The sequence below is a fragment of the Balaenoptera acutorostrata genome, chromosome 5 (assembly GCF_949987535.1).
Source record: "Balaenoptera acutorostrata chromosome 5, mBalAcu1.1, whole genome shotgun sequence".
Classification (NCBI taxonomy): Eukaryota; Metazoa; Chordata; class Mammalia; order Artiodactyla; family Balaenopteridae; genus Balaenoptera; species Balaenoptera acutorostrata.
The window spans coordinates 134827405-134899493 of NC_080068.1; the positions used below are offsets into that span (position 1 = coordinate 134827405).

The 72089-nt window shown below is 35.4% G+C and overlaps 1 protein-coding gene across 1 annotated transcript; it reads right to left on the reverse strand.

Moving 5' to 3' along the window:
- Positions 1-10528: 10528 nt before the first annotated feature.
- Positions 10529-16002, reverse strand: PABPC4L (poly(A) binding protein cytoplasmic 4 like). Its single transcript, XM_057547512.1, has one exon. The coding sequence runs from the start codon at positions 15150-15152 to the stop codon at positions 14040-14042; it is 1113 nt and encodes a 370-aa protein (XP_057403495.1). The 5' UTR covers positions 15153-16002; the 3' UTR covers positions 10529-14039.
- Positions 16003-72089: the final 56087 nt, after the last annotated feature.

The window sequence follows — 72089 nt, forward strand, 5'->3', positions numbered from 1 at the left end:
TATGATCCATTTTGAGTTAATTTTTGTGAAAGGTATAAGATCTGTGTCTAGGTTCACTTTTGTGCATTTGGATGTCTGGTTGTTTCAGCACCCTTTTTTTAAAAAAAATTATTTATTTATTTTTAGCTGTGTTGGGTCTTCGTTGCTGTGCGCAGGCTTTCTCCAGTTGCGGCAAGCGGGGGCCACTGTTTGTTCCGGTGCACGGGTTTCTCATTGAGGTGGCTTTTTCTGTTGCGGAGCACGGGCTCTAGCAGCGCAGGCTTCAGTAGTTATGGCGCATGGGCTTAGTTGCTCTGCAGCATGTGGGATCCTCCCAGACCAGGGATCGAACCTGTGTCCCCTGCATTGGCAGGCGGATTCCTAACCACTGCGCCACCAGGGAGGTCCAGCACCCTTTCTTGAAAAGACTATCTTTTCTCTGTTTTATTGCCTTTGCTCCTTTATCAAAAAGTCAGTTGGCTGTATTTATATGGATCTATTTCTGGGATCTCTATTCCATTCTATTGATCTATTTGTCTATACTTTCACCAATACCACAGTCTTGATTACTACAGCTTAACAGTAAGTCTTGAAGTTGAATAGCATCTGTCCTCCAACTTTGTTCTTCGATATTATGTTGACAATTCTGGGTTTTTGCCTCACCATGTAAACTTCGGAATCAGTTTGTCAATATCCACAAAATAACCTGCCAGGATTTTGATTGGGATTGCGTTGAATCTACAGATAAAACTGTGAAAAACTGACATCTTGACGATATTGAGTCTTTCTATTCTTGGACATGGAATATCTCTCCATTGATTTAGTTCATCTTTGATTTCTTTCATCAGAGTTTATAATTTTCCTCATATAGATCTTGTACATATTTTGTTAGATTTATACTTAAGTGTATCATTTTGGGGGTTACCAATGTAAATAATATTGTGTTTTAATTTAAAATTCCACTTGTTCACTGCTGGCATGTAAGAAATTGATTGACTTTTCTATATTAACTTTCTATCCTACAACCTTGTTATAACTGCTTACTAGTTCCAAGAATTTTGTTGTCAGTTCCTTCACGTTTTCTACATAGATGATCATATAATCTATGAAGAAAGATAATTTTATTTCTTCCATCCAAATCTGTAAACATTTTTTCCCTTTTCTTGTCCATATGATAGTGCTATTTTTAATTTTTTGAGGAAATTCCATACTGTTTTCAATAATGGCCACACCAATTTGCCTTCCCCCGAGTAGGGCACAAGGGTTCCCTTTTCTCCACATTGTCACCAACGCTTGCTATGTCTTGTCTTTTTCACAATATCCATTCTAACAGATGTGAGGTGATATTGCACATTGGTTTTGATCTGCATTTCCCTGATGATAAGTGATGTTGAGCATCTTTTCCTGTACCTGTTGACCATCTGTATGTCCTCTTTAAAAAAATATCTATTCAGATCTTCTGCCTATTTTTAAGTCAGATTGTTTGGTTTTTTGCTGCTGAGTTGTATGACTTCTTTATATATTTTGGATATTAACCCTTTATAAGATATATGATTCACAAAATTTGTCCCATTCTGTAGGTTGCCTTTTCATTTTATGGATGGTTACCTTTGCTGTGAAAAAGCTTTTTAGTATATCTGGTATGAATTTTATGAATTTCTTAGTCATTATTGCTTCCTGTTATTTTCTCTCTTTCTTCTCCTTCTGGTATTCCCAGTACTCATATATTACACCTTTTGTCTTCTCCTACACTTCTTGGATATTCTATTTTTTTCAGGTTATTTTTTTCACTTTAGACTTTTGGAAATTTTTATTGACATGTCCTCAAGGTCAGAGTTTTTTTTTCCTCAACCATGTCTACTCTACTACTGAGCCCAAAGGCGTTATTCATTTCTGTTACAGTATTTTTGATTTCTTGCATTTCTTTTTGATTCCTATCATTTCTGTCTCTCTGCTTACATTACCTATTTAATCTTGCATTACTCATCTGTTCTTGCACGTTGTCTACTTTTTCCATTAACACTCTTACCAGATTAATCACTGTTGTTTTAAAATCATAGTTTGATAATTCCAACATTCCTGCCACATCTGGGTCTGGTTCTTATGCTTGTTTTGCTTTTTCAAACTGTGTAATTTGCCTTTTAGTATGTCTTATAACATTTGCTGAAAGGTGGACATGATGTACTCTGTAAAAAGAATTGCAGTGGGAAGGTGTGGGAGGTGAAGTGTTCCATAGTCCTATGATTAGACCTCAGTCTTTTAGTAAGCTTGTGCCCCTGGGCTGTTTTTAATTTTTCACTCTCACAGGTGGTGCAGGATGTCTAGATGGGGCTGGAGTTGGCTATTTTCCTTCCCCCATGTCAGTTAGGCTTTACTAATACCTCAAAATGTTAGACTCTTACAAAACTGTTTCTTTTTAGGTCAGGCCTTGTTAAATGTAGAGCAGAATGCTCTATTTCAAAGTTACATTTCCCCTCCCCCGGATGGAAGCATGATGGGATTTTCCTCTGATTTTCACTGTGAAAATCTGATAAAACTCCTGAAGGTAAAACACACAAAAATGTACCCTCTGCTCCCACACAGGGACTGGGTCCCCCTGAGGTTTTTACCTCTCAGGCATGTCCAAACTGAGCCTCCAGCAATTTTTCAATTACTTTTCAGGTTTTCCTGCAGTTCAGGTTTTCTGCACAAGTTTCTGCTTGTGGGTTTCTGCTCCAGTATCTGTGTTTCTCTGTATCTCTCTCTCTCCAATTTTAGGGGAAGCAGTTTGCTTTGTAACCTTAATCCTCTGATGGATATAAGAAGAGTTGTTGATTTTTCTATATGCTCAACTTTTTACTTGTTGTTCTAATGGACTGGCAACTTCTGATACTTTTATATGCCAGACTGGAACCTCTCAGACGTTTTTAATAGAGTCTTGTACCCACCGCTCATTTACAGTATGCTTTGCAGCTAATTTCTGGTACCTGGGCATGGTTGAGAATTACTATTAGGCGATGAAGCAAACATGTAGCCAATGACTTGGGCCAGAGAAATACAAAAGTCCAGACTGTGTAATTTTAGTCCAGAACTCCCAGACTTAGTCTGGGACTGCACATAACTTTCCTTAAAATTTTCCTTCTCCATACTGCTTCTTCATTCTCCTAATAATATCTCCTTGGAATACTTTCCCTTTGAATCCCTCGCTCCTGAATCCTTGCCCTAGGCATCTAAGAAATTCTAAAAAAATAAAATGCTTTATCAGATTTTGGAATATCTCCATCTATCCTTAGTTTTTTATGAAGCTTTTATATGTGAATGAATGTTAAATTATTTCAGATGCTTTTTCTGCATCTATTGAAATAATCATTAAAGTTTATTTTTCTGTTAATGTAGTAAAAGTGATTATTTTATTGATGTGTGTGAATATATATATATTTCAGATTCTTTTCCATTGTAGGTTATTACAAGATATTGAAATAGTTTCCTGTTCTATATAGTAAATCCTTGTTGTTTATACATTTTATATATAGTAGTGTGTATCTGTCACTCTCATACTCCTAATTCATTCCCCCCTTTCCCCTTTGGTAACCATAAGTTTGCTTTCTATGTCTGTGAGTCTGTTTCTGTTTTGCTAATAAATTTACTTGTATTATTTTTTGGTTTCCACACATAAGTGATATCATATAATATTTGTCTTTCTTTGTCTTACATCACTTAGTATGATATTCTCTAGGTCCATCCATGTTGCTGCAGATGGCAATATTTCATTCTTTTTTATGGCTAATAGACCAGTGTATATATGTACCACATCTTCTTTATCCATTCATCTGTTGGTGGACACTTAGGTTGCTTCCATGTCTTGGCTATTATAAATAGTGCCGCTATGAACACTGGGGTGCATGTATCTTTTTGAATTAGAGTTTTTGTCTTTTCCAGATAAATGCCCAGGACTGGGATTGCTGGATCATATGTTAGCTCTATTTTCAGATTTTTAAGGAACTTCCATACTATTTTCCATAGTGGCTGCAACAACGTAGGAGACTTCCCTTTCCCCACATCCTCTCCAAGAGTAAAATTGATTTTAAATGTTAAACAAGATTTCCCTTCTGGAAGAAGCACCGGCTTGATGTTTTATAAATATTCTTAAAATTATTGCTGGATTAAATTAACTAAAATTTTATTTAATGTTTTTGTCCTTATGCTGATGAGTTAATGTGCCCAGTAGTTTTTATCCAGGTCACGTTTAGATGTCAAGGTTATGTTATTTTCATAAAATCAGTTAAGAGATGTACCCATTTTTGTCCTTTTGAAAAGATTTTTTTAAATTGGAATTGTTTTTTAAATATTTTTTAACATTCACCAGCCATCTAGCACTTGGATGTTCTCCTTAAGAAAGATCTAATCATATTGATTCATTTATCTTAATATTTGTGAGATTATTAATATTTCCAAATTCTTATTATGTCAGTTTCAGTGAGTTATTTTAATCAAAGTTTTAAAATTTTATCTAAATTTCAAATTTATTGCCATAAATATGTTTATAATATCCACTTATGAAGGTTGTAATGTCTACAAACTATGTGGTGAAATCTTCTCTTTCATTCCCAATATTAGTTATTTGTGCTTCTTACCACTTTAAAAAATCAGTTTTATTAGGTAGTTTATTAAATACATTAGTTTAAAAGTGTTTGAGATCCCTTTTATTGTATTTGTCCTTATTTCTTTAATTTCTGTTCTATATTTTCTTCTACTTCATTCTAATTTCTGTTCATTTTTCAATTTCTAGAGAAGGGTACTTAGCTTATTCTTTTCAGCTTTTTTTTCTTTTCTAATATATACATTTTTAAGACTATAAATTAATCACAAAGCATACTTGTGTTCTCACAAGGTTTGATATACTGCATACTGATTATTATTCAATTCAGAATATTTTCTAATTTCTATTGTAATTTTAGATCATATTTCATGATTTCTGGATCTCTAATAATGTTCTAATTATATTTCGTTGTTGATCTGCATTTTAATTGCACAATGGTCAACAGATATATTCAATGTGATTTTAGTTCTTTGAAAACATTTGTAAGTAGGTTTATAGTTCCTTATGTGATCAACTGTTGAAAATATTCTACTTGAACTTGAAACTAAAATGAGTTCTGAAGTGGTTTTCTATTGTTTCTACATATGACAATTAGGTCCATTTGTATTACGGACACGATATTCTTACTGATATTTTTCTTGCTTATTCCATATGTTTCTACTAGACAGAAGAGCAACAAGAAAATAGATGACTTCAACAACACTATATACCAACTAGACCTAAAAGACATCTATAGAGCACTATACCCAACAATGCAGAGTACGCATTCTTTTACAGTGCACATGGAACATTCCCTAGGATAGATCATATGTTAGCCATAAAGCAAGTCTCGATAAATTTAGAAGTATTGAAATAGCACAAAGTATGTTTGCTAAGCACAATGAAATGATACTAGAAATCAATATCAGAACAGTATTTGGGAAGTTCACAAATATATGGAAGTTAAAAAAAAATACAGCTCCTAAATAATCAATGGATCAAGGAAGAAATCAAAAGTGAAATTAGAAAATAATTTGAGATCAATGAAAAATGAAAACACAACATAACAAAACCTATTTATTGTACCTAAAACAATGCCTAGGGAAAATGTCTAACCATTGATGCCTATGTTAAAAAAAGAAGAAAGATTTCAAATGAATAACTTATCTTTCCACCTTAAGAAATTAGAAATAGAAGAGCACAATAAACCCAAATCAAGCAATAAGGAGGAAATAATAAAGATTAAAGCAGAAATAAGCAAAACACAGTAAAAAGAAAAGAATTGAAAAATATGGAAAATTAATGAAACCAAAATTTGACTCTTATAAGAGCTAACATTTCTAAAGAAAAAGAGAATATACCATCGTCTATGAGTACACATGAGTATTGAAAATATATATTCTCACAAAAATCTGTAAACCAAAGTCACAGCAATATTATTCATAAAGTCAGGAAGTGGAAACAACATAAGTGTACAACAAATGATGAATGGATAAAAAGAATGTGGCATATCCCCACAAATAGATATTATTCAGGCATAAAAAGGAATTAAGTACTGATACATGCTGCAACATGGACAAAACTGTAAAACATTAAGCTAGACAAAGGAACCTAAACACAAAAGGTAACATATTGTATTACAGCATTTATAAAAAATGTCCAAAACAGGCAAATCCTTAAGGACATAAATCTGAGTATGGTTGCCAGGCACTGGGAGGAGAAGAAAACGGGAGTAACTGCTCATGGGTGTACGGATTTTCTTTTTGAAGTGACAAAAATACTCTGAATCGGATAATGGTGATGTCTCACAACCTTTTGAATATACTACAAACTACTGAATTGCACACTTGAAAATTGTTACTTTTATGGTATGTGATTTATAACTCAATCTAAAAGGGCATCTATGATGGTTTTCTAAGCTGCATTGTTCATTATAGCCCCAATATGGAAGCAACCTAAATGTCCATTAATGGTAAAAGGATAAATAATTTGTAGTATAGTCACACCATAGAATAGTATATGATAACAATGAACACATTACTACTGCACTAAATAGTATGAATGAATCTCACTAAAATATCTTGAGTGAAAGTGACACAAGAAGATGCATGCTTTATGAATCGATTTGAAAACAGTTCAAGGTACCTAACATTAATCTGTAGAGTTTAAAGTCAAGATAGAGGTTACATTTGAGTAAGTGTGATAAGAAAGTGATCCGGAGGGAGGAAGAGTGGTATAGGTAATGTTCTGTTTCTTGACTTGAGTGGTAGTTACAGAAATATAATTATTTTTGTATTATTCTTCACATTATATGCTCAAAACTTCTACATTTGTATATTTAATACAAATTTCAACTAAAAAAATGACTAAATAAAAATCCATCAATATGTAGATTTTCCCTAATCGTTTTTGCCCATACTTTCTTAGTTCTATGCTGCTTCTATGTGACCACTTCCCGAACTGATCCCTAATAATAGATTTCGTTTAGATGCAATGATTTGCTACTGAATGTTGTTTCTCTACCCAATACTTTATCTTTTTAAGGACTTAACGACTTGCTTTACTTGTTCTCTTACTAAGGCAGGGCAGTTTCCATCACGTGCTCCTGCTAGAATAATATCAGATTGCCCACTAAGAAATATATCCAATCTATGCCTTAAAACATGAAAAAGCATAGGTAGGGAGAAGAATGAGTTGTTACTTAAAATAGTAATGATGATGATGATGATAATAATAATATTTAAAAAAACACTCTAAATGTTTGAAGATGAGCCTCCTTGACCTTTTGTAAATGCTTGCTTTTTATCTCCCTACAGCGCTATGCCATGTAGTCTAATTTCAAAAAGGTACTGCTGCCTCTGTAGTGTAACAGCCCTTGGAAAGCCTTCCTTAACACTTGTAAGAAAGAAATAAAAAAGAAAAAAAAACAATGCCTCTATTTTGAAAAGATCCCTTACTTATTTTTATCTGGCAATAAATTCCCCCATCATTTTTTTTTCATAAACCAGTGGGAAGATTCTTTTACCCCTTGCAATAGCATACAATCTGATAAAAAGTTAAAGTTTTCAGTGAGGCAGGGATTAGGTAAAGGAGTTGAAATAAGAACAGTTTACTTCTAGCACACTGACCAAGGGAAATTGTAGCATAAGAACTGGACTAAAAGATGCACAAGGGCCAAAAAAATGCAGGTCTCTTAGGCCATGGTAAAGATTTACACCTGACTTTAAAAGTAATGGATGGCTATGGGAGGTTTTGAAGCAGAATAACATGATCAAATTTGCACTTGCAATATATTTTGGTTAAAATAAAAATAAATATTAAAATAAAAATGAGCTTACCATTCAATCTCAGTGCCAATCGCTCTTTACCAATTATAATCTATAAAATATAAATGTCACTTATTATAAGTACTATGTAGGAAGTATAACTGAATAGAGTAGTGGATAATACTAGATTTTCATTTCTAACACCTCCCTTGGTAATTCAATAAAATAATGATGTGTCAAAGTATCTCTAAGATTTGGCTTGCATTCAAATTGAGGCACTTTTTTGATTAACAAAGATTCGCTGGCATTACTATTATAAAGGCTTACTTTAACTTGAAGGAACTAGAATTGGCAATATGTCAAAACTGTGGTGCATTGGTATGCCAGTGGCACATGTACAAAGATGAAATGGAATGTAAATCAAAATTGTGATTCACTACAGACTGTCAGATATGGTTTCCTAAGATAAGAAAATCCCATTGGAAATACCGATTAAAAAAACTCACACACACAACAGAATGAATCATAACCAATAGTTCACTCTATGCAAAAAATAAAATTTAATAATAACATCCACCATTTCAGTGACATTGCCTTTGGAACTCAAATGTGCTGTTAGTATTTGGCAGAACTTCAAACTGGGGATTTTTTTAATATCTAAGGTGATGTAAATATAGATGGGTTAACAAATTCTGATGTGATAGTGTATAAACTGCCAATATCTTTCAGAAGTTAAGTGTCTTCTCTACTATGGCAAAGAAAGCTACTAAGAGGATCATTTTTCTTCTCTTGCTGATGGGTTCAACTGTGTCATTCAGGGGAACCTCAATATAGTTCAAAGCATTCTGTGAACTCTAAGACAAGACATGACCACGAGACAAAAACAACAGTAGCTATAAATATTTCCTCTGAACAAACTTGCAAAATAATCAGAGCCTAACAGATTCAAATATGAGCATATTTGTAACTCGGAATTTAGTACATCTGTTTTTTGTTCCTTTGTTTATGTTGCATGGTTAAAATGTGTGATGGTAATACCACATTTGTATAATACAAAAAAAAAATAAACTGAAAAGTTTAGGTAAGTCCAATTTTATTAATTCTTAGAATTTTAATGTACTAAAGGACCTAATATAAATCTTTTAGTAAAGAAAACGAGTACCCATTAATTTATGTTTGTGGTTACATTAGTTTTATATAATGGGGCCATTTTGTAGGCACCTAACTTTTTAGATGTTTTCTCATAATTTATCTATTACATTGTCAGTAGGAACTATTTTTAAAAAATTCTTTATACAGAATATCACACTAGTTGGTGATATACATAGTAAATTCCTTCCCTATAGTGGTACTATTCTAAAATATTATCTAACATGCGTGAAAACATACTTGGTTTAGATTACTTTAAAATAGAACTCAAGGAACTAATACCTTATTAAATGTAGATTTATTTTGAAACATACTTGATCATTTGTAATCTGTTGATAATTATTTTTGGTGGAAACCCATTGGGGTGACTAAATTGAATCTGACCATTTCAGTAGAATTTTCAGGAGATGCCTAATTTATACCTAATAAAGCATGACATGTAAAATCACAAGTCCCATTACTAAACAAAAATGAATTCAATTTTATACAGAAAATATTGCACAATGTATTCCCTATGATTGTACAACGTGAGGGCGAGGAAAATCACCAGTTTGACTCAAGTGTTGAAAACGATTTGTAGGGAGGAATTTTAAGAGCTATTTGTAAGCTAACATTAAAAGAAGAAAGAAAATATCCATTAAGTACTGAAATTAAAAATTAGATATAAATGATGAAAAATATCCAGGGTTTAGTGGATGCATACTCCTACATCCATTCCTACTCAGGTTCCTTCCAACCATAAGCCAATTCTGCACAAAAAGTTGACTCCTTTCTCAATTCTAGTGGCAGATCTTGTTGAATATACATACCTATAATGGACAATGAGAACTGAGGGGGAAAGTCGTTAAAAGGTTTCTAGGAAAGGTATTACCTTCTGAATGTTGCTGTGTCTCAGTGCGACGACAGGAATTCCTGTAACCATCTTGAAAACCTGATGATGAAGCTAAGACACAGAGGGTGAAGAGCCATGAGACTGCAGCAGAACTGATGTAGAAGTTCTGATATACCTCGCCTGAAGATACCTTAATTCTGAATAGTTTGTTAAATACAGTTTCCTTTTCTAGGTAAGGTGGATTTCCTATTCCTTGAAGCCAAACATATTCTGAGGATATTTAATTTGTTTTACTTTCTAAAATGTATATTTAAAACATCTCTTTTCTATCTACTGTTTTATTATTTACTTTAAAAAAATTACATTATGAGGCACATTTTCCAAATATAATACAAGTAAGCTAATACTAAAACCTCAAAATAGTGGCTAAATTTTACTTTAAAAATTAAATTCAAAAGTATCTTTAATGTAGTGAATTCTCATGAAAACTTGGTCTGTATTAGAGGTTCTTTTCAATCATGGTCCCATAATTATGAGTAACTTAAAAAAGAAATACTAGTTCATATGGGACTTGGTCTTTTAAAACATGAAATACGAGGATCTTCATTTAAAAACGCAAGTTGTTTTCAATTTACTCCTACGAGAAACCGACTGCTAGAAAATTAGAAAAACTTAAAAAGTAAATAAATAAAAATCATTTTGGACATGAAAATTTTGGACACCATTGAAAGATTTTGACTTTATTTGATCTTTTGTCAGTGGATTTATACAAATATTAAGAACATGAAAATACCAATACTAAAACCACTTTAAAAAGCTTATTTTTACCAACTATAAATTTCCACTTAAAAATTTAAAAATAAAAATTTAAAAGGCACGTTTCTATTCAATTGGCTGTACATGCAAGCAGGCAATGTGTGTGGGGAGAGAGAAGGCAGAGCAGAAGCAGTGACTCAAGGCATCTCTATGTAAATTAGCTTTTACTGGAATGCTTATCAGAAAGTGAAGATTCTTTTTATTTATCAAGGCACTTGGACATAAAAAGAGTAAAGTTTCTTGAATTCCTGAACCTCTACTGCCAACTAAGATGACTTGATAGTATCACACACATACAAAATTTAGAATAAGTAAAATTTAAATAATCAAGAAAATCTACATGATCATATCTTTTTGTAAACTGACAGTCATTTCTTAAGGTAAATATTAAAAATAAGCAATTTTTACTAAAATGGCATATTATTGTGTCATTATGAAGCTATAGCTACAATTCAGCTAAACATCTGGTATCATGTCCTATTAAATCCCCGTGCATGTGCGAAGAGAATGAACTCAGTTCCCTGATATTATCTTGATAATCCATTTACAAGCATTGTGAAATATTGTTCAAATATTTGAACATTTTGATAGAGTGGATTATCCAGAAAGAGATGTCAAGGCTTGACACACCTACTACACTTCCCAGTCCTGCTTCCTGGAACCCTTTCTTAAAAGCTCTCTGATTTGGAGGTAAATACTTCTCAACACAGTAATTCAGAGAGCCAATGAGTTATAGTTGACATATGGATTTCAAATAGACTCTTACAGTAGATCAGTATTTACCAAGGCATGTTAATAGAATTGAAAAGCGAGACACTTTAAAAATATTTAGTATAGGCTGTGTATAAGATACTGTATACACAAAAGTTTTGTTTAGAAAGTACTGAGAATATGAAACTCTGAAAATAATAGAAGACAATACAGATGAATTGTGTGTGTGTATGGGGGGGTTGTATATTTGAGGTGTTCAAAGTGTTCTGAAATATACCATTAAAGCCACCAAAGTATAAGATTGAAAATTTTGAGATTAGAAATTTAACTTTGGAATGACCCTCAAAACTATAAACAAGATGGGAGTATCAGGAAAAAAAAAAACCCAAAACTAACAAATCCATATAAATAAAAACCACCCCAACAGGAAAATAGACTAAAGTCATGAAAATAGACTAAGATCATTTTCAAAAATATGAAAGTACAAATGTCCAGTAAATACAAGAAATGCTGCTTAACTTTTGAGGTAATAAAAAAGTAAAATAAATAACCATGAAATGTTTTGTTTTTACATGTCATGTTGAATCAGACAACAACTTAAACAAAATCCTTTGTTCTTAGAGTATATGGAAATGAGCAATTCTCCATACTCATAACAGAAATGTTAAGTGGCACAAATCTCTGAACAGCATTTGGGCAATTTAAATATTAAACATTAATTCCAATGAATCATACATTTTCCTGAAGAAAATAATTATATACATCAGTGTATGAGAGTTTGCAAAGGGTGTTTATCTCCAAGTTGTTTATGATAGAGGAAAAAAAAAAGGGAGGAAACAATCTAGCAACCTATACATTTATCAAGAGGAAATTGTTATATTATGGTACGAACATTAAAGGAAAGATAAAAGTCATTAAAATTATAGTGCAAATAATTATGTGTGGTCATGGAAGTTGACTATGGCATACTGTCAAATTAAGAAAGCAGTTTCAAACAAGGTTTATAGCATGATTCCATTTTTGTTAAATCATGTGTATAAGTATAGAGAAAAATTGGGGAGGAGATGCAAGAAATTGTAACAGAAGATCTGTCTGCATAATAGGATTATGTGTTGCTGTAATTTTTTCATTGTCCATAATTTTTTCATTGTCTAAAGAGATTTTAAATTTAGAAAATGTGCAATGAATATACATATAGTTCATACAAAAATAAACAGAAACAGATTTTCTCATTCTTTCATAGCTAAATTATTGCCACGGAAATATTTTAATATTTCTTTTGTACTGGTAATATATGAAACAGAAGACTTGAATGTATGGTTACAGGAAACAATGAAGCAGAGTAAAAAAAAAATAACACAACAACAACAAAACTATTTTCTAGACACCTTTGGTATGAGAGAATCAGAATTTTAAAAGTAATTTCTTAAATGTAAATAAATAACTCTTGCATCTATTTCCAAAGTGGATTTCAAACAGCACACAGTAAAAGTCAGTATAATAAAACCCTTTTTAAAAAGTATAGAGGAGCTGAGTAATATAGAGGAAAAGCAGGAGAGAAGAAAAGATCTGGGAATGGGACTGAAATAAAAATCATGATGGAAAGCAGGCTAAGTGATGTAACTTCAATTTATCAGAAAATCAATTAGTGAACTTCTGATCAATCAAGGTTAAAAGTGAGCCTTCATGGGTTACATAACTCTTAAGGTCTAATAAAAGGAGATGTGGAGTTCATAAACATAAACTTTTACTGTTCTGAACCCTGAGACAATATCACTACATGTTACAACATATAACAGAGATTAGAAAACACAGTTGTTAAACAGAATGTCTATGTTTTCTATATATGACTTTTATAATGTTGGTACCTGGTTCAAAACTTAAGGCATAATTTTATGCTGTATACGTATGAAGAGAATTAAGACTAGGCCAACTTTTTGACCTGAAATGATACAGGCTTATAACTTAAGGAATGTGGAAGTTAAGGTTTTACTATTCAAGTCACAATTTTGATAACCAGCAAGCACCTGGATTATGTCAACCAATGTAAAGAACAGTAAAATATCCTATAAAGCAAGTTTGTAGGCAACATTAAAAAACTCCATCATTAATTTCAGCCATCAGAAAAACACCATTTCAGGATATAAATTGAAAGGAAATTCAACTATTTCCTAGTATTTTAAACATTAATTCAAAATAAAATTAGATATTGAGTTTGTAGTAGCAAGTTTTAAACTTTGGTTTCTTTAAAAAAAAAATGAGAAATTAGAAAATTTCTGTTTGTAAAAATAAATTACTTTGCAATCCTCGGGTATAAGAACTACTTTGGGCATATTTTCATGGAAGAAATTAAAGCTAGCAATATTATTAAAATAAGAAAAAGTATGCAATAAATGCAAATAATTACCACACTTCAGTTGGTTCAAAATGCAGTAAAAATATATCTAATTATACTTATTGCTATGAGCACTACATCAAAATCAGAAAAATATACCATATTATAATTAGATGGTGTGCCTCTATAAAAAGGACCGAGGTTCTAAGATTCACTTATTTTTCCTCCAAAGAAAAATAAATAGCTTTGTATACAAAACCTTCGATCATAATGTTTACTAAACTAAGCAGCCATCAGCTGGGATTTGAAATTTACTGAGGACGATTCAGGCAGAGATCACTAACATCCCCCAAGCTGCTACAAACACTGGCTGGTGCATTAAGTTTTCCTCTCCTAGGGCCTCTGGGCCAGGGCGATGTTGAGCGGCTTGGAGCCCAAGATGCGGCCATTCATCTCAGTCATTGCTTTAGTGGCCTCCTCAGGAGAGGAGAAGCAGATCAAGCCAAACCCTTTGCTTCGCCCTTCTTCCTGCATTACCTTAACTCTGCTAATTGATCCAAATGAAGAAAATTCCCTCCGTAGCTTTTCATCATCAATGGTCTCATCCAGGTTCTTAATATAGAGCTTTGCCCCCCGGCACCGCCGAAATCTTTCCTGTTTCAGCTGCTCAAACATTTGCTTTAACTCAGCCTGTCGCTCTGCTTTCTTTTGTGCCCGGCCTACAAAAAGCAGTTGGCCATTTATGTCCTTTCCATTCATTTCTTCAACAGCCTTTTTGGCAGCCTCGTGGCTATCAAAACTCACAAAGCCAAAGCCTTTGGATTTCCCACTGGAATCTGTCATCACCTTAACACTCAGGGTTTTTCCATATTTGCTGAAAACTTCCCTCAGTCTCTCATCATCCAGGTCATCTCCGAAGTTTTTGATGTAAACATTGGTGAACTCACTGGCTTTGTTTTGGAGCTCGGCTTCCCGATCTTTGCGGCTTTTGAATCTGCCAACAAACAGCCTGCAGTCCTTAAGCAGCGCCCCATTCATCTCCTGGATGGCCCTGTCGGCGGCAATCTGGTTCTGAAAGTGCACGAACGCATAGCCCCTGGAGCCGTGATCATCACTCATCACCTTGGAGGACAGGATCTTCCCAAAAGACGAAAAGTGTTCATAAAGGGTTTTGTTATCAATGGATTTGTCCAGATTCTTGATGAACACGTTCCCAATTCCAGATTTCCTCAAGTAGGCGTCACGCTGAGACCACATGAGACGGATGGATTTGCCCTTTATCGGGTCAAAGTTCATGGTGTCCAGGGCCTTCTGGGCATCCGCCAGCTGCAGAAAGTTCACGTAGGCATAGCCCAGGGAGCGGCGGGTGACCAGGTCCCTGCAGATGCGGATGGACAGCACGGGCCCCACGGCGCTGAACTTCTTGAACAGCAGGTCCTCGGTGACGTCCGCGTGGAGGTCACCCACGTAGAGGGAGGCCTGGCGGAACTTGGCTGCTACATGCATCTCCTGGCTCCTCACCACCACAAGCCGGTCCCCGAGGAGCTCCTGGAGTGATCTCTGCAGGAGGGAGGCCCGGGCTCATGCGTGGTGGCCCCAGGGTCAGCGCTCTGAGGCCAGGCGATGCGGTTCATTCGTGTACAGCTCCCCAGGCTCGGGCAGCACCCTCAGTCAAAAGCCCCTCAGCAACCAGTCCGGCCAACCCTGGAAGGGGGCGACAGAACCTTGAAATCTCAAAGAAAGATTCCTAGGTCAAGCCGGTCCTTCCCGGCCACTTGGTGAGGAATCTTCAAGTGGCGGGCTGGCCCTGCATCTCAGCGTTCTCCACAGCCATTCTCCGCTCGCTGGTTTCTGAATAAAAATAGGCCTCGCTCAGGCCGGTTTAAAGTTACAGCCGCCGGGGGAAAGAATTCCACAAGTGGCGTCTGAGGCGGCGGCCCGGGACGCGGCGCGCGGGCGGCTGGCGCGGGGCCCCGCAGCCCCGAACCGCCCGGGACCGGGTCGTGCAGGCGCCGCCGGCCGGGCGCGGCCGGGGGCTCCGCGGGCTGCGCGCGCCCTGACCAACCCCGGCCGCTCTCTTCTCTGCAGACCCCGCGCTGCGCCCTGGGCAGGTCGTGGGTGGGGTGGGGTGGGGGTGGGGGGCTGGGGAAGCGGACGGACCGACCGACGGACGGCCGCGGCCCGGTGGGCGGCGGCCGAGCAGGGGCTGGGGGCTCACCCGGGCTGCGGCCGGCGGGGGGCGGGCGGGAAGCCCGGAACTCGCGCGCTCAACTTCCCACGCACTCGCTGCCAAGGGGGATGTTTTCTTTTTAATATTTTTGGAGAATGTTTTTCTTCCCCCCGCCCCTCTCGCTCACTTCCCACCCGCCTCGGACAGCTCAGCCGAGGAGCGGGAGGCGGTGACCGGGGTGGAGAAAGGCAGCCTAGGGGAGTGGCCCTAATAAACCCACCCGCCCGCAGGCCCTGGCGTTTAAGTCTGACTGCAGGAGCTTAGCCAAGTGTGGATCAGGGTTTGTCACTTTCTAGCTTCAAGCCCTCCAGTGGCTTTCTTCGACTCTTGGATAGGCTCCAACCTCCGCACCTTGTTCTTCAAAGTTCTGCAGGATTCCTGCCATGTTCCAGCCTCAACTGCCCCTTGGATCCCCTTCCTAAACTCCATGACACGCTCGCCTTTTGTTCAGGACCAACTTGACAAAACTGTGTTCCTCAGCAATCACTTTTGATGCTCTTTCCAAATACAGGTTTTCCCTATACAACTTCTGAAAAAGTTTACGTTTCGCTCTTAGAGGCCTCGTATTTTCGTAGCATTTGTCTAATTAAAATATATTGTGTTACATTCCATGACAGTAGGGACCATGCCCATTTTATTTCTCCACTGACTTAACTCAGGGACTTGCAGAAACGAGATGCTCAGTATTTGTTGAAAGAATCCACTGCGTGGAAGAGATGAGATATTTAACTTGAGGTCGATTTTCATGCCCAGAGAAACGGAAATAGTGTCCCTTACCTCAGAGAGTATTGTAAAGATTAAATGAATTAGTAGATTTGGAAATGTCTAACCTAATATCTGGCACAGAATAGGTTTTGATTAACATCGGTTTCATTTCCTCTAGCATTAAATAAATTCCTTAACATCTTTCCTATAAAACCTTAAATTTGAATCATCATGCATCTTACGGAATGTAACCTGCAAAACTGAATTGCATGGATCAGTTTATATAAGGCTAATTTAGTGTTTTTCAAACTTTAATGGACATAGAAATCCAGAAGGGATCTTGCTTAAAAGCAGATTCTGATTCAGTCATTTGGAATCAGAATGAACTGGAAACTCTACACTTCCCAAAAAGCTCCTGAGTGATGCAGATTCTGTTGGTCTCTGAACTACGCTCTGAGTAACAAGACTTCACGGCTGAATGAGTGAGTGAGTCCCCACAGTGGCATCTTTTCTAATATAAGGACTAGAAAAAATATATTTCTCTTTCATAAGATAATGATATTCTAACAAAATTCATTCTCAGTGATTAAAAACACACATACACACAACTAAGCTAGAGGGTGATTTTCACTATAAAATCCAAATTGCTTTTAACCTATCCGATGTTGAATAATGGTTTTATGATTACTCCTAACTTCATCCTGATTAATGATTCTTATTTGTGAAATTTATTCTGCTATGTGTTGCTCCTGTAGGATCAATTGTTCAAATAAATAATCTTTTCTTCGACCACATCCTCTAGGCTGCAATTAAAAAAGAAAAAAGGACCGCTGACCTAGTTGGTGAATACCATCAGTGGATTTCAGCACATACTTTAAAGATTCAGACACTGGGGCTTCCCTGGTGGTGCAGTGGTTGAGAGTCTACCTGCCAATGCGGGGGACACGGGTTCGAGCCCTGGTCTGGGAAGATCCCACATGCCGCGGAGCGACTAGGCCCGTGAGCCACAATTGCTGAGCCTGCGCATCTGGAGCCTGTGCTCCGTAACAAGAGAGGCCGCGATAATGAGAGGCCCGCGCACCACGATGAAGAGTGGCCCCCGCTTGCCGCAACTAGAGAAAGCCCTCGCACAGAAATGAAGACCCAACACAGCCATAAATAAATAAAATTTAAAAAAAAGAAAGTTCCTAAGTGTGCATTTCCTAAGAATTTTGTTGAGACCTTTTATTTCTAGGAAAAATGCTGAAGATCACATTAGTTCTTTGTACAACAATAATTCAGCTATAGCAAGATACCAAAATATTTCAAAAACCCATGGACTTTCCATTTTACTTTAGTGTGATCATCACTAAACATTTTGTGAGAAGTGAAGAAGAGTTTCCAGATTCAGAATTTAGTCCTATATTCTTGTCTCTAATCAACTTGCAGGCAACAGGTACAAACCTCAATTTGTTAAATGACCACCAGTCGTGCTTCTTCCTATTTGTACTACTCATTATACTGCTTTCATTTTTATGTTTTAATAAAGTAAACATTTTTAAGCATCTATGATTCTTTAATTCTCTAAATCTCATCGTTTTGTCAGTTGTGTTGATTCAATAATTTCTTAATTTGGGATGTCTTTTACATTTGCCCTTTCTTTCTGTTCCCATTACCACTGCTTTTGTCTCATTTCCTTGTGTATTATTGCATGAGTTTTACTCATTTATCTTCTTTTGTCTATATGCCAGTCTGTTTTTATCGCAGTCCATTGTGCATTTTGCTGCTAGAATAATCTTACTAACAATTCTTTCATAAGATTTCAGTAAAAAAATTACAAATGACTACCATAACTTTGCAATATCAATTCTATCCTAGCTACATATATCTTCTGTCAAGCTAATTCATCATTTGTTTTATATGTACATGCAGTTAATTCTTTTAAAAATATCCTTTCCCTATTATTATCCAAATTCTATCATCCTTGAGCCCTGTTTTCACCAGTATTTTTTCCTCTTAATAGTCCAGCTGACACCGATTACTTTTCCTTTACAGAAACAATTTATTTAATGTATGCATTGTGTATTTGTACTTAATTTTGGCATGAGTTCATTGGCTTTGATGGACCTCGACTTAAAATTGATACCGCCTACATTAACTGTCTTCTGCTTTCCTTAGCCAATCGTTGCAGCTTTGTGTATTGCTGACTTGAGTGTCTTAATTCCTCAAATATTCTGAAAATATTTCAATTAAGTGCCAATATTTTGCCTCATTTTGAAATAAGTTGTAAGTTTGCCCATCTTATGTTATTTAGCTCAATCAGCATTCAAAGTACAAGTTTGTTGTGTGGGTGTCTCACAGAATTAAGAGGAAATAAGATGCGGTTTTGCTTAAATGGCAGGAAAAATGTTTGTCAGTGTTTCTATTCACTGATATTGATGTTAATGGAGGTCAGTGCTTACGTTAGTATATATTATGAAGAAATGAGTAAATAGCTATTTTGAGTATGAGGATGCATTTTAAAATAGAAATCTCTTGTACTAATTAGACCAAAGCAGTTTCTGATGTCTACTTGAATCATGCTCTGATGTAGTCAACTATTAATAAAATTTTCCCTATTTTTGTTCAAAATGGGCTTTATTATCTTAATAGAACGTAATAACATGAATGAAACTTGCTTTTATTATATTTCAAAAGTGCTATGTTCAATTATTTACTCCAAGGTGTAATATTGCATCTTTTAGATTGTTTCAATTTTATTTGACAATTATGGTCTCTTTTCAGTTGTAATTGTTTCCTGATTTTTTTTTTTTTACCAAAATATAGTGTTAATTTCATTAGAATGAGGTATATGATTTACATATCAGAGTTACACTTCTCCATTCAGAGCATATAGAAATGTCGCAAAAAGTAATGTTTGATTACTAGTAGATCTTGATCAAAAGTTCAAATCAATCCAAAATATCATTCACCAGTAAAAATATAGGCATCATAGAAATAAAACTGAATAAGAAACAGCATCTTTCCTCGAAAGTCTCAAGGCTCTTACTAGAAAAAAAAACTGAAACAACAATGTTAAAACAATGTAAAATCAATAATCTAAGAATAAATAAGATAGAAATTTAGCAAAGAAGATACATGAATAGTTTTACCTATGAGGACCAAAACAGCTTTTGCAGAGAAGATGGTACTAAAGAAGGCCAAGCCCTCTTTTTGTGAACTCTGGGGAAGTTTAGGGATAAGTAATGTTGGTATCAACCAGTATCCATTTAATATTGCTCGAATATAAAGTGTGAAGAAGAAAGTGGCAGGAACTGAGACGAGAACAAGACAAGGGCAATAGGCCAGAGTGCCTTACATGCTAGGCTATGTTATGGACTTTGTTCTAAAGGAAAGCTATTGGAATAATACATTTATATTTTATTACATTTATATTACATTTCAGAACTGTAAAGTGAAGATAATGTGAAACACATGGAATCCTGGAAACATGATGCAGGGATAATGTAAAGATGTATAATCATGAACCATCCTGAGTATGAAAACGCATTTTAAAATAAAAATCTCTTGGGAATTCCCTGGTGGTCCAGTGGCTAGGACTCGGCGCTTTCACTGATGTAGCCCAGGTTCAATCCCTGGTGAGGGAACTAAGATCCCACAAGCTGTGCAGCCTAAAATAAAATAAGTCTCTCATACCAATGAGACCAAAGTGTTTCTTAAGTCTGCTGGAATGGTTGTTCTGTTGTAGTCAACTATTAGTAAAATGGTTCTAGGCATTGAAGTTATGGTGGTTAAGACATGATTTGTGGTGAAAAACATTTGTTTAAAGTTCCAATCTGATTGCCCTTAGATGGCTGCCCAGAGGTCCTTCATTTTGTCATTTTGCCCTCCCTATTTCACTTGTACCCTCTCTCCTTGCTCCAGAGCTCTGACTTTATCTGTTTGACCCATGTTGCCAAAACCAGGAAAGCTGCTAACCCTGTATTCTTAGTTTCTTCAGTTAGTTTTTACCAAGCAATCAGACTCCTCCATCACCAGGGGTTATCACCTCTCATAACACAAGTCCATTGTATTATTATGCCAAAATCTCCTCAACCCTACCGGGGTAGTTAAGGAAGGGCAGAGGGAGTGAAGGAGTTTGAGAATCCCCTTCTTGGCCAGCTATCTTTTTCTTGATGGAACCCATGTGCCATTGTAAAAGAGAATGTTATTGGCTCTAACCTTGATGAAGAAGGAGGGATTGAGGGTTACCATCTTTCTCTTGTAACCAGGGAAGATCTAGCATCTTCCACAGAGATGTTCATCTCTCATTCCTGGTCATTCACACAGGGATGATTTTCTGACACCCAAGTGGGGAGCAGTTGTCTACTTTGGACAGAGATATTTTCCTGCTCATCATTTTAGTCTCTGCTTGTCTACACTGCAGCCATTAGCATTAGTCAGCCAAATTCCTACCTATAGAAAACAGTGTCCCAGGTTCCACAGTCTTAACCTCAAAAGTTTCTGCATTATGATCCATGGGAGTCAATGCAGAAGAGAAAGTGGTTCAAGACTGGGTCACTGGGAATTGATCCTTTAGGTGTTAATGATTTCTCCTTCTCATGCTCCTTTACCCCCTCATGCATTTCTCTGAAGGGGAGCTTTATTAAATAATGTGCGCAGGCTGAAACCAGTTTAGGGTGGCTTATTACCTCCCCCATTCTCTTGCCAGGCCTGTGTCTGTAATTAGGTAGAAAAGTTTCATGAATCAACTACTTTTCTGCTTGGTTCCAGGTTCTGGCTACAGATGGCAAATTCCAGATACCTGAAACGGTCTTCTAGATATAAAGTCTTTTTCCTATAGTTTGCTAACTTCTGTCTGTAAAGTAAAATCTTTTCTTCAGGTAGAAATTCCTGAGATCTTATCTCAGTGTGTAGCTGCATTTTCTGGTGCTTGCTGTCATGCCAAACTGCAGGAAGCACTAGTCAGTTAGGGGCTTAGGAACTGTTCTGTTTACTTGCTATGTGAAAACCTCCTTATCAATACGCATTGCCATGTATATAAATATGGATTCACTTGTTCTCTTTTATTATCTGTCACTCCCCACAACACACACACACAAGCCACAACACCGCCACCACCACCACCATTATCTTTAAAGTAAAAATTCCATGAAGGCAAAATTGTGTCTAAATGAGTCACCACCATATTCTCAATGCCTTTAATAAGAGCTCGAATGCAATGGGTTCTCAACACTTAAGTTTTGAATGTTGGCAGACAATTCTTTATAGGTCACTCACATTTCTACACGTCTTATAAGTAGAGGCACTGAGTGTCTTTGTTCTGGACTATGGTTTAAATGATGTTTATATAGCAAACATCCTTGGAATATATTGTGTTTCTCTCTGAAGCAAAGTGCAGGTTTATTCACAGCCTTACAAGGTAGAGATACTTTCTATGGAGCACAAAGCAGGCATGCTTTCTGCCCATTGTTAAAGATTCAGATTTTCTAAGTCCTGGGTTACTCTCCCCTTATGCAACCCACTCTGGGTGCAGGTGCCGCCCGGATGTCCACGCACCACCCTGTGGGAATTTGGGCTTGGGGAACTGTCACAAGGAAATGCTAATATGCTGGCTACCGCTGTCACTGTGAGGAATAAAGTCTTTGTCTCTAACCCACGAGCATCCATAAAACAGTGGTAAGCTAACTTCTTAGATTACAAGTAGGGTAAAATCTGAGACCTTCATAGATGTTGACAGTTTTGGTGATGAGAATGGGATCCTAATATAGACCTAGCTCTCTGGAAAGGAAGCTAATGGCCACACAGGCAGATAAATGAGATTTATCTGTAGCAAAAATGTAGACCAAATAATATAATTTATGGGGCAAAAAAATGGCTCTTCAGTTTATTGCCTGTTAATTTGGAGGAAGTGGGGAGGTGGTCTCAGGCTAAGGACAGGGGAGTAGATACAAGGTCATCTGCCCAAATGGTACCCTGCTTGTTGCTGACTCTCCTCTGGGAAAGGCAATTTTCTCACTATTCTGACAGGCAGCCTCCGGTCCATCCCACTGAAACAACTAAGACTGACCCAGGATAGGCAGACTGTTCTAACACTTTCCAACCACAGTTACAGACACTTGTACATTCACTGAATGTGATAAAGCAGGGCATTTATGACCCCTATACGCATTAACAAGCCAAATCAATAGCACTTCGGCGAGTTCTCATGGTAGATGATGCTGGGGTAGAGTATGTAAGGCTCGTGAAGAAAAAGCAGCAACAGCTGTGCCACCTCCTGGCTCAGCTGCTCTTGGGGTCTATCATGCCAGCCTTAGAATCATTTGAAGACAAGAGTAAAGGGTCTCCAGTAACCTGTCTGTTTGTTTTTCAGTGGGTACTGACTACTAGAAAACAGCTTTGGCCCACTTAGGGAGATTTTCCCGAGATAGAAGCAACTATTGTGGGAATCTACAGATGAGTAATTGACTAGTATTCATGCTTTTACTGTCCTGATTGGATTTGAGGAACACAACCCACTGGAAAATAAATCACCGATCCAAAGAAATTTTTGTAATTCTTGAAGTAACCCCCACTACTCTGGAAAAATTCCCTAACCCCTATATTAAAACAAGATGAAACCGTAAGGATGTTATGACAATGGAGCAGAAAATGCCTCCGATTAAGATGAACTGCTTTAAAACTTGCTGCTCTGAGTCAAGCTAGCTTGGGTAAAGCACACAAACCAAGCATACCCAACAGCAAGTACTTTGGCTGTGGTCACTGAATATGTCCTCCAAGGCTGAATGAGATTGTGTCAATCATTAGGAATATAATACTTAATAAGGACCTTTGAGCAGGCTGAAAATATTGGAAATTCATTTATTTGAATCCCAAGCTACCATCATACCACTTAAACCTGATGATAAAGGTGAGCCTAATTTTAAAGGTAAGGAGTAGTTTTCCTTGTGTACATCCCCTGATCCTTTTCTCCACCTCTACCTCCACCTCAGGCATTTTAATGAGAAAGAGAATTAGTGATTGGGCCAAAGTTTCCCTGTCCCCAGAGAGAAACCAGATTCAAGCATGCTGGGGCATTTCAGGGAACGGAAAGAGTCAAATTTCAATGGCTTTGTTGGATACTGATGCTCAAGTCACAATCCTACCTAGGCTCTTGGAAGGAGGGAGTGCCCAAATCCAACTAACGGGGTTTGGGCATAGTTCACAGTAGGGAAGAGAAGCTAAATGGACCTTGTGGGTGAGTCCTTTGGCACAATGCAACATACTGTTTTGGTTGATTTTACAACTGAATTTATACTAGGAATTTATATGCTAGGTGCTTGTACATTCCTACAAATTGGCAGATTAAAAACAACCCTCTTTGGGGTACTGTATTATGGACATAAATAGCTGTTCCTTATCAAAACATCTAGGTCCCTCATGTAAATGCCCATGTTAAGAGTCATTCACTCATAAGGTTGACAGTAACCAAGCTGCTAATTGAATGTTTAGCACTCAGAGTGTCACCATTGTGGCCTGAATCCATCATCATGGCCTACATTTCATGACTATGTTTCTGAGGTGGAGAAAGGTCACATTACATTGAGTCCTGCCCATTTCCAGCAAAACCTCTGTTGGGGACCCCCTATTGGAGTAATCAGTACAGCCTCACCACCACTGACACACGTTCAGGTTACAATGCTGCTGTTCAAGTTCGGTCTGTACCACTGTGTGCTTTGAAGTTAAACTGTTGTATTTTTTTGGCTTTTTGAACCAAGAATACTTACAGTCTGATAGTGGAATACCTTTATCATGAAAGCCACTCAACAACAGGCTGATAATCAAGGTATTCAATTGATTTTCCATACTCTGCACTATCCACAGACATCAGGTATTATAAGGGATTAGAACGTCCTCAAAATTCAACTCAAAATGATTCTGTCTCTTCCTCTACAACTCTAGGTCCACACATTTTAGTCAGAGAGTTTAATCACTGAACACATGTGGCTGTCCCCAGCAAGTGATCATCTCATCTGGCCACTTCCTGGGTAATGATCGGGATCAAGAAAGTGGGTTACATAGACTTATTATGAATAGCTCCATTCTACCCTGTCCATTCTTGACCATAGTGCTTTTGCTTTCCCTGAATGTCATCACCAAGCCAGACTGGTTAATATACCCTCTAAGAAGTAGCCTGGCCAAATGAGGCTCAAGGGACTCAAACTCTATTCTAATTCACCACCTGCATACTCTTCCTAGATTGTTATATTCCTAGGTCAGAAGGATAATGACCATCTGTCAGTAGTACACTACTACTACTATTAGTATTCAGTAGTCAGTACTCACCAAGTCCCTCTGTTGTGGTCCATGCCAACCAGAATAGGACACATATGGATGTTTTAAGTTTAATAAAAATGTCCTTGTCTCTTATGAACCTGGCCCCTATGGATGAAAGGTTTGGGTACAAGTAGCTGATAATTAAGAAAAGGCTGAAGTTATAGCTCCTGAAATGGGACACAGCAATTTTATGGCAAAGAAGGGAGAGTAACACCTAAGCCCCCAGAGAATATCTCAGACTCTGGGAGATACTGTGAGGGGAGGAACATTTATGATCTTTGTCTCCAGAATCATTACATCCTTGCTCACGAAGAAAACCACCCTGGGGTTCTGCTTACAAGCAGTGCAGAGTGCTCTAAATTTAACTGACTTCCATTTCCTATTGCATGGCTCCGACCATGATTCGAATGCCATTCTGCTTAAACTCACTGTAAAGTCTATTGAAAACAACAGGGGATGCATGGCCTTGGCTCCTGTACTTCCCATACAAAACAACAGCAGTTGTGGGCAACACCTCAGATGTTGTCACTTCCCCCCTTTCCATAGCTCTTATTCAGTCGTTTCATGCAATAGATGAATACCACCCCGCTGTTGGCACAGACAAAAAGAATAGGTTGGATTGACTGCTGTCAAACAGTCCCTCAGAAAACATTCTTTCCAGGGAACCAGGTGGATCTAAGGAATTGTACTTCTGTTTAGAAGCCAAGCATTAACGTGCCTCTGCCCTGAAAACATGGTAGTTTGCACCTCAGGAATGGCCATAAGAGACTTTCAAGTGTTGTTGGAAATACCACCAGTAAATCATGTAGCTGTCAAACAACTGTGGAGACTTCTCCCAAATGAAGCAAATCATGATCCTCCCAAATAGGTAACTAATTTGTTATTTATGTGCAACCTGTGGATAATTATCCCCATAATGTAAGTCATCCAATTAGAAATGGTGGTACAAAATGTGTTCCTGACTTATCTGAAGTGACTGATAACAGTATCTTGGCCCTGGAAGACATTCAGGTCAGATTCAACTGATTGTCCAAGTTTGATACTGATAACAGAATTACCCAGATTTTGTCCTTGCAAGTCAAGGCAATTTCTGTGTAATCACAAAACCATCTACTGTACCTGGATTAGAACTTTAGACAAGGTGGAAAGGTCAGTAAAGAGAAATAAGAAGAAAGTCATTCTCCATCTAAGATAGGGCCTGACGGCTGATGAGAGCTGTTCATGTGGTTGCATCCCGAACCCCGGCGTGCACGGCTAAGAGTGATGCTACAGGTTTACGTCACCTTACTGCTTGGAGTCCTGTTGGCAGTAGCCTTAATACCAACAATACATATGAGACAAATTCAGTGGGTTCGCTCCCAGCCTCTGATGGTTAGAGTGACCAAAACAGCGGGATAGTCACCAGAAAGTGCCAGAATACAAAATGGTATAGAACTAAGAGGTAGATATTGATAGCGAAAAACTCTCCATGGACCTTTTGTGTTTCTGCATAAATTGCGAGGAGAAGCACTGACTGCCATTTCTCCAGACTGTCCTTCCTAGGATGTTTATACAGTGAACAGCCTTGGAAGCTAGATATGGTGTCTATCCAAAGCAAAAAACCAAACATTCTTGGTATAGCTTATAGAAGATTTCCTTTCCCTAAGCCCAACATTTAATGCAACCTACTTAATATTTAGGGATCACCTTACTCTATTCATAGGACACTTTGGGAACTGTGTTTAGGGAACCAGCAGGAGAAATGATTATACTCTGGCTGCTGCTATTGCTCTGAGTGATTAAGTTCTTTGTGTCTGACTCAGGAGTTTCATGTCTTCTATCAGCATCCATGAAACTGTGGGATACTAACTTAGTAGTTAAAGTAGGGTAAAATATCAAAGTCTTCACGAATCTTGACATTGAGAAGGTAACTGAATGAGTTATGGATAGTTTCTGTCATGTATGGGGCAGGGGCAGAATTCTCATGACTCTGGAGGAAGATCACTGGTATATCTCTGCGTCCTCATACTGCACTCAGTACCACCTCTCCATCGCCACCGGCAAAGTGGTGATGCCCATAAGTGCAATCGGTAAGACTGGAAGCTGTCTGGTGTGCAGCCGTTAGTCCCTCTTTCTTTTGTCGGTTCTCTATTTTGCAAGTTTCAGTGGGTTTCCTTAGCCCCCTTTGTTCCCAATGCCCTTATCAAAATTAGCTTTACACAATATTGAAAACAACTTGGGTTGAGAACACATTTTGGGCATTTTCTACTCCATCAAAAACTTACTTTAGAGCACTTTAACCTGTCTACCACAATCTGACAGAAAGCCTCTAAAGTCTCCATAATCTTCTTGTTTTTCAGTCTCTGGAACATTTCATGTTGGTCTCTGAAGCCAAGCACCTGCTACATGTGCCCTGGATTTCTACAATCTGAGGACACTGTGGAGAGTCTGGGTTGTTTATTCTATTTCCTTTCTAAGACTGAAAGCCTGGTTCCTTGGTGGATGGGACACAATCCATCTTTCTATTAACTCTACCATGGCCTACATGCTGTTTCTTTCTTTCTCCAGGAATGAGACACTGAAATATCCTTAGTGGAGTCTTGGCATTATTCACCATAGGCTTCCTTTCCTAATATTTCATGCAGAAAATTCTCTATATGCATCATCCTAATAAACTTATATAAAAAGGCATAGTGTTGGCTGGCTTTCTAGATAGAAAACCTACACTTCTACAGCTGTCCTAGTGCTAAGATCACTGTCTAAATGATCCTACAGCTGTCTTAGTGCTAAGATATCTGTCTCCTTCAGATTCCTCTCTTCCAAAGAGGGTCATAGGATTATATCTTCTCAGACTATATTTACAACTAATACTATGCACCATTCTTCTAATGGTTTCTAACAACTGTAATTTGATTCAGGTAGTTAGTTACCGCACCACAGTTCAACAATCCCGAGGGAGAGACCCCACAAATGCAAGCTGGCCATTGTATTTTACACAGTCTACTACTGTGTGCAAGTCCAGGACATTAACCAGGAAGGACTCAGCCTTGTCTACAGCCAATCATAATCATCTCCAGACACACACAGTCAGTCTCAGATGGCAAATCAGAAGTCCTTTTTTCACTGATATGTCTTTCTTATTCCATATCTCATTCTTTCTATTTCCTCAGGATCCCTGGTTTATACTGTATCATTTCTTGTGGTCAAGGGCAGCAAAACCTATTGACCCTAGATCCTGATATTCTTCCAAGAAGAGGACATATAAAGCAACACACATTTTTTTCCATGCTGATGTTGATTGCCTCTTTATGTCATAATATTTTTGAAGTAACATAATGTGCTTTCATTCTTAAAGACCCTGCTCCACCAGAGGTGAAGGATGGGAAGAACAAGGGCCTAAAGGGACAGACACCCGAGCCAGCCACTTAGTCATCTGAGTGATTACTGATGAGGGCCTGAATTAAGATTCTAAATAGTTTAGAGTTGATATATATGCAAGAGGTGAAACTGATGTGTAATCTGAATTATAATTTTTCCTAAAATTACTCTTAAAAATTCTTAGTATTTAACTAATAGAAGCAAATATCTGTGGTACATCATCTATATTCTAGACACTGTACATATTTACATAAGGTAATGAGCACAGAGTAAGAGCTCAACCAACAGTTTCTATTTTTAAGAAATTATTGTTTTACTATTATCAGTTTTACATATTATTGCCTATTCATTTCTGACAACAGTCCTAAAGGGGAGCTAAATGTCCCAGTGTTTTAGATCTGGATATCAGATGCAGAAATTTTAAGTTGTCCAAGTAATTGAAATATAAGAAAGTGAGGATTTTAATCTATGTCTCTAATTTCCAAACTCATGTTCTTTCCATTGTATAAATTGCATTAACTTTAAATATAATTTTTGATGTCTCTGTAAACATGTTTGTGTCTAATTTTTTTTTTTTTAATTGAAATTGAAACCTTATACAAGCCTGTGTCCCGGTCTTTTAAAGTAAAAGGCTTTAGCGTTAGTCTCCCAGGCCTCCCCTGAGTCTTAAAAGGCTGACTCAAGAGTTAATAACTAGAAATGTGAAGATGTAGAAACACAGAATAGCTGTTGGTAACAATTTTGACTCTAAACCAGTCACACAGCAGTTACTGAGCTCCCAGTTCCCTGAAAGATACAGATAAAGGCCGGACACACATTCCTAAGTTGTTTTTATAGGAAGAAGACCCACTCCAGGTGAAAACTGCTGACCTCAAGCACGTAAACACCAGACCAGTTGAAACCAGAAGACTGTTGATTCTGGAGACCTCACCTTGATGCTAACCAATCTGAGAATTGTACACGAGCTGATCACACACCCTTCAGCCCCCTCCCTCACAGTGCCTTTAAAAGCCCTTTGCCTGCAACAAGATGTTAAGATGATTCTTAAAGACACTCGTCCACCATCTTCTCACTTAGCTGATGTGGCTTTTTTGAATAAAGTTGCTTTTCTTGCCTCAACACCTTGTCACTCAACTTATTGGCCTGTCGTGCACCGAGTAGCCAAACCTGGGTTCGGCAACAAGATCTAACATATAACACTGTGTGAATTTATGATGTACAACATGTTGATTCGATACATTTATATATTGCATTATGATCACCCCCATAGAGTAGCTACCACCTCTATCACGTTACATGATTATCCTTTCTTTTTGTGGTGAGAACACAGTTAAGATCTATTCTCTTAACAACTTTGAAATTTACAAAACAGTGTTGTTGAGTGTAATCTCTACACTGTGCATCTCTGATATTTTTTTAACAATAACTAATCTACCCTAGCAGGCATTTTGATTTCAGAAGCGAATAAAAACAAAGCTTCAAGAAATGTGCAGTTTCCATCATCACTCTGATTTGTATTCCCACTTGCTGACTCAATCCAGTAGCCATTTAGAACATCCTGTCTTCATTCTCTGTTCCTTTCTTCCTCGTATTTCTTAATTTACCTTCTCCTTACATCTTGCTACCACATTTTCTGCTCAGCTAGTTCAACAATTTGCAAGACTATATTGTGTGAGTTCCTAATAGTGTGTCAAGGAGACACTGGAGACAAATGCATCAACAGGCCGTGGGTGAGGTGCTGGGGGATTCTGGGGAGGTGTGCCATTTTCATGGACAGGACTCGGAGCTAATAAAGCTCTCAGGGATCTCCTTGACCCTCTGGAATTTTCACACCGACACAGCTGAAATCCTCTTCAGCTCTTCTGTTCCCAGAAGAGATATAAGCTGATTTTACTTTTATTTTATTTTTACCTGGAGTCCAAACTGGTTTTATTTATTTGTTTATTTATATCTATTTATTTTTATTGAGCTATAATTGACATATAACATATCAGTTTCAAGTGTACAACGTAATGATTAGACATTTGTATGTATACACTGAGGAGTGAGCACCAAAATAAATCTAGTTACCATCCATTACCATACATGGTTACAAATTCTTTCTTTTCTTTTTTAAAGGATTTTCTTATTTATTTATTTATTTATTTATCCATTTTTGGCTGTGTTGGGTCTTCGGTTCGTGCGAGGGCTTTCTCCAGTTGCGGCAAGCGGGGGCCACTCTTCATCGCGGTGCGGGGACCGCTCCTCATCGCGGTGCGCGGGCCTTTCTCCATCGCGGCCCCTCCCGTCACGGGGCACAGGCTCCAGACGCGCAGGCTCAGCAATCGTGGCTCACGGGCCCAGCCGCTCCGCGGCATGCGGGATCTTCCCAGACCAGGGCTCGAACCCGTGTCCCCTGCATTAGCAGGCGGATTCTCAACCACTGCGCCACCAGGGAAGCCCAATTCTTTCTTTTCTTGCCATGATAAATTTTTGGAGACAGGCTAATTTTAGATGAACCACGAGCAGTCCACTACTCAGAAAAGTTTCAGAGACGATTCAAAAGGAAAAAGGATGAGAGGAAAGAACGATTTTGAAAAACAAAAGTGGCTATATTCCAGAAATACAATAAACATACCAGGAATTCTATTAGGTCAGCCTGAGAAAATAGGTTGTTTCTCTGGTAATGTAAGGCTAATACTAGTAATCTTTATGAATTTTTCTGGGACTGATTTTTTCCATTTGTGAAAGGGAAATTGTTACACACGTACGAAAGCAAAGTTATCGATATAATAATGAAAACCAACAATTACTGAGTGCTTACTATGAGCCATATTCTACCATAGCATATTACATGAATTAGCCCATTTAATTTTTATAAAACAGTATGTGGTAGATACTATGGTTACCTCCATTTAAAGATGAAGATGGAGAGGCACAGAGACTTTTAATTACTTGCTTAGGGTCATAGGGATACAAATCTTGACAGCCTGACTCTATGGTCAGTTCTATTCTTGGCTTTATTGGTGAGTCAACCTTTCACTTCAGACACTGCCAAAAGGCCCTTCTGAAGGCTGTTTCTGGACAGGTTGTGGGGTGATGGTGTCCACTCCGTCTGGCAGCTCTCCTTTACATTTTAGCCAGTATTCGTCAACAGGCTTTGATGCAGACACCCACTTAATTTACCCACCTACTCTCCACTCAGTAACTCTTTAATCCTCTGCCCTCCTTTACCTGACTTGGCTGTTCCTCCACACACTGGTGAGTGTGAGGCTGTCCCATGCCCTGAAGACACCGGTAGTCCTCTCTACACCCTCCACCTTCTGTCTACCTCGCTCTCTTCCAGCCCACCGTACTTTGCTCACTATTCTCTTAGTTTCAATCTTACCAACATTATCCTCATCCCCATTCCACGTATAAAACTCAAATTAGGCCAGGCAGATATTCAGCCCCTCGCACAGTGCAGGAAGACTTAGATACACAATTTCTGTTGATAGACATTCTAACCTGTGACAACTTTTTATTGAACTGGATTTTTTATTGAATTTTTTATGTCATGTGCATTTTAAAATGTTTTCAGCAACTCTCCATCTATTCTTTCACTGATATAATTTGTCTTTAAAATCATTTCAACCTCTTACTTTTTCGCTAGTAAAGCACAATTTATTTTCTCTCCCTTTATGAATTATTAGTAGGTATGTTTTGTTTTATTGATACTTTAATATTTTTAAGGCCATTAAAGTGTTTATTTTGAATGGTGTTTATTTCCATTCACTTCACACACACACAAAAAGGCATTTCTGGATCATAGACTTAACCTCATCCTGTATGCTGCAGTCCCATTTTTGGTGAAGATGTAAAACTCTTTCAGTAATTTAATTCCCAAAGAGAAATTCTCTAGTAGTTCTTAGCATATTTCTCTTTGCTAACAACATCAACATTATCTTTCCTTCCTCTGTCTGTGAACCATATTTTATGTCTTATCTAAGTGATATCAAGTGTTTCCTGTAATGACAATTCATGTGGCTCTTACAAGACTCACAAGTGCTACAAAAAAGCACTGTTTTGGAAATAACAGTCTAATTATTGTAGTTGATATTTGCCCTTTCTTTAGCACTAAATAGTGATGAAATTGTTTTTTTTTATTTTTCTTCTTAGAAATATTAAATAATTTTCATGACTTATTTATCAGTGAGACTAGAAGAAGCTAAAAATAGTGCTCAGCATTCGACATATTTAGAGGAACAAGAAATCTTAGCTTGGAAAATAGGAGATGCGTGGAGAATCTTATAATCATTTTGAGAAACTGAGTTTCAACTTAATCTCTTTGTGTTAGCAGGAGGGACTGGTAACAGTTATATGAAGATCATTTTAGCATAATTTGAAAAATTACTAAAAATCAGAGGAATTTAAAAATGAAAATTGGTTGTTTTTTTGTGGTAACAAGTTTAAGTACTCAAGCAGAACCTGTATAAACACAACAGAAGTACGACAAAGGGAATTCCTTTATGGAAGGCTGGAATAAATCATTTTAGACTTAATCCTACTTTATTATTTATGGTGTATTCTATAATTTTATGGAGGCATAACATGAAAAAATTAGAATCAATGCTCAAGGTATGTAAAAATTTAACTAAACTCTCTACAGGAATGTTTCATTGCTACTGGATGTTTTAAATGGTTAACAGTAGAACGTACTTTTAAAAGACTGTTAGGTAATCAGTACATGTTGTTTGTTGTTGATTCCACGATATGTTTTTTCTGTTTATAGTCTTTTCAGTAAAGATGAACTATATAGATGCATATTCATAGGAATATTTTCTTTCAAAGATTGATAAAAGCAATAGCATTAATAACTATCATTAAACTTAAACATGGCAGCAAACATTTATTTCCACTGTTTTCTTCACTTTCAGATATACCAGAGAGGAATGCCAGTATTTATAATTCTCAGAACTTGTATTTAAATATCTTCAGATTACTTGAGTAAATATTCTTCTTGATTTTTGCAAGGGCAATTAGTATAATTCTCTCAAGTATAGACTCTGGGTTTAGAATAGTAAAACGCTTTACAAATGTATATGCATATATTTTTATGCATGGATGTTTATATGTTATATTTAGCTATATCTTTGTGTTTACATTTTTTACATTGAAGAGAGTGAAAAAAAAGGAAATGCACAAGTGTATCTGAATGTCAAATCCTCTTTTATTTGAGGATGTGCTATTTCAGGTGATTTTTAATACATATGTAAAGTGGTAGTAATCAGTTCAGAAATGCTTTCAACAAACATTTGTTTGGTATTTGCTAAGCACTGTATTAAATTCTGGGGGAGAAATTATGCTAGATACAGTTCTTACTTACAGGTGCATACAGCTTAGTGGAAGGAGGGAAACAGACATATAAATATCTAAATAAATGAGTTACAGTAAAACATTAACATGTATTTCTTCATTATTAGTACTTATCACTCATTCCCAAATGGTAGTAGATACTTCCATTTGTTTTCACCTATTGTAATCACATCCAATGCTTAACTGAGTGATCTTGATAAAGTAAATGTCTAAGAAATATTGTTGATTAAATGAACAGCTAAGTTATAAACACAGTAACTTGGTATTCAGCATGTCTGAGAAACAGTATTAATAAATAAAAATAAATAAGGATATAGTTTTGATTGGTTAATATATTGCAAATCTGTGGGTAAGAACAGGTTCCTGAAGGATAACACAGCCATGCAAGAATAACAGAGAAACTAGGGATTTTTCATTGAATTAACATCGAGCTAACTGAATTTAACACTGAGCTAGTTTCATCAATATAAGTCCGTTCAGCTACTCTTCTAATTAGTGAGTGAGGACTTGGATTTCATTGGAAAAGGAGAGGGAGAAAAGTGAGTGAAGAAAACAATGGCACTTTGAAGTTGAAATGACCTTGAGGGACCAGGGTGACCTATGGAGATTTCATGGAAGCTACAACTATTGGGACATAGTCAAGAGACCAAGGAGATGGGAAAACTGAGTGAGAAATATTGATTTGGTTGGGAAGGAATAGAGTACCATTATTCATCCTTTTAGTCTTAAAAGATTTTCAGTTCAAATACCCATCTCATAGAATAAATAATGTCTTTCTTCTTCCCTCATGTTTAATGAAAATGGTAAGAAACTACAGACACTGGTTTTGTCGGTGTTCATCTAGCATTGATTATTCTAATAATCACTGAAAAAGGCTCCTATGTGGCCGGAAGATTTTTGGAAAACTTAAGTTGCAGAGCATAATATTGTATATTAGAATGGTACAGCCAGTAAAAAGAGAACAACCCTTATCTTGAGCTACATCAAGGGCCCTTGTTTTAAATAGAGAAATTAATATTATGAGTAAACCCACCAAATACGAACACAAAGAAACACAAATACATTAGTATATCTGTCACTCAAACCTGGATATTAAGATAGAAAATAGGCCTCTTACTGGGGACTTTGGGGAAAGAAAGAAGATCAAATTGTAACAAGAAGTCCATTCCCTTCTCTTGCTTCCAGGAAAAAATATTCTCAAGGTTTTTGGCATTCTCCCTCAGGGTGGATTTGCCTGGGAAAAGTTGCTATCATAACATTCATGCCCAGAATAATTTGGCTATGCTTGATCACCTGTAAATCTCCAGAACCTAATCTAATGCCAGAAAAAAATGGAGTTAAATTTCCAAGTATCTTTGAAAAGCAAAATGCATTATGCCATCCACTATGGCTACACTATGTCACTACGGTTCAATTAACTCAATAGTCCTTTCTCCTGATGTGAGAAGGGTCTGTTCCACATCAGTTTCTTTCTTTATGGTTTTCCATCACAAACAGGGGTTTTAATTAATATTAACTCAAAAGGTTTCTATTTTATAAAATGTAAGAAATTATTAATTAATTTAAAATTTCTTATAGTTAGTTCCTTCGTACAAGGTTTTTAGTTTTGTTTTTCTACCGTGGTAATTGCACTTCATAAATAAACTTGACACATGCTGCCTTTTATTCATCTACCAAGGCAAAAAAAATCCAAATCAAAACCTGAAGACAAATTTTAGGTATCTGGCAAGTGGATTCACTAATAGTGTCAGAAACATTGTTTTACTTTGCAAACTAAAAACCTTTTCCATCGACAAGTCTCAACTTCACAGAAAAAAATGTTCAAAACCAGTCATATGTACCAGCTGTCTTCACTTCCACTCTGTCAATTCTCTCCTCAAAACTTTTCACTACAAAAAAGCTTTATTCAAGGGCTTCATACTTCCATTATACAAATCCTGTGATCACTTTTCAATTTTACTTTTCCTCAGTCTCTCAGTAGCATTTCATATAATATTTATAATTCCTCCTATCCCAGTCTCTTTGCTGGCTTCTTCTTGTCTGACTTCTAATAGAAAATCTGTGTAAACTCATTTGTTCGTAATTTAAGAAATATGACCAGATAAGCAAAAAATATATATTAAATGAAATTAAAAGTGAAACTAAAAAATTAAAATCCATGAGTATGTATTTGTATCAGCCAGTAGGTCAGATTATTCTCCAGTAATAAATTATCCAAAATATCCATTACAAATCATCTGTCTCACATTGTCCAGGCCAAGCTGACAAGACATTGCCAATTACTTCAACAGAGGGAAAATGGACCACTGCTCATACTTCATTGGCCAAAGCAGGTAATATAGCCCCATATGAGTTCCAGGGTAGAAATATATAATCGTCTACCAGGGAGGTATAGTAACTTTAGTGAACAGTAATAAAATCTCCCACAATATATAAGTGAACAAACAAACAAACAAAACCAATGTAATTCACTTGCAACCAATAGAGATTATTATAACAATTTTTTTCTGAAACTTGGTAATTAAAATATCAAGAACATTTCTGCCTTTTAGGATAACCCATAAATTATCTTCTTTGACGGGAAAACTTTATAGAAAAATACCTGCTAATAAATATAGAAGAATACATGCCTTTGAATAACAGATTTAGGGAAGGAACAGATTCAGATTCAGGGAAGGATTAGCAATAAACACGAAAGTGATCAGGTGAAGTTTTGGGAAATAATATATGCTCGGTACCAAAGTAAGACCTCACACATCACTCACTAAATTCCAAGTGAAACACTGAAACTTTACATTGGAGAGGTCTGGATCCTAGTGTGATTAATCGTAACACTGATAGTGGGACAACCAACAGTATTCTCCTGTTGTGATACAAAATGAACAGAGATCATCACCCATGAAATATTCACGCACAACATGTTTAACCCGATCCAATTAAGTTTCGAGATTTAACTTTTAGTTTATGAGAATAAAGGTTTAAAGGACACCACAAGGAAACACTTAGATAAATCCAGTGATGGGTATTTTTATAAGAAAACTGGCCTGGTATTTTCAAAGAGTTAATGTCACTTTAAAAAAAAAAGAAAGGTACAGGGATTTTTCCACATTAACAGAGACAAAGGAGACATGCATCTGCTTACATTATGTGCATCTTGGTTTGATCCTCATTAGAATTAAACAGCTATAAAATATTATTTTGGAGACAACTGAGATTTTGAATATAGATTGGTATCAATGATATTATGGGATTATTGTTCATTTTCTTTTATAATTTGTGGTAAGTCAATATTCTGATTATTAAAAGAGGCACATATTGAAGTATTTATGAGTGAAGTTACATGTTTGTAACTAGCTTTCAGATGGTTCAAAATTAACAAACAAGGCAAAATAACTCTAATTTAAGTGGTAGGTACATGGATATTCATTGTACTATTTTATTACTTTTATATATAAACTTTTTCCCAATAAAATGTAGAGAACAAACTACAGTGAGATTTCATTTCTCCTCATAATATTTGCAGAGCTTTGAAAATATGATCCTGCCCAGTGGTGGTAAGAGTATGGCTATCAAGGAGTTCTGTACATTAATGGTTGGATTATTAAGTTTAATTGAAGAGTTACTTATCAAAATCTAGCAAAAAACTGTATTATAAGAGTGTTCATTTCTGTTGAATTTATAATATAAAGTAATTGGAAATAACTAAAAGGATGTTTGAATGCATCATGATATACCCATACAATAGATAAGGAAAAAATACACATTATTGTTAAGTGAAAAAAAGTGCATTGCAGATCCATATCTCCCTTGTGATACTCGGTAGGGGGGAGAGTTAGTATAAATCTATGAATGTAAGTCTGAGAATGGAGGTCTAGAAAGAAAACAGATTTTTAAAAAAATTTATTTTAAACCTTTTTATATTCTTGGAAAAAATTAGAAACATGAACAAGTAACTATTATCAAGTACAATTTTGCAATAATAAAAATGATCAAGACACATATGTCTACCCAAGTGCTGAAACTGTAAATGACCTTAGAGATTCTCTTCAATTAATTATTTTTTTAATTTAAAACAAAACAAAATGATAATAACAATAAAACTTGAAGCCGTATTTATATGCCTAACAATACATAGTTGAGGCGGTTTTTTGCAGAACCAGGACAAGAGCCCAGGCCCCGTGATGCCATGGTTTTCTTGTGGCATGTCAAGTCCCACCTGTATGTTACCTAATTTCATGGTTAACGACAAAATAAAGTTCAAGGTAGAAGGCTTGGTCAACATCACTTAAAAAACAATGAACATTCTGATTTGGAACAGGCCTACTAAAAGAAATAATGTTTGTTGCAATATGATATTTTAGAACGTCTACTTAGTAACCAAGTAAAATTTTATTTTTTAAGTTGAATGACATTTTAAAAGTTCTTAGGTTTGATTTTAAATAAGGTTAAATGTGTTTTTAAAGTATTTTCCCCCAAATGCCCTGGAATATGACATATTCACACATTGAAGGGATTTTAAAATATAATTTTCTCCATTCCAACAGGCAAACTATACTTAGTTGATTAGAACATCATGCTGCTGTGTGTGAGGGTAGGGGTGGGGAGCTGTCATCCCCTCCTCCATGTTTCATTATTTTAGAGAGCAGGGGGCTTAAACTACATTCCTCAGGAGGGTCTATATCAGCTGGGATAGTCTCTATTCCTCTTCCCCATAATCTCTCGTTCCTTTTTATGGAAAGAAATATTATTGATTTGATTGTGAAATTGGTGAAAACTGACATCCACTTACACATACCCCATGTAGTGTGTATACCTATGGAGAGTGATTTATTTATTTTTTTAAAGGTAGGAAAGATTTTTTTTATTTTTTAATTTTTTTAATTTTTTAACATCTTTATTGGAGTATAATTGCTCTATAAAGGTGTATTAGTTTCTGCTGTATAACAAAGTGAATCAGCTATACGTATACATATATCCCCATATCTCCTCCCTCTTGCGTCTCCCTCCCATCCTCCCTACCCCAACCCTCTAGGTGGTCACAAAGCACCGAGCTGATCTCCCTGTGCTATGCGGCTGCTTCCCACTAGCTATCTATTTTACGTTTGGTAGTGTATATATGTCCATGCCACTCTCTCACTTCGTCCCAGCTTACCTCTCCCACTCCCCATGTGATTTATTTTTAATTGAACTATAGTTGATTTACAATGTTATATTAGTTTCAGGTGTACAATATAGTGATTCAATATTTTTATAGATTATACTCCATCTAAAGTTATTACAAAATAATGGTTATATTTCCCTGTGCTGTAAGTACAACCTTGCTGCTTATCTATTTTATCTGTAATAGTTTGTGTCTCTGAATCCCATACTCCTATCTTGTCCCATGCCCCCTGCCCCCGCCCCGCTTTCCTCTTCCCACTGGTAACCACTAGTTTGTTCTCTGTATCTGTGAGTCTGCGTCTCTTTTGATTCATACATTTGTTTGTTTTTTTTAGGTTCCACATATACATTATAACAGAGTATTTGTCTTTCTCTGACTTACTGCACTAAGCATAATACTCTCTAGGTCCATCCACTTGTTGCAAATGAATTTGTAATTTATCTAAACAGCAGAAACAAACAGTGGACTGTTTTTTACCCTCTAGGTCTACCAGAAATTCTCTGCATCTCACTCTATGAAGCCTGCTAGGATTCTGCCAGGCCCAGCCAGGCCTCTTTTCCTCTCCTCTGTTTTCTGCTCTGCTACATTTATTAGCTGCTGCAATCCTCCCTGCGGCTGTTCAGGTAAATGTCTGCAACTCAGATCCAATTTTTGTAGCAAGAGAATTCTATAATTTAGACTCCATTGGATTTGGTGGATGGGGGTTTGAGGGGGTAAATAGAAGAAAGCTTCATTTTTCTCTGGAATCCAAACTGCATTCCCCAGTCTCCATATAATAGGCCACCCTTGTACTTTGAGGCTATTGTTCTTTTATATGGTGTGTTAATAACATTGAAACTGTGTTTTGTTCAACAGTCCAGCCTAGTATACATTTTTAGTTTGTGAGAAACCTGAGGTGAGAAAGGGAACCAATTCTGCACCCGACTGGAATAGTCATATAATACTGACTGTACATATCTGAATCTTCACTCTTCATTTATTTTCCTCCATCCTGAATATTTAGAAAATTAGAACCTAGTATTCATTAATTGAATGAGGAATATAATAACATTGAGAGAGTAATTTTTAACTATTAAAAGTTTAAAAATGTATTCTGAAGATGGCATTTTGATTTGTTGGATGGAAGGAGGGGGTAAAAGGCAGGTACTATTCAATATATTCTGGGTAATAGTGAAGCAGGACTCTTCATTTTCAGAACTGTACCTACTTTTTCTTTGCTTTATTTTGTATCCAAAGGGAAAAAAAAAGCAAGCCAGAAAACAGGATATCCTTACAATTCGAACTTCAAATATTTACATAGTCTAATATTATTCTAGGCTAGCTTAAAATGTAGAAATGCTTTTAAAACACCAAAAAGTTATTGGTTTTATTCCTTTTATGCTAAGGTAATGGTCAGACTGTAAGAGCTGAAGTTGGCAAGCAAGTTGTATGGGACTGGTATAGCTGTTTCAGGTAACAAGCTTTCTAGGTTAATTGGAGTCTGGAGGTAATATCCTCAGACTATACTAAAAAGAGGGAAAAGCTCAAGGAATACTAAAGTTTAATCAAATGACTGGCCTATCTCTAGCAAACCATATAGGACCAAATACCATGAATTCCTATGTGCTCACCTTATCCTTAGGTTTATTGGCTTTCTTTTTACGTTTCCTTCCTTTAAACTCCTTTATATTTTAATGTAACTTTTTGAAAATATTTTATGCATTTTTGTAAACCACATCACATCTTTTGTAGAATGATGAAATATGTTTCCAGTTTTAAAGAGTTTAGCTTACTTTTAGATGAGCTTTTTATGCTTTAAATAATCAAACTAGTACTTCAAAATTCAACAAACTTTACTTTGCAAAACTGCTTAAGTACTTACTGTTGAAACATTTTTCTTTAGAATTGATAACTTTATAGGTGCCTACATTTGATATATTCAGCAGTATAGATGGAATTTTGGAGCGGTATAGAAAATATTTATTTTAGTATGCAAATAGTGTCAGTTACTCAAGTAATAGTATACTTATTTTCAACTTTTAAAGTGGTTTCAGTGATATTTTCACTTAAGATTTTATTTAGCAGTATTTTCCCATAAAGAGGAAAAGAATAAAATAGATTAATTTGAATATCACCAAACCATGCTAGCTTCTTTGTAAAATAATTTATTTGCATTAGATAAAAATCCTGGTTGTAACAGAGTTGATAGAGAATTATAGTAGATAAAAGAAGCCAGAGAATTTTGTTTTATAAGAAGTCTATTATAAAATTCCCTTTACTGGAAGATGTTAAATCAGAGTTTCAGAAACATAACTCTCTGAATTTATTTGTTCATTTATCTTCCATAGAAATACTTCAATAATATGTGAATTTTCAAGATACCCCAGAATGAAGATCAACATTTAAACCACTCTTTCTACAAATTTAATACCAATTCAATTTGATATTTGACCTTTGTTTTCATGGCTGGAGCATTTGTCTCCATGCAACCTGCCACCTTTGAGTAACTGGATTAAAGTCTTTGAACTAAGTTAAATACCTTATTTGGAGCCAAACTACTCTAAAAATTTTAGAATTTCCAAGAAAATATTGTTACTGTGTCACTAATGTTTGAAAAAATCTCCATAATATGAAAATTTTGAAAAAAAAGTCTTCACTAAATATGCCCTTTGAATAATTTTACATCGATGCAGTAACAATTCTTTGGAGAACAGTCTCTATAGAGTTGAGGCTCAGACCTCTGAGGATATGGTGCTATCCAACCGTTGGTTAAGTGGTAATTCTTATAAATGCCAATATGATAATTCAGTTTTTCCCTTTATTTATCAGTGTACTATTGACCACGTCCTCTTCACACTTTTAAATTTTGGCACACTTTGTTATTCTTGTTTCTTTTTATGGATATCTTTATTAGCTTAAATGTAATTCTTTGACACCCATTCAAAACTGAGAGGGCATGATGGGGCTGATTCTGGGAGTAAAAAGATAAGTTCAGGGCTGCATCCTGATTGCTACTGCAGGGACCACACTGAGAGGCAGTGGGAAGAAGAAAGCCTCTTCTTCCCTCTTCATGCTTCCACTCTGAGGGGCTTATACTGGTGAGATCTAACAGAAAGTCAGTGCTCACCATATCCCAGCAAATAAAGACAATGCTAAATAACCGCCCTTGGCCACCCCCTGCTATTCAGTGTCCACACGCAGCCTTGTGAGTATATTTATACCTCCATCCAATAACAGCTTCATGCTTCTAACATGATGCGATGACTCACTGACAAATGAAGACCCTGTCACTCTCAAAAGACATAAAGGTTTCCACCTCTGTGTGATGTTAATTCAGTCATAAGCCCAATAGATTTTTACAAGACTCCTGGAGGAGTGCCACTGGCTTTCACATTAAACCTATGTTGAAGTTTAATATCAGAGTAAAGCTGTGGTGAACCACTGGTGCTGACCCACGTCTGATAAGTATTTATATACCTATCTGTTCACCCTGCTTTCTCTTATTCTCGCCCTCCATTGCTCTCTCACTCTTTAACTTTCTCACTCTCTGGTTCTCTTTTCTATTGGAAAATCTTCAGGAATTGATGAAAACAAGTTGAGGGAAGAGACATAGAGAGTCCATGTCTATATCAGATAATGAAAAAAAAAAGTTGACAAAATCTACAGACTTTGTTAGAAACATTAGACCCAATATCAGGAATTCAACAACAAATTCCTTAACATTTTAGCCATCTTGTAGGTATCTGACATACATACATACATATATATATATATATATATATATTTTTTTTCCTTTGGTAAAAAACATATTAAGTGAATAAATTTCTAATTATATTATCATTTTATTTCTTGATTATCAGGCAGGGTATAATTGATGAACATACTAGAATTATAAAGGAAAAACAAGAAACAGTAAATAAATAATACCTACGTTTCTACACCTTTACAGTTGAATCACTGAGTTTTTGAGAAAATTGAATAGCATAATATATATAAAATGAGAGATTCTCCTTCAAACCAGAAGACGCATTACATATAACTACTACACTCTTAAAAAGTTATACTGAAGTCATAGAAAATACATAAAGAAGAAATAAGTAAATAAATAAAACTATGAAGCACTGAAAAATAAGAAAATACAAAAAAGTTTTGAGAAACTCCCAGAAGAAGGCAGATGGTAGTTGATCTAATTACATTAATTAGTTTTTATAATGAATGTTTATATAATTATAATACTATAAATGCTATTTATCAATGTTTAATTTTTAGAAGTAACATATAGAAAAACCCTGATAAACTTAATTATAGCTAGAGAACAGAATATAAATGTTATGACCTAAATTTAAAAGGTAAAAAGAAAATAATACAACTGACACACATAGAGAAAGAAGGACTATTAATTACCCAAATGTTCTCCTTTATATTTGAGGATCTATAACTCTAACATTTATATAAGTCAGGACATGGATATAAAAGAATGGTACTTAAACAAATTAAAGATAACCATTTAAAAAACAAGGATAACAAAGTGTGCCAGAATAAAAAATAAGAGGAGGAGGAAGGCAGTCAATAATACACTGATAAATAAAGGGAACAACTGCAGTATCACATTTGCACTTCTAAGAATTACCACTTCATTAAAAGGAAGTGTTTAATTTGGAACAATTTGTCACCTGTTCTTTGTCTTCTAAACTTTGACATGTTTGACAGATACAGCAGATTATTTAGCAGAATCCTCAATTTGAATTTGTTTGATATATTCTCATATTTGGATTCAGGTTGCATTTTTGGCAGGATTTCCTAGACTTGTATTATGTCATCATTTCAGAAAGCACAAAATGTCAGATTTGTGCACAAACTGTGGCAATATTAATGATGTTAATTTTCATCACTTAGTGTGATACATGTCAGGTGTCTCCACTGTCAAATTACTCTTTTCCCACTGTAATTAATTAGTAATGTGTGTGGGTGTGGGGATACTTTGAGACTGCATTGCAGATTAGATAGTAACAGTGTAACAACTTTAAATTTGGGGATTTTGATAGTTGCATTGTATCTTATATATGAGAATATGCTTGTTCTTAGAAAATACATTGTGAAATAGTGAGAAGTAAAGGAGTACGATACCCCTAACTTAATCCCAAATAGTTCAGAAAAAAATAATATGTGTATGAACAAATAGATTCATAGAGACAAAAACAAAATTAATGTTGCAAAGTGTGAGAATTAGTGAATCTGGATGAAGGGCATCTGGCTTTCTGGACTATTCCTGCATTTGTATGAAAATAAACAGAATAAAAAATTATTAAAATAAATAATGCTTACTCTAAGATTTGGACTATGCACTGAGGATGAGAACAGGAAAATTAGCTCTTCATTATCTCTTACTATATGCACTAATTCTTCTCCATAAGCAAAATGATTTAATAATAAAAAAATTTAGCATTTAGCACAATACTTAGCACATAGTGAGGACTTAAGAGTATGGTAGTGATTAAAGGGAGAACACAAGGAAACACTTGCTGTTCACGTTTACTAGATGGAGACCTAAGGTTGTGATTTCAACAGTAATGGTTGCCCTGGATAGAACCGTTACTCTCAGTCCATCTGATCTACTGCAAACCTTCTAGCTGATATGCCACAGGTTACAGGGCAGGAATGTAAAGACACTATTGTTGGTGTATTACAACGACCTGTGGAGGATCTGAAAGAGAGTGCCAGGAAAGGTACAAATCGGTGACAAAGGGCTGATATTCCAAAATCAATTCCTCTAGGTTTCTTTCAGGTACTTGAAGATGATATGCCAAATGTACTTTCACATTTGTTTCTTTTTTGAAGTGTGTGCTTAATGGATAAAGTTTGGAAAACACAGTACTTTTTAAATGTAAAAATGTTCACTTTCTTACTTCAAGAAAAGGTTATTGAAAATTCATATTTAATAAAGGTAAACGTAGAGGGAATTTGATTAAAAGGAGATTTGTCATTCTTAGATCCTGTATCTATTGTACACTAGATTGTAGCACTGGTGGGACAGAAGTAAGACACAAGTGAAACTTAGTATTAATTTGAGATTAATTACCTTTGTTTTATGAAATTCAAAAGGTAAAGCAACAAAAGGAGAGGATAGTTTGTCTAAAAAGAACAGAAACTGTAAAGTTAAGTAAAGTCTCATTAGCTTTTATAAAAATCCATTTGTGTTTTCAGATTGAATTTAGATTTCTGTGAAACTCTTCATACACAGGCATAAACTAAATAAATTTTTATTGCCTTCTTCAGAAACTTTTAAGAATTGCACACTACTTAAATATTTTCTACCTTAATATGTGACCTGAGGAGCTTTTCCCTTGTCCATGGTAATACTGTCAGTGTTCATAGCACTTTAGGAACCACTTTAGGAATGTTTTCCGGGCTTCAGCATTTGGCTATCTGTTACAGTTGAGTGTTGTTTGAATTTTGTAAATAGTACCAATGTGTTAAATGCTAAATTTAGTGTCTACAGTATGAGTGATAATGACAGAGAATAAAAGCAGATAATATAATTTGAGATAACGAAACACTGTGAAAATATATAAATATCAAGACAATTTCTTGTTTAGCTTATCAGTCAAGACTAAAAACAAAAGAGGAGATCCTAATTTAATTTTTATATAAGTTCTTTGGAATAAATGCATTTTTTTGTAAGTCTCTGTACTGAATTAAGGTTCTCAATAGAATATACAGTAAAACCTAGTGTGAACAAACCACTTTGGACTTTTTATGGTCGTCCCATTAATTCATTTATACATTCAACAACCATATATTACATGCCTACACACAACAGAACCTGGACCAGTGCTGATTAACTTTTATCTATTGCTTTTTTTCTTTATGTCAAACACTGTTTTGGGAGCCTGTTCCTTTATGCACATGGAAACTAGGACTTAGTTAAGTGACTTGTCCAAGGTCACACAACTAAAAGTGGTATAAAACAGATTTAAAGTTATGCAGTTTGATTCCAGAGTTAAATTCACTGAAACACTACTCTATACTTCTTAGGATTTGATATATTCCCTCAAACTCACTATACTGTGACTGAGAATAAAATTATTAACAGACAATCCTGAAAATAAGCACAATATATACTAGTATGCAAATATGAATAGTTTTTTTTTTCTAGAAGCACAAAGGAAGAAATAAATTAAGAACAGAATAGGGTAGAAGTGAAGAGTACTCAGAGACAGATCTGAGTTCAGTCCTCCATCTACCACTTACTTGATGAGAGATTTTGAGCAACTTAGCAATTCTAAGCCTCAGTTCCATGACCCGTAGAGTGAGAATATTAATAATAATACCTACCACCTGGAACTGTTTTGAAGATTAAATAAAATAATGTACAAGGCCAAAGTATTGAGGTACTAGTGGATACTTGACTATTTTAGAGGTTGAAAAAATCCAAGACTTAACACCCCTTCTCCAATTAAAAGAGGCAAAAGGAAGAGATGGAGAAGAAAGCGACAACACTGTTAGTGGTAAAGCTGCTGCTGGAGAATACGGCATCTGTTGTGTGCCAGTGGGTCCCTAATACTGACTTCCAGAATGAAACACTCTTAACATCCACATACTGACCTAAAACAAGCAGACTGCCATATATTTCCTCAGCAAAGATGGTTTATTTTGGGTGAACAGAGAATTGCAAATTGAGGTCTGCAACCATGGCTAGCCACATGCAAGTCCCTGCATGGCAAGGGAAGGAGAACACTTTATAGAGGGGAAAAAGAAGTTGGGAGGGCTATAGAGCCCTATGGACTTTTTCACTGGCTGAGTCCTTCTGAGGAAAGAAGAGGAGTGTTTCTTCTTCCTATTGGGTTCTGCAATACTTGCAGGGCATGACAGCTTCCCTTTCTGGTCTCCCATCTCTATTGAATTGAGGTTTCTGTTCATTAATTTGCACATATCATAGGCAGGGCTGTATATGTGCAGCTCCTCATACCTGGGGAGTTTTCTTACAAAATTTACAGCAGGAAGTGAAACCATATGCTAGCACCTGTGTCCCTGTCCTTTGAAGTAAAAATCTCCTAGCCCTTCCCTGAGTCTCAAAAGACTGGCTTAAGAGTTAATGGTTAGGAAACACGAAGATGGAGAAAGAAAAGAGTAACTGTTGGGCTGGGAAATTGGTTAACAACTTAGACTATAAATCAGCCACATACCAGAGTCACCGAACTCCCAGTTCCCTGAAAGATACAGATAAATGTCTGACACACATTCCTAAGTTGTTTTTATAGGAAGCAGACCCCACCAGATGAAACTGCCAATCGCAAGCACATAGACCCCAGAGAGGTTGAAACCAGAACACTGATGATGCTTGAAATTTCACCTTGATGCCAATCCATCTGAGAATTGAGCACAAGCTGACCATGCACCGTGCAGCCCCCCTCCCTCATACTGCCTTTAAAACCCTTCCCTGAAAGTCATTGGGAAGTTCAGGTCTTTTGATCATGAGCTTGGACTCCTGCATTCTTTCACCACGACCCAGTGTCGGTAGATTGGCTTTACTGTGCATCACGTGAGCAGACCCAAATCCAGGTTTGGTAACAGAAGGAACAGAGCAGTATGCTTGCTTCTTATAGACAGGTAGCTCACAAAGAAAGGAGAAATGTTCTCCAAGTATGCCTAGTTTATTCCTACTAAATTAACTGTTCAGTAAAGTTACTCATCTCCTTTTGGTAGAAGTGAATGAGCGAAAAGAGAAAGGCTAGAAATGTAAATCTCAGGATGGCACTTAACATGGAAATCAGAGGCAACATGAGTAGAAATTCTAAAGGTATAATTATTCCCATTATTAATGTCTGAAAAAAATCAGTGGAAAAAAAATCATAGAATCACAGAAATAAATGGAGTTTAGCTAAGTGTTGAAATAGGATCAGATTAATGGCTTCGAAAAGAGAAAAAACATTACAGTGTCAAAGAACAATTTGAACCAACACACTCAGCAGTGAGAGGACCTATTTCAGAATCATCAGAATTTTAAAGCGGTTAGTGGGAAGAAGGGGTTATGAGGAGAAGAAACCGAAGATAATGTAGAAGAGGAAGAGAGGAAGCAGCTTTTGAAGGAAATTTAATTCCATTTCAATGACTTTGGACATTATCAGGTATAAATAGGGAATTAGTCAAAATATTTAATTAGGAGAGAAAAAATTATTCTGTTGTTTCTGTTTTTTTTTTTTTAAAGGAGATTATGCTAAGAAGACTGTAAGATGCAAAGATAGGTAGCACAGGCTTTTTGATACTCCATATGAAAGATGATAGTGAGTCTAGGGATGAATAGGATTCAGGGCAAGTTTTGGGGGGAAATAATGTAGGATTTGGAATTTGATTGGAAAAAGAGAGAGGGGGGAGGAAAAGAGAGTTCAATTATTGTTCCTAGGTTTATGACTCCATATATGAAAAATATAAAAAATAGGAGAGCAAAATCGGGTGTAGGAAGGAAGATAGTAAAAATTAGTATGGTAGATTGGAAATAACAAGGACTTAGGATGTACAAAGATGAATTTAATACTAGTGTTGTCCCTGAATATCTGTGTAATTTTGGATTAATTACTCAAATTCTCTGATCCACAGTTTTAACATCTATATAATGGAAGTTAAAAGAATTATCATTCATGTCTTGGCTATTGTAAATAGTGCTGCAATGAACATTGGGATGCATGTATCTTTTTGAATTATGGTTTTCTCTGGATATATGCCCAGAAGTGGGATTGCTGGATCCTATGGTAGCTGTATGTTTAGTTTTTTTAAGGAACCTCCATAAATGTCCATCAATGATGAATGGATAAAGAAGAGGTGGTATATATATACAATGGAATATTACTCAGCCATAAAAAAAGAATGAAATAATGCCACTTGCAGCAAAATGGATGGATTTAAGAGATAATCATACTAAGTGAAGTAAGTCAGAAAGAAAAAGAATATATATACGTATACGTATAACTGAATCACTTTGCTGTACACCTGAAACTAACACAACATTGTAAATCAACTATACTTCAATATAAAATAAAAATTAAAAAAAGAACCCAACAGGAAAATTATCTTTGAACAAAAAACTACCACTCAGAATATTTTAAAGGATTAGAAACATTACTAGTACCAGGACTCCCTGGTCTGTGCCTTTGGGTATCTTGGCATGATTTAACCTCACTCTGTATTAAAAAAAACAGGGGACCTTTATCTGAACTCTAAAGAAATGGTGATACTTATCTAGTTGAAAAGAAGATAAAAACCATAACATTTATCTGAACTCTAAGGAAGCAATGACATGTATCTAATTGAAAAGACGATACAACTTGGATTTATTTACAGAAGTTGAATATATTAACTATTTCTTCAATTTTGGAATTTCATAATCCTCTTGTACTTTTACCTTCCTCCCATTACTAAAACAAGTAGAGGCATTGTGGGTTTGGGATCAGGAATCTTTCTCCCAGGAAAACTATTCATGTTTCCCCCTATTTAGAGGGAAAAGAGCACATTTTTATTAAGATTATTTCAACACTTTTGGACTTCTGCACAAATCACTTGGATTTTAGGTCTGTTAATCAGGCTAGCAGAACTATTTTTGAAATCTTCTGAAATAGGATCTCTGGAGGTGGCGCTCCATAGTAGATTAAGGTTGGACAATGTTGCTTTAGACTGAGTACCATACATTTCTTTGAAGATGGAATAATATGTGCATCATTTATACTATCCTCCATAGAGAATAGCAAAAGTAAGTAGAAAAAGCTGTAGGGGAAGTAGTTCTCCCTTCTGGTCGTGGCAGAACTAACCCTCCCACAGATAATTATAAAATGTGAGCAAACTATTTTTTAAAAGTATTTGAAAGCATGGAGCATGATGACCAGATAGAAGAACTAGAAGTGTTTTATTCTTGAAGGACAGAAAGTGTAAGGATAATATTTTGAGTTTGCTGCTGTCTGCTAGACGGCACTCCCCACCCCGCACACATTTCAGGTGGCACAAAAACAGAGGCTTATTGGCATGATGTATTGGAAGACAGATTTCAGAGCTGGAAGATCAGATGGGAAGATAAAGGGAGAATTCTTTAAGAGTGGGAGGCTCAAAGGGATTAAACCCATAAATCTGAATTAAAAATTATCCCCAGTACTGGCATGCCCACTTCACATACATTGGGAAGACCCCAGTGGGCCTTGAATAAAACCATCAACTGGAAGCTGAAAGAACTGAGTGGAGAATTAAGTCTGTTGCCAACTACAGCAGGGAGAAAGTTCAGAGACGGAATCTAACCAAGTTAACTGTTTAACAGGACAAAAATAATTACAATAATTCTTTACAAAAGAATTACACAATCTATAAATTACAAAAGCAGATACAGACAATATATAAATAAATGAGCATGTGAGTAAGATCCAATCATGTTTTATTCACGAAAAATGGGCAGCAGTCCAGATTTGGGCATACTTTGCTTGTCTCTGGTGTAAGTTTCTACCTTAAAGACTTTTTCAGGCAAAAAGCAAGGTAGGAAATAATGAAGGTAAGAGCAAAAATCAATGAAATTTAAAATACCAAAACAACGTAAAATCAATCAATAAAACCAAAAGTTGCTCCTTTGAAAACAATTTTTAAAAATAAGATAAAACTCTAGTTAGACTGATCATGAAATGAAGAGACAGGATACAAAATATCAGTATCAAGAATAAAAGAGATAATATTACTACAGATTCTATAGACATTAAAAGGATGATAAGCAAATAAAATGAACAACTCTATGTCCATAATTTTTACAACTTAGGTGAAAAGGGTGTGGCATGGCTGGTGCCCTGAGTCATCAGCTGGAAGCTTGACACTGAACTGAGCAATGTGGAGGATACTGTGAACATGGACAGGCCCAATTTCAATGGCGTAGAGGGGGCAATTTCTGACTAGGGTAGATTCAAGAGAGAGTTAAAGGAAATGAATTAGAGGGAAAAAATGTAAACTGCTTTTTCATGTTGCTCTATAAGGGTGACATGGAAATAATCCTGTTTCATAGGAATGAGTATGGCCTCATACTTATCATTCCACAATCAAACATGGATTGAATGCAACTCTAAGGCAATCCGTTCATATCATAGAAAAAATTTACGTTTAACCCAACTTCAGGGACGTGTTGTTCCAAGTTTCTGCCCTTATCCCACTTGGCCCATGTCCTAGTATGTGAGTCTCTATGCACTGCATCAACAGGACTCCCTTACTCTCCGACTTCAAGAACTTGAGTTTAGCCAATGGAAAACACCAATAGGAAATAAGGGTGGGAGGAGGGAGAGGCATTGAGTTATTTATTTTCCCAGCTCAGCATCTCCATCCAGACCTTAAGTTAGCAGAGACTGCATTCCAGGCTGCAGCTCTGGTAAATGGCCTCCTTCTGTAAATATGACTACAGATCCCTCAATTAGTTCAGGTAATTCCTACCTTCTCTTATGATAAGAGGTTGAGGGTTTCCCACTGTAATTCTCAAGCTTTCTTTTAACCTTTCGAAACCTATGTAAATAACCCCTTTATTAAAATATTCTAAATTACTCTATTTGAGTGTGCCTTTTTTTTTTAAATTCCAGGAGGAACCTTAATTGAAACAATCTCAGTATTCCTTACTTCTTATTATTCAGGGATAATTTTTACAAAGAATAACCTGGTTAGGTATGTAGAAATGCTTTTATTATGGTAATGTTTAAACATGGAAAATTAATTCATAGTACTTTTTTGTATGCTGAAATTATGTAAAGATTTTCAAGTTATATATTTTCTCACAAAGCAATTTGCCAAGAAAATGTTCTTAGCAAGATATACACAAGTAATTTATTAAACAATTAAACATTCAAAACTAAAAATGTTGTAGGCACTGTGCCAGAAAGGAGCGTACAAAGAGTGAACTTAAACTATATGTCTAAGTGGGGGTTTTAACGTTAGCAATAGTTTCTTTGTGACACTATAAAATAATTTTATGTATAATGGCCATCCTTAAATACAATTTTGCACTTTGCTTCTTTTAGAATTGTTGTAAGAGCTGTTTACAGGCTATATAAAAATTCATCTCATTCTTCAAAATTGAGTTTTTTAAATGGCTGTTATTGCCAAGCATGAATATCCATGTTTTTCACCAGATGTAATTTTAAATTACATTTGGCTCTTTCCAAGTAGCAAAAGCATCCTCAAAAAAATTGTCACCAATGATAATATATTTAAAATGTGCCCTAGGCTTGTATAAAAAGACATAACAGCTTCATAATTAAATATCCGGAGGCTGGAGCTAGACATCACGGAGCAAATCCCAACTCTGCCACTTAGCAGCTAGAAGACCTTGACCAAGGTATGTATGCTCTCCGTGACTTGGTCTCTTCTTCTATAAGTGTGGATAACAGTAGCACCTAAATCATAGGCTTCTCTTATAAACTGAATGAATTTATATTAGTACAGCATTTAGGACACTGCCTAGACATTTTAAATTGTAGATAAATGTTAGCTAAGGGGATTTAAAATGAGTGTTTCTAAAGAGTTATAGCGATGACAGTAGCAATAGAATCAAATACAGCAACAGAATATACACTTTCACAGGGGAAACTATTCATTTTGAAGTATAGATTTGTTGTTGTTTTTTTAATTGTCACATGACATTAGTAAAAACTCACAACTCATACGTTGAGAATCCACTGGTTTTTTTTTTTTGGGGGGGGGGGATGAGGTACTACTGGCGATTTTTCTTATCAGAAAAATATTGCCTTTAAATGAATCCAAACAACATAAAAGACAGAAACACACGGGTAGTTTTATTTACTTTCCTATATTTTGTTTATGTACTATTTATGTACATATGTGCTATACACTATTGGCTGTTAAAGGATATGCCTTATTTGGTTGTTATAATATATTAATACCATCCATTATAATTAATGAGTAAAACTTGAAACACTTTCACCCAGTATTGTGGGAAGCCTTTTATGTAAGAATTGTGTTGATTACTAAGGAACCCATACTTTCCTTTAGATGATTAAAAAATAAATTTCTGGATTAAGTTAACCTGTCTGAGAGCAGTGAACTTACTTAGGACATTTTACAGGATATCATTCTATATGCTCATTAGGAAAAAAAGGAAAAAATAGAGAACTATCTCAGGGTTTAGCCTGAAAAACAGATAATTTCTCTTAAGCATCTCGCTTGTTGCTACCTTACAGACACTAAGAATCCTTTAATTGACAGAGATCACTTTTTCACTGATGAGATTTATTTTTGACTCAATGTAAATAAATATTTATTGAAAGCATATTCTCTCTATGAGAATGTCAGCTCGCATTGGGTATGAAATTACTTTTCTATTCTTCACCATCATACAACCAATATTTAGTTTATTGCCTTATGCATGGTAGGTACTCAAATATTTCCAACATGAAAGAATAAAAGACAGAAAAAAGGAGGAAAGTCTTATTCAACCAATGTTACCAAATGGAACTAAATGTTTATTTTTGTTTTGTTTCTGGCGGACGGATTGTTCTGTGTTTTGTTTTATAATGGGAAAATAAGCAATACTTAATAAATACATAAGGGCTATGTGAAGAAATACAATCCTTTACCCTTTTCACATATTAGATATTGTGAACACAGAATACCATGAGGATAAGAGGAGGGAGAGGAGAAAAAAAAGAAAAAAAGAAAAGAAAAGAAAAAAAAATTAATAACAAATGTTTATGGTGGAGGAAGGAAAACAAAATTTGAAGAGATAACATTTTTCCTCTCTTCTGTGCTAATTCTTTTAAGTTGCAGCTTGCTATACTGGTCACAGAAGGCATATATAAAGGTAGTGTTAAATTATACATATCTGCAAAAACCTTTTTCTTTGTTCAAAAAATTAACTTAATAGAAAATATGTAAAGGTTACAACAATACTTTTGTAAATGTTAAGTGTACTGTATTTTATTTGTTCCTACATATAAAAGAGGGAACAGGAAGTACTATATGAAAGAATCTAAGACTAATACACAGGATTCTCATTGGAGAGAGGGGGAGGAGGATGAACTCTTTCAGATTCTTCAGAATTAAATGGAAAACTATATTTTCTAGGTAATTAATTCCTGATCTAATTGCCAGGAAAAAGGGTTACAACATTTTCTCCAGAAAAATTTATACTCTTATGGTGCCAAAATGAGAGGAAATTCTACATGTTTCAACAATTCTAATAAATTTTCATAGCATTTATTTTTTCCCTTAAAATATTCAACCCATTCATAATATCAGCCTAAGAATCTCAAACATTTATTAATTTATTATTCTGGTAACGATAACATTGCTGATGGCTTAAAATTAACATTTAGAAAATGTAATAAACAAAATTTGCATTTAGATGTTAAAATATATAATTTAATTATTATAAGTGTGGAATCTAGAATTCACAAAATATTACGTATTTTTCTGAACATGTTTTACTTATTTTGAGATTTTAGAGAAAAATAAAATAAAAAGCATATAACAAAGAAATAATCAGTCAACTGCAAAAAATTAAATATATTACATAGTAATTTCAATATATATGTGTGTGTCTGTGAATATGCATACATATTATATATATATATGTGTGTATCATATTTTTTTATCCTTACAAATGGTGAGTGCATTTAAGTTTGCCAATATCATGAGCCAGAAATGGCATCTTATATTTTTTTAAGTTTCAATTTCTATTAAGAGTGAAGCTGTATAATTCATTACACTCATGCTTATTAGTCTTTTATGTTTCTTGACTTAATTGTGTGTTCATATCATTTTTCCACTTTTATATTTGGCATTTAAATGATTTTCTTTTCATGTTTAAAAGTACTTTAGTAAAACCAAGGATATTAATATCAAAGATTACCCTTATAAATAATCATAATTAATATTAATTTTACATAATTTTTATGAACTGTCTACCATTTGCATCAAATTACTCCAGAAATTTAATGGCTTAATATTGTCATTTTATGTTGTCCATAATTTTGTGAGGCAGGAATTCAAGAAGGGCTCGACTGTGTGTTTATCTCTGCCGCACACAGAATTAGCATGGCACCTGAGGCTTCTTCACTCACAGCCCTGGCACTTTGATGCTTCCCTCTCTTTACATATGATGTCTCTCTTCCAAAACTTCTCCATAGGCTTGGGCTTTTTTGCAGCATGGCAGTTTCAGGGTAGTCATTTATGATAGCTGACTTTCCCCAGAGCTAACATTTAAGAGCAACTATTGCAAGTTACCTAGACAGAAAACTGGGTCATTCATATATTGCTGGTGGGAATATAAAATGGTAGAGCCACTCTGAAAAACAATTTGGCTGTTTCTATTTTTTTTTAATAAAACTAAACATGCAATTACCATATGACACAGCACTTGCACTCTTGAGGATTTAACCCAGAGAAATGGAAATTTCTGTTCACACAAAACCTGTGTACAGATGTTTATTATAACTTTATTTTAGTCAATCACTGGAATTAACCCAGACACAATGTGGTCCATCCATACCGTGGAATACTACCCAGCCATAAAAAGGAACAAGCCATTGAAACATGATGTAAAATCTTTGAAGAACCTCCAGGGAGTTATGTTGTTTGAAAAAGTCAATATTAAAAGGTCACATACTGTATGATTTAATCTACATAACTTTCTTAGAATGTTAAATTATAGAAATGGAGAACATACTTGTGATTGCCAGAGGTTAAGGGTTGGGGGAAGGAATTGAGGGAAGTGAATGTAGTTATAAAAAATAACAGGGGTGATCATCATGGTAATGAAACCGTTCTGTACCTTAACTGTAGTGGATACAAAAGCTTGCAGGTGTAATAAAATTACATGGAACTAAAAACACATACATGCAAACAAACCAATACTTGTAAAACTGGGGAAAGCTGAGTAAGATCAGTGGATTGTATCAGTGTCAATATCCCAGTTGCCACACTGAAGGTTAATATACTAAAATCAAAAGAAAGACACTTAGAATGGTTTGAAAAAGAAGTTATATCATATTCATAGGTAAAAAATCATATTATAAAGATGGTTATCTCTAAATTGAAGTATAGATTTAATATGATTCTAATCATAATCACAACAGTATATTTTTCCCACCTGACAACTTTATTCCAAAATTAATTTGGAAGAACAACAAAGGAATTCCTAAAAGGAGAGAAAGAAGGAACAAGCCATTCCAGTTCCAAATATAGCTACTTATTAAAAAGCTACAGATGTTTAAGGCTATATGAAAATGGTACAAAGAAAGGCAAATAAAACAGGGGAACAGAATAAAGATCTAAGAAGCAGACCCACATACTTAAGGAAGATGGCCTTAACAGAGTTGTCACTGCAAATCAGTGGAGTAGATGGATTATGCACTAAATACTGATGGATTGATTGTTTACGCAGGTTTTAAAAATTACCTTACCTTGCTTTTACCAAAATTAATTTCAGATGGCTTAATGGATAACACTGATAAATTAAGTCCTTTTCTTCAAAAGACTCATAAAAAATTAAATGAACATCAAAGTCTCTGAATATAAACAGATATTTGAAACACAGTTAGTAATCATGAGTTCCGATTTAGAAAATACAAAGAACATGTAAAACAAGCAAGAAAAAGACAAATATTCCAATAGAAGAGTAGACAAAAGACCTGGCAAAGCATTTTATCGAAAATAAAAATTCAAGTGTCTCAGGTGGAAAAAATTCCTGATTATATTAGTTATCAGAAAAAATACAAATTGAAAACAGAATGAGCTAACACTGCTCACTCACAACAGTGGTTGGCAAGAATGTTGAACAACAGAAACTCTTATATGCTGCTAGCTGAAGGACAGGGTGCTACAAGCACTTTGGAAAATGTCTGTACTGGTCTTGTAACGTAGAAGACACACAGACTCCATGGTTTGTCATTTCTGCTTTGGGTATAACGCCTGCAGGTGTTGTGTTCTTCAATATATTTCCTTCTCAGTGTCTTTGTCACTTGTGTGGCACCGTGGACATTTTCAGATCCTAAACAATGTCTTTTAGTGAAATTTTTGATGCAAGCACGTTATGCTTTTCTTTTGTAATATGAAGAAGGCATGTTTTTGAAAGATTCATTCTCAAGTGGATCATTTTTAAAATAGAGTAAGTATGTTAAGGTGAGAATTAAGAATTCAAATATATTTCCTTAAAACTATCCTGTGCCTAGGAACCACTTGAAAATTCTCACATTTATCCACGGGGTATTAATTTTCTCTTTTATTTCTGGCTTCTTAAGCATCCCATTTTTTCTCCACCAAGGTGGAGTCAGCTACCTGATCTTTATGTCACAATCACTGATCCAGGTGTCTCAATTTGGTAGAACCAACCTATCATAATTCCTTAACTACTGCAGAGACTTCTCCACAACCCATACTGGGTAACGCAGTACCCCTGGGTAGTTATGCAGATTCTTTAAATCTAAAAATGTTCATTTGTGAGATATCCCAAGGTAAAGACTAGGATTCCACGTTGAGTCCATTTGGTCCTCAAATTAAGTCACATTTTAAAGACCTAACTTTGTCAGCAATAAGGTCCTGCTCTGATCTCCATCTACTCAACTCCTTAGTCTTTCTATCTCAATAGTATTTTAATTCAGCAATGAAAGAAGGTGTTAGATATCTGGTTCTCTAAGATCAACATTTTATCCTTAGATATTAACTAACTGAGCTTACTCATTTCTTTCCTAGAGAAAGCACCTTGTGAGTTAAGAAACATTTAAGAAAACTTACAGCACTGTTTTCCTCTCTTCCATGATTTTGGATTGGAATTTATATAGGTGAAGCCACAGCCTCTCTTTGTCCTCATTCTCAAAAACTAATGCTGCCTCTCAAGCAAAATACAAAACACAATTTGTTCCTCAAGATAAAATCAAGTTACTAAAGCTTTGGAACCAAAAGGTCAACAGAAGCTCCACATTTCCACCCTTTACCAAAATCCATAATGACTATTTTGCACTCTTACTCCATTCTTTTTACCATGCTATTTTTTTTGTCCCACTATTTTTTTCTTTACCTAAGAGGAAGGTTTGTCTACCTTTTGAACCCAGAGTGGATGATTTCCTGCTTTTTAATAGATTTATATATTTTTCATTGTTCAGTTTGTTTTTCATTTTCATGGTAATTATATCCAAGATTTCTTCTATTTTTTAAAAAAGAAACTTAAATTTTATTAGTTTTCTTTTTTTAATGCAACTCATATAACAGATGTGTCCTCTCTACCCTGTGAAACCTATATAGATTTGCCTAAAACTGCCTCTTCTGGAGAATTTCATGGACTTCCCTGGATTTCTTTGAATTTATAGAGAATCATGCTCCTTTCTCCTTTGGTACACTGTGCCCTCAGGTCTCTTAATCACATGTTATTTTTATTTTGTGGCATGTCATGCCAGAGAAAAAATTCATTCCTTTCACTGGTGTCAGCTGATACATAGATAGAGATATAGAGAGATAGATGATAGACAGTCCCCAGACCATGAGCCACTTAGATTTAAACAAAAATTTAGAGATAACAGAGAATGGTTTCTACGGCAGCATTTCAAACATATTTTCACAGTTTATCCGTTGGCTATTCTATCACTTGAAATTCCCAATGCCTTTTTTCTATCTTACTAGGTCTTCACAGATTCTGCGATTTCTCTTCCTTGAGTGTATGCTCTGTTGTAAGAGTGAAGAACAAAATTACTCCTCTTACCTCATACAGCAAATTCCCCCTATTGCTAATGCCCAGATCTTGGGTAGAGGGGAAGTTATCAGCTGCCAAATCCACATTCTACCTCCATCCAATTCTAGAGCGCCCCTCCACCCAAAGAAACAACCAAAAAGGTTAAGAAAAATTATTTCCTGTTGATGAAGTTTTCTCTACTTTGTTGAAATTATAGAAGTAATACTATTAAATTCTAACATATATCTATAAGGATATAAGGGCAAAAGTAAATGCTTCCCTCCTCAGCTTCTTTCTTTCTACCACATTATCACTATCCAGAGTTTATTCCTGTTACCAACGTATTATGTAGGAGTGTTGCATAAATTTTCAGTGCATATGAAGCATTTTGCAAGGTTTTGCTTCAAATATGTATCTTAGACATGCATTTGTATCAGCATTTATAGTATCATGTTTTAACGGGTATGGAATATTACATCACTTAATGAAAAATGACAAAAGTTTGTCATCATCCTGACTATTCCCCGTCCAGGCTCTCTCCATTTTACTGTCTCATTATTTGGCAAAATTCTGTGAATGCCTGGAGGAATTTTCTTTTTTGGAGGCAAGTGGGGGGAGAAGACAATCGGGATGATGGTATCGGGACTATACTGCAGGATCAAAATTTTTTTCCGAAACGCAACAAATGGTACCCATGAATCTTAACTGCTGACCATGAGAGGAGAAATATTGCAATTCCTGGTCATTTCTCGGAAGGTCTCACCTTTCCTTAGGACATCCTGCTCTCACTTTCTCAAGTAAGACAGCACTCCAACTTTTGAGTCCCAGACTATTTCCCATAATTCTCCATTAATTTCAAAGAAAACATTTGATTGGAAAAAGTAAAAAAAAAAAAAGATGAGAAAATAAACAGAGTTCTGCTGTTCACCAAACTTTGAACATATTATATTATTCAATCCTTACAACACTCTATGTTAGTGTAGCTATATGTGTACCCAATTTATTGCAGGTAGGAAACTGGGGCTTAAAAAGTTTAAGCAACCTCCCCAAAGTCTCTGCTTGTGCTCTTTTGTGCTACATTGTACCATTTTCTTCCAAAAGACAAGAAAACATCTTCTAAAAGTTAGACCTAAAAATGCCTGAGGTTGTTGCACTGTGTGGTCTGACATTCTTCTAACTGAATAACTCGTGGTTGATGAGATTATTGGAGTGATCTGCTCAGATAACTTTCAAGAGTGCTTGTCATGAGAGCTAAGTAATTGATCCTTATTAATTTACTCAATATACCTGATTTTATTTGAGACAGGAAGTGAGGGGAAATGATGGGATTTTATTATCAGCAGATGTTATATAACAAAGACTGTTAATTGTATAGAGAGGGAAATTGAGTCTCAAACGTGTGAAGTGGCATTTGTCCTATAACAGGGTTTATGGCAAAACTCAGATTCCTCTGTGGTCTGGTGATATTCCCTCTGACTACACTGTACCAGTGAACTAGAACATCCACAAATGACCATGAATCTCATGGGATAAATTCCACAGAAAAATGGGCTGCATTAAACAACACTCCAAGATAGAGCTAAATCTGGATAAATCACAAGAAATTCAAGAAAGATAGCCTTCCATGCTCTGCAAAGTTTATTGCTGAAGGGTTAAACTGAAAGGGTTTCAAATGCAAAGGGTTTATTTCAAGTGCACTAGTTTGTTCTCACCTGTCCAGATTTAGTTGCTCTGCTGACCAACTTTGGTTCTAATAGATGAAACTAAACCAGAAGCAACAACTAATGGCAATTGCTTATAAGTGTTCAGGTGCTCAATAGCCTTAAGAATTAAGTTCCATGTTTGATATAGCAAATGAAGTGAAGGAGGAAACAAACAAAAACCAAACAAACAAAGCATATATTTCATTATGGGGAATAACCAAGGAAAATTATTATATTGTAAAAAATAATAGATACTTTAAAAAGAAACTTTCTATCATAATTCAGATGTTTGACCCAGTTTTAATATGTTATTGCAATTTAGGTTTTAAAGTGACTTAAAGTGATTCACATAAAGTGTGGTACAACATGTTATTTTTTTTTCTTACCCTCTGTCTCTGTAAATGTATTTCCAAATTTTTAAAAATAGTGGATGCAGTTTGTGGAAATGATGGTTTTCATGTTGCGTAATATGTTTTCTCTAGTGAAATCTTCCCATAATGCCATGGTAGGCCAGCTTTCTGTTCTGTTTCAACCTCAGAACATGCAGTGTTTTTATGTTGTAGATCAAAAACAAAAGAGAAAACATGGTAGAATTATTTTCCAAGGTGTTATCACAGGCTTATTTCCTCATAATAATGGAGTCCTGGTAGCTGGCAGAAGCATTATAAAATGTCAGCCCTCCAATGTAGTTGCACATTTTAAATTCAGTAATGTTTCACATCTCTGTATGAAGCTCTATCTTACAGAGGTGGAATCCAAACCACACTTTGTGTTAGAACGGCATTAAAAGTATAAAAAGAGAGGACTCTTTACCTACCCACTGATGTTCTTTCTGCTCCCCATAGAAGTGACAAACGCAGGTTCAAGTCACTGAAAACAAACAATTGGAAATCAAATCAAAGCTTGTTTGGCTTCACAATTGAATGCCGAGATGCAATAGGAATCGTAACAATGCAAAGTAAATAGCCTGCCGAATTCAATGAATACCGCTTAATAACTTTGGACCATAGCAAGACTTGGGTAAAATTAAAAAGTAATGTAAAGCTCCTTGGGTATGTTCCACTGAATTAGTATTCTGAGGCAAGTGCCTACACACCATCCATAATGAGGACTGCTGGCTTCATTTACAGACGCTGCCTACATTAGCTAGCACTAATGTGTAAAAATGATGGTGTGCTGGTCTATAAAGGCACACCAAATTTTCATTACGTTTCAGTCAAAAAGTGCTTGTTTTGCAGGATGGAGTCCACGTCAATAAAATGGATTGTGTGTCACTTAAACCAAGTGACATGCTAATCTTCTAGAGGCCTCTGTCCTTAATCTCTACAGGACATGAGTCAGTTTAGGAGTGTGACCTGTTCTCACAGGTATCAACCACTGAGCTCTTTAATGTAAATTCAAAAGCAAAGCTTATCAGTGTGTCTCAGAAATTGCTTCAATGTGGTTGCTGTCTATGAAAAAAAAAATCCTCCCTCTTCCCCCCAATCCATGGGCAACTTCCAAGGTTTTACAGTGCCTGGGAGCACCTTTTAATTCTAAAGAAATTGGTTTCGGTGATAGCTGCCCTGTGACCAATTGGATGAGAGGCATTTCTTCTGGCTATTATGAGAGCTAACTTGACTATTGCCCTGTGTAGTTAGACATGATCAAAATATTAAGTAAAGCAGTGTCTCAATCCAGAACTTCAAGACCCAGAAGCCTAAATTCTTAAAAAGTATGCCATAAATAGCCATTTTATAACAAAAGAACAGAATAATAGGATTGGGATCATGGATTCTTTGGTTTGTAGAGGGAATTAAAAAATATGGAAAATCACTTGGATTACTTTACTTATATCTTAAAATCATATGTATTTTATCATGGGAAAGCTAGAAAGCTCAAAGACAGTCTACAAATCTCCTCCTAGGTCTAAAACCTAAATTTGTTTAAAATAAAATCTTTAAAACATGAAATCGAACAGAAGTCTCCATCCTATAACCTTTAGCTTTTATTTTCTAAATACCAAGAAATATACATTTTCGCTCACATGTTCTAAATAGACTAAAATGCAATCACTACGGCAAGTACTGGTCTGTACTCCAGTATAAGTCTTTCCACAAAATGATAAGATGCTCACATCTATTATTCTGTCTGGTATTAAATGACACTTTCTTGATAAATGCAAATATAAAATTTTGAAGTAAAATTAGACTCACATGAAAAGATATCATCAGCAGAATAAAATAATCAAATATTCTATCACTTCTGAGATCAAAGCAATAGAAAATAAGTAATGGAATTAAGGGATATGTTTATATAAAGGGATATTTTCTTTAAGTCAGAATTTTAAAAAGCATTTTTTAAATATAAACTTTCCTTTTAAAAGTTTGTGCAACAACTACTGAGCCTGCGCGTCTGGAGCCTGTGCTCCACAACAAGAGAGGCCACGACAGTGAAAGGCCCGCGCACCGCGATGAAGAGTGGCCCCCACTTGCCGCAACTGGAGAAAGCCCTCGCACAGAAACGAAGACCCAACACGGCCAAAAATAAATAAATAAATAAATAAAAATTAAAAAAAAAAAAAAAAAAGTTTGTGCAAAATATATTTTCACTGTTAGGATATAAAGTATGCTGAAACAATTTTATTTTTATTTGATAATTTCATATCTGTCACTGACTTGCATTGTTGTTATAAAGACCATTTCTCTTAATTATTTACATACAAACACTGAAGCATACTGAGTAGTATCTAGAATTATTCCAAGATAAAGCAGTCACATTTGTCTTTTTTAATATATCCTTCATATTAGCTTATATTATTTCCACATTCATAGAGTACATAATGTCTGTGTTGTTGCATAACCTACTGAATATTGTGAGCTTTGGTTAATGAAAATTACATTTACAACAATAAATCAGTTTACTGTTAGCAATAAAATACAGCTTATTTTTAGTTTTTGTAAAAAACTGTCCAGCTAAAGTTTTGGAACTATTGCCAAAGGATTAATGCTATCGTACCCATAAAACAAATGCATCTTTAAGACATATTTAGGAGGAAATTTTTAAAAAATGATTTTAGAAGAAATATTTCATACAGTTATGAAGGATGTTGATTGTGTCACTAACATAACAATTAAGAAATTTTTAAACACATAGGTCATTATGTCTTATGCAATAAAAGTCTGTGAAAAAAAATGTATCCATCCTAGGATATTATGGATTACAAAGAGAGAATAGAAAAATACAAGAGCTGGTTACATAAATTTAGCCCCTAATATCATAGGATTAGGATACAGGTACCACTTGTTTAATTTTTGCTAATGAAAGAAAGTAAGATATTCTCTTATAGGAACTGTTGGTGTATTGTTTTCTTGGCTCCTCTATCATAAAGTACATGGATTATAAATGATTCCAAATATCCTAGGGTTAGCCCAAGCTCAGACCGAGGATTTTAATAAAGAAACACATTGGCATCCGAAACTTGGTTCAATAGAAGATTTGACCTCTCAAATAGATTAATTGTTAATTATTAATTACTTGCCAAGTATTAGTTAATTAATTGATATTAATCAATACTAAGGTCATTTTCTTTTCAATATTCCCCTATTACGCAAATCAAAGAACATGGTGTTAGAATACTTTCTGCTATTATATCTAGCAGTTAAAAACATTTCAAGAAATAAAACTGCAATTACTGCATTACTGAAGCATGAACAGAAGTATATCCAGGAAGATTACCTGATATTTTTGGTTAGTGACTTACAGCATAGATGAAAGAAAGAAATCAGTGATTCTGATTTAACAGGATGTACGTGAAAAACCATCTTGCAGAATTCCAGAATAACACTGGTCCTTCTATGAACAAACTCTACTAAGGAATCTCTTAGTATTTTATGTTACCATGTTTAATTTCTGACTCAGTATCAATTTATAATTTTTACATAAATAGAACAAATATATATGTGATGTAGAAATTTTGGGATCATTTTATATTTTAAGACAATGGAAAATTACACAGAGTAAAAACACTTAAGAGTCAATATTGAAAATAGGAGATTCTTTAGTTATTCTTCATTACTTTAAATTACAGTAAGTCCGTTTTCTTTATATACCTCCAAGTTATATACAATATAAAACTATAGTAGGTTTAATAGAATATAAGATAAAGACATTTTAACCAAGAAAAAACACAGAAGAAACTAGAGCATTATTTCCCAGATTCCTCCTGAGGTCAGGTGAAGAGATCCTGAGTAGAAAAACCTTTTCCTGTGGATGTAGTAGGACTTAACTTACCCTGTGAGGGCTGGAAAAAATTGACACTTGTCACCACAGAGGTAGAGAATAATTATTCCTTCCTTTATGCAGCTTCAGAAAGTAAATTAATGTATTTGGCTTATTATAAAAGGAAGAACTGAGCTGAATATGGTTAACAATATCAATGATGTACTTTAAGAAAAGGAAATAGTCACTTAGCATTTAGAACATCAGGCTAAAGGCATTTGGGGGCAGGTTTTACTGCTTTTTTTGCAGTTGAATCTTTGGTAATAATAGTTGATTGAGTCATGCATATAGACAAAAAGTTCATCTTATTTTAGAGTACCTCTTTATATTATCTTTGGACATAAAGTTAAATATTAAAATTATTTAAAATTCCTACTGATGCATTCATTCCTTTTAGAAATTCACACGTAAGTTTACTTGGATGCACACAGTTGAGGAACAACCAATTTGTTTGATAGCTTTGTTAGTGTGAAGATCAAATATGGAAAATATCACTAATACCTAAAATATACTCAAGGTTTACTAATGGCCAGAGACTATGCAAGATATTTGTATGTATAATCTCATTGTAAATCTTAGAATAATTATATGGGGTATATTAATATATTTATATTCCAGAAGAATCAGAAAAGTTAAGAAAGCTGCCAAAATTCACGTTGGTATTCTCTATCAGAGTTATATTTGAATCTATTATCTTTGTCCCTCATGTAGATTCTCAAACACTATGCTGGTGTTACTCACACAGTCCTTTCAAACCTAAAAATCAATGTAATAATTTAAAATAACATGGTGAAGAAATGAAATGTATTAGATGCTAATACTGAAAAGTTCCATGGGGCCTTCCCTGGTGGCGCAGTGGTTAAGAATCCGCCTGCCAACGCAGGGGACACGGGTTCAAGCCCTGGTTCGGGAAGGTCCCACATGCCGCAGAGCAACTAAGCCCATGCGCCACAACTACTGAGCCTGCGTGCCACAACTACTGAAGCCCGCGTGCCTAGAGTCCGTCCTCCGCAACAAGAGAAGACACAGTAATGAGAAGCCTGCGCACTGCAACAAAGAGTATCCCCTGCTCGCTGCAACTAGAGAAAGCCCACGTGCAGCAACGAAGACCCAACACAGCCAAAAAAAAAAAAGTTTCATGTAAGTGCTTTTACTTTTATTTCCATTTTCTTTTTTATTATTTACTTTGATATTGTAATATGCCTTAGAATAAGTTGCAGTAAATTTTTTCAGGTTTAAGCATATGTTTTAAACAGTTGTATTTTAAAACATGCATTAGAATTGTTTTATTTAAATACACTTACTCCACACCCCCCCACCCCCTCATTTGTAAACTCTTTAAAACGCAAAATACCTGCTTTTTGCTATAATTTTTTTCTGGAGTAGTTTTTTTTTTTTCACATTAAACAGAAAAGAATTTTTGAAATATGCCCTACAATACAAATTTGGACAAATAAAATGAGTTATTTTTAGTTACTCTGTATTTCATTTAGAATGTATTGATGATGATTTCTTTAAAGAAGAAAAAAGTGTTATTTTAAATATATCAATCCAAGAATCTAGAATACTAAAGAGAAGATGGCAATTAAAAGTTTAATAAAGTTTAGATGTAACATTGTTATTTTGCTTTAAATCCTTAAAAGCCAATAAAGCAGCAAGTCCTTCCTATTAAGACTGCAATAAAATTCCTCCTTGGCAAATTGGAAAATGTTGCTTCTTTTAAGTAGTTAAAATCTTAGTGTATCAACAAATATATAGGTAAATATGAACTCGAACATAAGTTCTGTATTTCTGGTGTCGATTTTTGTCCTTACGCAAAATTCCTGAAATCTTTTAAAAATCATTTTTGTATTAAAACTTTTGACCAAATAAATATAAAGCATCTTATTGGTATTGACTTTTTTGTTTAAGGATGAAAATGTTTGAGAGAATTGTTTGTTTTTCCTAAGAAGAAATTTGGCATTGACATTTGTCTCGAACATATATCCAGTTCATTTGATTCCTCTGATGTCCTCAAACTGGTGTACAGCTGTTGGAAAATGTTCTTGGTTTTGTGTGACATTCGCTCACAGATGCTGCTGCTTGATTCTTCCACGCCTGTTTGCTCTAACGAGCGTTTGCCAATGTGAGAGAATCAGATTCATGTGGTGCCTGGATATCTAGATGCAAATGCTTAAATGGTACATAATGGAAGAGAGGATAAAAGTACTTTGAAATAAAGTATATCCTTGCTTTACATATGTCTGGAGTTTAAGAGATACTTAAAATGTGTGAGCACAAAAGAAATACATTTAAAGAAATAAAGAAAAGAAAAAAATAAGGATTATATAGTAAATTAGAATTTCACAGGGGGAATTTTTTTTTTTTTTTTTTGGAAATTGCTTAAAAGAAAAGGTTTTTTCCTTTCTATAAATAAACAAAAAACAAATACCAATTTAGGAAATAAAAAAGAACATAATATGAGTAAGTAACAAAAACCCAGTCACAACAGAGTAGTGAAGGGATAGTCTTGTCATGATATGGTGTATGTTTATATTTCTTTTCCCTCATGGTATTACAGCATTATTCAGGAAAACTACTATGATAACTCAGAAAGCCATCACTCTGTATCACTACCATCAAAAGTGCCATCTTCCTGGATTAGATCCTGGAACAGAAAAAAATATTAGTGGAAAAGGTAGTGAAATCCTAATAAAGTCTGGAGTTTAATAGTAATATACCAAAGTTGCTTTTCTTAGTTTGACACATATACCATGGTGATATAAAATGTTAACAGTAGGGAAAACTAGGTGAGGAATATATGGGAAATTTTTGTAAATCTAAAAGTATCCCAAAGTAACATGTTTATTTGAAAATATATCATATTGTGTTGTATCACAGACATAGATTTTATCCATGCATTTAGCAGGTATTTATTCAGTGGCTACTGAAGCTAGTCCTTGAGCTTGGCACAAACCGAGCAGTGGGGAATTAAAAACAAGTGACACAACTCAGGAAGTCCTGTTCTCATGGAACTTACAGGCTAATTTGGGAAAAATTTACTAATTGAGTGAAAAAATAAGATATACAATTATAAATTTTAAATATTTTAACAAAACAATGATAAATTTAATAAGGGGAAAAGGTTGCTGAGAGAAAATTACAAAACAAATGTCTGTGATTTTTTAAGAGTTTTTGAACTGTGGTAAAATATACATAATATATATTTAGCAAGTGTACAAGTCAGTGTCATTAAATATATTCACTGTTGTGCAACCATCACCAAGAACTTTTCCATCATCCAAACTGGGACTGTATCCATGAAACAATAACTCCCTATCCCCTCCCCAGCCCTTGGTAACCACTTTTCTACTTTCAGTTTCTATGTACCTCGTGTAAGTGGAATCATATGATATTTGTCCTTTCCTGCCTGGCTTATTTTACTCAGCATAATGTTTCCAAAGTTTACCCATGTGGTAGCATGTATCAGAAAATAATTTCTTTCCAAGACAATAATATTCCATTCACACTGTTATCCACCGCTGCTATTTTTAAGCAACACTGAAAGTGGGCAGAGGGAAGGTCATTTGAAGAGTCAGTTAGATACCGAGTGGGGAGCAGGTGTGAAGGGAGCTGGAAGAAAGAGAAATTCTGAAACAGAGGAAACAGTGTGGCACAGAGGCCTGAGGCCAGAAAGAGACTGGCCAGTTTTCAAGACTTGGAAGAGGACACTATGGTTGGCCATGGAGAGAGAAAAGGAGTTGGGCTTTTAAGATGAGGTGCAGACCTAGGTAGCAGGCAGATCAGACAAGGACATGTACACCACTGCAGTGTGTTCACATTTTATGCTGAAGGAAACACATTGAAGGTCTTTATTTTTTAAGTAAGGACATCCTATGGTTTCAGTTTTTTCATGAGAAAAATAGATATGAATAAGACAGGAATACATGAAGTGAGACACATTAGGAGGCTATCACCACAGTGATCCAAGTATTATTAATACCCTGTATGAGGAGGTGGAGTTTGTGATTTAGACATGGGGAACTTGTGCAGAATCTAATGTAATCAATCAGTGGAGGAGGTAAGGGAGAGAAAGTTCTCAGGAATCACTTTCAGGCTTCTATTTTTAAGAACAGGATGCACAGTGACACCATTTATCAACGTGAAAGAATGCGGTTTTGGAAATTTCAAATTTGAATCATTTATTAGATTTGAAAATTCTTATTGTTATCATTAAAGAAAGTCTTTCCTTGACTTCAGAGTTATTTAAAAAGGAAAAACTTTGTAAATTATTTTTTTCAGGTTCCTTTTGCCACTCAATTTACCAACCCTACAGAATATGCATATTATCTTTTTCTTTTTTGCTTCTTTTATTCTGGCAGTCATAGACAACTGGAATATTAAAAGAGAAGCAAGCTAACAAAATGCACCTAAAACCTTCTTTTAACAATCATTTTATCCCATAGAGGTATTAAAATTTATAACTGACAATTATCTGGTTAATTTATCCTATGTAATTTGTCCAACCTGGTCACTCAAGCAAAATGTGTACTACCTTTAAAATATATTGCAAAATGACCTGACTCTAGAGAGCTAATTTACTGCATAAATCTGAAATCTTATAATTCACTTCATTTTATAGATTTATTCTCAATTTTATTGTCCTTTATCTTAATATGTTCTTATCTCATGTTATATTTTAGTCATTCCTATTGTTTGGTTGGATTTCTTGAAATCCTTTTTTCCTTGCCCATCTGAATAGAAGTGTCCCAGCAAAGAAAGTCTATTCATCACCCATTGTTAGGACTTTAAAACTGTTGTCACTTGGTCACTTATAATCTTAGCATGCTTGGAATTTTATTGGTTTTATGCCACCTCACAAGCAGCTCCTTCCCTTTGATATTTTACAACATAATTATTTCATCTGGTGATTCTACTTCATGCTTTTCAGCTCCCTAGAATGTATTTCCAAATAAAATGTCTACTTAGGAGCTTGGAGACATTTTAAATAAGCCAAACATATGTTATAGTTCTACTGTGGTGATTCTTCTAGAAAAAGATTTTCTTCATTTGGTAATTTATGTGCCTTGCTATCATTTCAGAATGGCAAATATTAGAAAAGGCTTAATTGACACTATACCAATATGGTAGCGAGGAGGAATTATTACTTTGACTTTAGGGTTGTGCTTTTTTTCATATTTTTATGGTTACATGAGTCTTTCATGTATTTTATTATGTCTCCCTCCAACTATTCATTAGCCAAGATCAAAATGAAGTTTTTCATGGAAAAACACAGAAGAAAAGGAAAAAGGAAAAAGGAAAAGGAAAAGGGGAGGGAAGAAGAAAAAGATAACAAAGAAAAGTTCAATTTTGAAGGGAACTTTACTGAAAGTTGTAGTCATATTAAATTTATTTTTTTCTGGTGATAAACATAATATACAATTCATAATAATATATGATTAGTTTAGAAAATTAGAAAACACAAAAAATTAACACAGCAGAAGGTAATATCACTGGTAATCCTACTAACAAGAAGTAAACATTGTTTCCATATTAATGTATATTCTCCATTATTTTATAAATAAAGAGATCCAACTGATTTTTTAAATCTTCCTTTTTTCCCACTGGGAACAAATTATAAATTAAAAAAGAAATACAAATATTATAAGCTACTTCCAAGCACAGTTTCATCCAGCATAGAAAAATTGTTATTGTTTATATAAGTTTCTGATAAATTTGCATCATAAAGTGTCAGTCTTAATCACTGACAACCTGTGACTCTTTGCATCTACTTTACAAATGAGCTACAAAGACCCATTTTCGGCATTGAGATGACAAGGAAGACCCAATGGAGAGGGAGATTAAGAGGAGGGTGAGGCATGTGGACCTTATGTCTAGACTGAGTGGCTGAGTAGTGTTATTCCTCCTCTGAAAAATCTGCGAAAGGTTATTCAATAAGGATTCGGAAAGTTAGGGCCCACTTAAGGGACAAAAGAAAGATACCTCAATGGATAAAGAGGATTGTGGAAATATACGCTATAGTTTTAGATATACGATATAGTTTTAGAAAACAAAATGCAAGCTACAGATTGACTCTTCTCTGAGGCTTCTTTTAAATATTCCAACATTGGAGACACAATATACATAGGGATAGGAACATTGTACTTGGAGTCAGACAGTCATGGGTCCAAATTTTGACTTTATTTCCTACATCTTTATGAAACGGAGCCTGTCCTGTCCTTGAACCTCTCCATCTCGGCTCAATTTACTCATCATTAAAAGGAGATTAATATTAAGATCTCCTGTTTGGAGCATTGTGATTATTGGATGAGATTTGTGCAAACAGTTTAACACAGTGAGTGACATATAGTAAATGACAAATGAATGCTACAAATAAATGGTAATCCTAGAGGTATTTTTACACCACTGTTTCTTTTTCCTACTTGAATTGCTATGATACAACCCTCAAAAACAGGTACCATAGATCCTATTCACATTGCTGATACTACATTAAAAATCTGCAGAAATGTTATTTAAGGGTACAAGCTTGAGACTAACAGATAAGTAAGTCCTGGAGAACTAGTGCACAGCACAGAGGTTATACTCAACAATACTCTATTATAAACTTCAAGTTGCTAAGAGGCTAGCTCTTAATTGTTCTTACCACAAAAAAGAAATGGTAATTATATGACATGATAGAGGTTTTAGCTAAGGCTAAAGTAGCACTCATATTGCAATATATAAATGTATCACATCAACACGTTTTACACCTTAAACTTAAACAATGACAATTATATCTCAATAAAAATTGTATGAATTTTTAAATTCATATGTGATGTTACAAATGCATAGAGAATGTGCATTTTCCTCTGCCCTACTTTGTAAATTCAGACACTATGCTGTCAGAAGATACTATCTACAATTCTGTGATTGCTCTATAATCCAGGGGTTTGTGGCCCTTTGATGACAAACCTTGTAAAGCCAACTTTATTTTCTTAACTGCCCTTGGGAGGAAACTAACTCACCAGTAGGGAGGCAAGCAGGAATAGGAGAAAAGGCACTGACCATTGAGATGAGAGATCTGGGTTCAAACCTTGTTCTGTCACTTAATAATTATATGAACTCGGTAAATAATCTACCCTGAGACACAGTATCTTGTTTGTGAATGAATGGATTAAATAGATCACTGCCTTGAGCTCTGTCATTCTTTTCTCCATTCCCTGTGCATCTGCTGTTCTCTTTGCAAATAACATAGAACTCACACAGCAAATTTTCACAAACATTAAAGGCTGTCGTTGATTATAAACTGAGGATAGAGATGATAATTGCATAGGTGATAGAAGATAATACTTTATTGAGACATATGAGAGCACAAGGGCAACATTATCAAAGTATCAAAGATAGATCAGTGGGGAAGCTCTATTGCCAGAGGAATGAGATTTGATTTTCAGTTGCCAAAATACATTGAGAGCTGACAGAAGCCTAGAGCAGAATCTTTAGAACCAAAGGCAGGAGCATCAAATTGGGATGAGCCTGAGTGAAAAGCAGATGAAAACTTGTTATTATCCAACAAAGATATTTCATTTGGGCCTTGATGAAACACACTTGCTTTCCTCTTGTGCTTTATATGCTACTTCCATGACTTCGCTCATTTCAGACCTAGAGTTCTCAACACACTTGTAGCAGCCCTTTCTCAATCGGCTCCAAAGGGATCTACACGAGGTAGGGTGGTGGGAGGTAAAGCCAAATTAATCCA

Bases quoted from the DNA above. Each gene is read 5' to 3' on its own strand.
- PABPC4L (XM_057547512.1), bottom strand. From the start codon at position 15,152: ATGCATGTAGCAGCCAAGTTCCGCCAGGCCTCCCTCTACGTGGGTGAC.